Raw genomic sequence first — 71,873 nt, 5'->3', positions numbered from 1 at the left:
AAAGCAGAGTGAGGGAGAGAGAGAAAGGAGAGAGAAAAAGAGAGTGAAAGAAAGAGGACACAGACAGAGGCAGGGAGGTAGGGAGGAAGGGAGAGTGAGGTGATGAAAGATATATAGAGAGAAAGAGAAGAACGGGCAGAAATGGGAAAAGAAAAAAGCAAAAAGAAAGATTGAGGAAGCAGAAAAAAATCAAGAGAAAGGGAGAGAGACAGAAAGAGAGAAAGAAGGAAAGAAAAAGGAATACTGAGAAAAAAGAGAAAATGGCCATGTAAGAGAAAGAGGGAAAGGACAGAAGGAGAGAGAAAGGGAGAAAAAAGAAAAGAGAGAGGCAGGGTGAAAGAGAGAGAGAGAGAGAGAAAAGACAGAGGGACAAAACAGAGATAGGGAGAAAAAGAGGGAAACAAAGAAAAACTGAGAGAAATAAAAAAAGAAAGTAAGAAAGAAAGAGAGAGGAGATGGTGATAGAAAGAAAAAGGGAGAAAGGTACCAAGTGAGAGAAAGAGGGAAAGAGAAAGGACAGAATAAGAGGAGGGGAGAATAAAAAGAAAGAGGGAGAGAGACAGAAGAGACACAGAGAGAGAGAGAGAGAGAGAGAGACAGCGAGAGATGATAAGAGGAAGAGAAAATGAGAGAAAGAAAGGAGAAGGAGAGTGGAACAGAGAAAAGAGGGAGTTAAAAAGGGAGAAAGAAAAAGAGAGAAGAGACAGAAAGAGAGAAATAGAAGGGGAAAAGAAGGAGAGAGAGGGAGTGAGAAGAGAAAGAGTGAAGAAGTAAATGAGTATATGTGTGAATAGGACAAGGAGGAAAGGAGTGCGCTTTTTTAATGTGCGTTTTCTCTCTAGCTCCTCTCACTGCTCGTCTCACTTCTGCGGCTTGTTGCCATGGGAACGCAGCTGCAGCAGTTCGGAGTCGTGAGTCCGGGAGTCTGGAGGCTGCTGCTTTAGTAAACACACTCACATCCTCACTGGATTCAGTGTCTTAAAGAGGTAGTTTAGTAAGAAATCACATTTACACAGTTTCCACTCTTATTCAGAGCAGTGTGATCTGAAATGCTCCATTCTAGAGAAACTGAACTGTTCACAGAGGTGGTGATAGGCCATTGCTTTAAGGCCATTGCTTAACTATATTGACCAAACTATTGCTTAACTATATTGACCAAACTATTGTTTAAAGCCCATTGCTTAACTATATTGACCAAACTATTGCTTTAAGGCCATTGCTTAACTATATTGACCAAACTATTGTTTAAAGCCCATTGCTTAACTATATTGACCAAACTATTGCTTTAAGGCCATTGCTTAACTATATTGACCAAACTATTGTTTAAAGCCCATTGCTTAACTATATTGACCAAACTATTGTTTAAAGCCCATTGCTTAACTATATTGACCAAACTATTGCTTTAAAGCCATTGCTTAACTATATTGACCAAACTATTGTTTTAACCCCTTTGCTTAACTATATTGACCAAACTATTGTTTTAACCCCTTTGCTTAACTATATTAACCAAACTATTGTTTTAGGCCCATTGTATAACTATATTGACCAAACTATTCCTTTAAGCCCATTTCTTAACTATGTTGACCAAACTATTGTTTTAAGCCCATTGCTTTACTATAGTGACCAAACTATTGTTTTAAACCCATTTCTTAACTATGTTGACCAAACTATTGCTTTAAGGCCATTGCTTAACTATATTGACCAAACTATTGTTCTAAGCCCATTGCTTAACTATGTTGACCAAACTATTGCTTTAAGGCCATTGCTTAACTATATTGACCAAACTATTGTTCTAAGCCCATTGCTTAACTATAGTGACCAAACTATTGTTTTAAACCCATTTCTTAACTATGTTGACCAAACTATTGCTTTAAGGCCATTGCTTAACTATATTGACCAAACTATTGTTTTAAGCCCATTTCTTAACTATGTTGACCAAACTATTGCTTTAAGGCCATTGCTTAACTATATTGACCAAACTATTGTTCTAAGCCCATTGCTTAACTATAGTGACCAAACTATTGCTTTACAACTATGTTGTGTCATTGGTTGTCGCATTGCGAGTGACGCAAAGGGCTCCTTGACATCCGATTTTGGCAGCCAGAGCTTCAAGACTCAGACGTATCTGCAAAAACCCAACTGGAATCGCACCTCCAAATGTGGTTTTGATCCGATTAGTTTTTTGCTGTCCACACAAAAATCTGGAAATAATCTGGATATGACAAAAACTGGATTTGGTCTGGCAGTCTGAACATAGCCTTGGAGAGACGGATGCATTTACACTGCTATAACATGCAGCTCAAATGGGTTTAAGACCACTTCCTGAGGATATGTATCAGTTTTAAAAGTGTCTTGTGTGTATTTACACTTGCATTTTTATGTGGTTTGGCTATATCCAGATATAATCCTGATACTCAAGACACATGAAGTGACCAGGTGTAAACGAGGTCATTTATGCTGCTGTGTGTTGCGGCCAGTTTCTACAATAAATCTAAATGAAAGGCCAAGTATTCATTTATTAGTGGCTGTTCTTCAACTGGTAAATGTTTGCACGCCCTCATCTTACTGGTGGAATTTTTGCCATACTCTTCTCATTTCTGTGGATTTTTATCCATCTACTTCTCCCATTTGTGGATTTGTATCCATGTTGTTCTCCTATTGGTGGATTTGTATCCATGTTGTTCTCCTATTGGTGGATTTTTATCCATGTCATTCTTCTATTGGTGGATTTTTATCCATGTGGTTCTCTTATTGGTGGATTTTTATCCTTGCTGTTCTCCAATTGGTAGATGTTTATCCATGTCATTTTCCTATTGGTGGATTTTTATCCTTGTTGTTCTCCAGTTGGTAGATTTATATCCATGTCATTCTCCAATCAGTGGATTTTTATCCATGTCATTCTCCAGTTGGTGAATTATTATCAGTGTCGTTCTCCATTTGGTGGATTTTAGCCAGGCCATTAAAAATACAAACTCCACTCTAAAACAAGTACACATAGATCACATGATTGTCAGATGTGATTATTTTCAACAGTTAAACAATCCTGAAATGTGGGTGCCGGCCCCTCAGCACCCCCACACCCTGTGTCTCTGCCAGCACCACACACACAACCATGCCACTAGCGTGCTATGAGCTTGCAGAAACCAGAAAACTCATAGACTGTCCAGCAGCCGATGGGAAACTTGCTCTACAGCTCCAGATTCTCTCAGCAAGAGATGCAGTGTGGGCCCCCTTAGCCAGCCATTAAATTACCCCCAATGTTTTATTATCAGACTTAATTGCGTTTCTTTGTTTGAGCCTGTCTGTAGTAGGAAGTAGATGGCCTCATTCAGGGCTGGCTCAGTTAAATGGACTGCTGTGTTTGGGTGACTGTGAGGGAGTCTGTCTGCCTTCATCAACAGCTATTAGCTCAGGAAAAGGAAACAGTCTGTGCAGTAAGGAGTGGAGGATGTTCTCAGAGCCCTGGCTTAACAGGGTCTTATATCACCAGGGCCCAATATACACAAGCATTATAGACACTACTGCCATCTATAAGACAGGAATATTATATCGAGGAGAAAATATTATTGATTATTATTGTTACTTAATAAGTAATAACTGTAACCGTTTTAACAATCCAACACCTTTTGAGGAAAGTATGTGATGATTTAGGCACCATTCTAACTGGTACACACTTAAAAATGAAGGGTCTTCATGGTTCTACAAGCTTAACAAGCATAACAGTTGAAGAACCCTTTTGGGTGCCATATAGAACCATGTACAACACATTCTCCATCAATCTGAATAACCATTTCACCATGTAAAGACATGGTTCTAAATAGAACTCATGGTTCTGAAATAGCATCACTCTTTACTAAAGAACCCTTTAAGAACCATTTTTTAAGTGTGTATGCTAAGAAGCTTCCATTACTTGTTCATTACCTCGTAGCTCCAGCGCGAAAAATAAAGAAGAAAGTTGGGGGGAAGGGAAAGTCCACCACATTTTCTAAATTTCTTATTTATTCAACCCTTGAGATGTAAGCAAAGCCATTCAATGTGATGCAAATGGGACCTAAAAGTGTCTTTTGCCTTTTCAAATGTGAGGTTGATGGCAAATTAATAGTCAGGAAAAAATTACTTTGGGAATTATTTTGCCTCACAACGCCTCGCATGTACCTCTCTGTGACGAGTGGAGATTTCAAAAGATCAAAAGCTTCTTAAAAGTGTCATGAAACCGTCTGTTAGACATCAGACATTCATATACGACGTTTCTGAGATGTAGCTTTTAAACTCTTCAGGCGTCTTCAGATCGTAACAGTTTAATTTAGCAGAAATGTGAAGAAAATGGGTGGAATTCCCCTTTAAAGGCTCCTGATAGCTGCCTCTGCACAGTGACATGTCATTCTTCTCTCCCTCATCTGTTCATTAGCTCGCACTTATTTTCATGGATGAGATATTGCTTCAATCTGGAGGCACGCGCTGCCGACTAGTGGCAAAACACAGCATGTGCGTTATGCGCAGTAGTGTTTTCGCTCATGTCTGCCATGTCCCTGCTGAACTGATCTCCCTGATCTCCCTCGCCATCTGTCAGTGAGAGACGCACACTACTGTCTGCACTCGTCCAGTTCAAACTGAGACGTCATTATGGCTGTTTATCTTTCGAGAAACAGTCATCACCACCACGGGACACGCGCTTCAGCCTCATCTCCATCTCCCCATCCTGCATATCCATATAGGCACCATTTGGGTTTATGATGGGCCCCAACAAGGTGACCCGTTTAGGAACAGTAGTTAATAGGCCCCTTGAACAGTAGCCCATACGGGTTAATGATGGGTACCATGTAGTGCCATACTGAATGCTATACATTGGGTTTTTATGGGCTCTTAGTTTGGAGCCCAAGTGAGTTTCATACAGGTGCAACTTGGGCACAGACTGGGACGTCCACTGGCAAACTGGGCTGAGGACAGCTAGGCACATTATGTGCACTATATAAAGTGCCTCATACATGTGTGTGAATGAGAGGGAGGCAGGTGGAAAGGTGAAGATGCAAGGAGTAGAGGTCGTAAAGGTGGATGACTTCAAATACCTTGGGTCAACCATCCAGAGCAATGGACAGTGCAAAAAAGAGGTGAGGAAGAGGGTGCAGGCAGGATGGAGTGGGTGGAGACGGGTGTCAGGGCTGATGTGTGACAGAAGGATAGCAGCAAGAGTGAAAGGGAAGGTTTACAAGACAGTAGTGCGTCCTGCTATGATGGATGGTTTGGAGACTGTGGCTCTGTCTAAAAGACAGGAGGCTGAGCTGGAGGTGGCGGAGATGAAGATGCTGAGATTTTCGTTGGGAGTGACAAGGCTGGACAAGATTAGAAATGAGCAGATCAGAGGGACAGTGAAGGTGGAGCAGTTTGGAGATAAAGCCAGAGAGGCCAGGTTGAGATGGTTTGGACATGTGTTGAGGAGGAATAGTGGATATATTGGGCAAAGAATGTTGGAGATGGAGCTGCCAGGTAGAAGGAGAAGAGGTAGACCTCAGAGAAGGTTTATGGATGTAGTGAAGGTGGACATGGAGATGGTTGGTGTGAAAGTAGAGGAGGCAATGGATAGGGCAAGATGGAGGCAGATGATCCGCTGTGGCGACCCCTAAAGGGAGCAGCCGAAAGAAGAAGAAGAAGAAGATAAAGTGCCTCATAATGGTAGCCCATTTTGGACCCATCCGTTGGTCCTCGGTTTCCATAGGAGCCCACTGAGCAGCAGCCCATGCAGATTATCTTCCACCATTAACAGGTATGTTGGGTTAGATGGGCCCTTTTTTTGGAGCCCAAGTGGGTTTTATATGATAAGGCACTGAGAGTTCTGTTAGCAAACTGGGTGACCTCTTAATGATTTGGTTTGACAACAGCTCTCTAGGAAATGATTCAGTGAATCATGAAGGCTGCACCGTGGTTCAATTTGACTCTGATACGATTCAGGGCTATTTCTAAAATACCATGAATACACAAATGTGACTGGAGGATGATGCCTTTAAGCCTGTGACCACTTGAATCCTATATCCAATCCAGTTATCTCGGAAAGGATTCAGTGAATCATAAAGTCTCATGAATCAAACGATTCAGTGAATCATGAAGTCTCAAGAATCAAATGATACAGTAAATCATGAAGATTGTTCTGATATGGTTCCGAATGATTCATTAAATTATACAAAATACAGAAATGTGAACCTCTTTGATCTCATAGCAGTTTGATTACAGTTCTCTAGGAAATGATTCAGTGAGTCTCCATTCAACTCGAATGTTCTGAATGACTTCAAACCATAAATACAGAAATGTGACTTGAGGAACTATTTACAGAGCAGTGGTTTACAGACAATAAATAAATACATTTATTTATTTACTTGTTTATTATTACTTATAATTTAATAATTCTATTATTAAATATTCATTCTATAATTAACTGTATTTTTATTTACTTTTTATCAAACAGTCTGAGAATGTTTATTATTATTTTTGTATTATAATAAAAGTCAGTGCAGTGAATTACCACCTTCATACGGATGCATTTTTATTTGTTATATATTCAGGACTGAGACACAGTAAGTGTAAGTAAAGCTAATAATTAAAATTAAAAACTATACACACACACACACATACAGTGTGTATATATACATATATACACTGCTTAAAAAAATAAAGAGAACACAATATAACTCCAAATAAATCAAACTTCTGTGAAATCAAACTGTCCACTTAGGAAGCAACACTGATTGACAATCAATTTCACAGCTGTTGTGCAAATGGAACAGCCAACAGGTGGAAATCATTGGCAATTAGCAAGACACACTCAATAAAGGAGTGGTTCTGCAGGTGGGGACCGCAGACCACTTCTCAGTACCTTTCTGCTTTCTGGCTGATGTTTTGGTCACTTTTGAATGTTGGTGGTGCTTTCACACTCGTGGTAGCATGAGACGGACCCTACAACCCACACAAGTGGCTCAGGTAGTGCAGCTAATCCAGGATGGCACATCAATGCGAGCTGTGGCAAGAAGGTTTGCTGTGTCTGTCAGCGTAGTGTCCAGAGGCTGGAGGTGCTACCAGGAGACAGGCCAGTACACCAGGAGACGTGGAGGAGGCCGTAGGAGGGCAACAACCCAGCAGCAGGACCACAACCTCCGCCTTTTCTGCAAGGAGGAACAGGAGGAGCACTGCCAGAGCCCTGCAAAATTACCTCCAGCAGGTCACAAATGTGCATGTGTCTGCACAAACGGTTAGAAACCGACTCCATGAGGATGGTATGAGGGCCCAACGTCCACAGATGGGGGTTGTGCTCACAGCCAAACACCGTGCAGGACGCTTGGCATTTGCCAGAGAACACCAGGATTGGCAAATTCGCCACAGGCACATGTGACAGACGTGACAGTGTCTGGAGACGCCGTGGAGAGTGATCTGCTGCCTGCAACATCCTTCAGCATGACCAGTTTGGCAGTGGGTCAGTAATCGTGTGGGGTGGCATTTCTTTGGAGGGCCGCACTGCCCTCCATGTGCTCTTCAGAGGTAGCCTGACTGCCATTAGGTACCGAGATGAGATCCTCAGACCCCTTGTGAGACCATATGCTGGTGCGGTAGGCCCTTGGTTCCTCCTAATGCAGGACAATGCTAGACCTCATGTGGCTGGAGTGTGTCAGCAGTTCCTGCAAGATGAAGGCATTGAAGCTATGGACTGGCCCGCCCGTTCCCCAGACCTGAATCCGATTGAGCACATCTGGAACATCATGTCTCGCTCCATCCACCAATGCCACGTTGCACCACAGATTGTCCAGGAGTTGGCGGATGCTTTAGTCCAGGTCTGGGAGGAGATCCCTCAGGAGACCATCCGCCACCTCATCAGGAGCATGCCCAGGCGTTGTAGGGAGGTCATACAGGCACGTGGAGGCCACACACAATACTGAGCCTCATTTTGACTTGTTTTAAGGACATTACATCAAAGTTGGATCAGCCTGTCGTGTGTTTTTCCACTTTAATTTTGTGTGTGACTCCAAATCCAGGCCTCCATTAGTTAATACATTTGATTTCCATTGATGATTTTTGTGATTTTGTTGTCAGCACATTCAACTTTGTACAGAACAAAGTATTCAATGAGAATATTTCATTCATTCAGATCTAGGATGTGTTATTGGAGTGTTCCCTTTATTTTTTTGAGCAGTACATATATATATATATTATACACACATACACTCACCAGCCAATTTATTAGGTACACAACTGTTCAGTTGCACGTTAACACAAATAGCTAATCATCACATGGCCGCAACTCAGTGCATTTAGGCATGTAGGGGTGGTCAAGACAACTTGCTGAAGTGCAGACCGAGCATCAGAACGGGGAAGAAAGGGGATTTAAGGGACTTTGAACGTGGTGTGGTTGTTGGTGCCAGACAGGCTGGTCTGAGTATTTCAGAAACTGCTGATCTGCTGGGATTTTCACACACAACCCTCTCTAGGGTTTACAGAGAACGGTCCGAGAAAGAGGAAATACCCAGTGAGCGGTCAGTTGTGTGGACGAAAATGCCTTGTTGATGTGAGAGGTCAGAGGAGAATGGGCAGACTGGTTCCAGATGATAGAAAGGCAACAGGAACTCAAATAACCAACCAAAATCTCTGAGGAACGTTTCCAACACCTTGTTGAAAGTTTGACATGAAGAATTAAGGCAGTTCTGAAGGCAAAAGGGGGTCCAACCTTTTACTAGAAAGGTGCACTTAATAAAGTGGCTGGTCAGTATATATATATATACACGCTGACTAGCAGGCTGCTAGTACATGTGGCATGCCTGCTGTATTCCAACACTTATAAGCACATTCCTATTACTGCTATATTACACAGCATGTACACAAACCGCAGCGTACTAGCCCCTTTGGAATCATCCTCAATGTAATTTTTTAGCCTTACTCAGCTCAGATCACATTAACACAGTGGCCCGTGATCAATCTGACCAAACACAGACACAAATACTTACTGACCGCCGAGCACACAAGCATGAAGGACCCAACACACTTCTGTCACCCCTCACTTACTAAACGCACCACCTAGCTGTGTGAGCCATCCGGATCATGCTGAAACCACACCAAACCATCAAAGATTAAAGGATCTTTAAAATGATCTTAATTAAACCAGGTTCAATGAAACGGCAGAGCTAATTACACGTTAGAGTGAAACGATAAGAACATGCAGGCCTTCGAGGCCATGAGGCCCTTCAGAATGTGCTTGGAGCGGTACTGGTGTCCTGCCACTAGATGGCAGTGTGTCTCTATTTATTATTCGTCAATGTGGGACGACAGTTTGTCAAAAATGTGAACTTTTTCTTTTTCTTCCTTTTCTTGTTGATGTGATGTATGTGTGCACTCAGAAGCGTAACCAGCACCTGTGGGGCTTTAAAAATTATCCATAAATGAATTACTTTCAATTAATTCCATGAAAATTACTATCAATTAAAAAAAGTAATTGACTTGTTTTGTCCCACAAAGCGTGTCACTCCACCCACTAGCATCTAATGCTATCATTAATGTTTGTTAGAGCACCTTGTCGAAGATTTTACAATTAAAATAATGACTATATGTTGCGTAATTACTAGACTAGATTAGACTAGACTATATTAGATTAGATTGGTGCAGTATAATTTACATATAAAGTGCAGAAGGATGGTAGAGTGGTAAATATATATATATATATATATATATATATATATATATATGTATATATATATATATATAGCCTGCAAGAAGAGCTTGGAGAACTTTTAAAGTGAGTAGTTTATGATACAAGACGAATAAATACATAAATAGGAATCATTGTTAATCAACATACAGTTGGGGCAGTAAAGTTATAGTTTAAGCTCTCTTGTTCTGTAAATACATTTCAAAACACCTTTCAGTGATTTACAAACAAAGGACTTCCAAAATATCCAAAATATTCACCAAGAAAAAAACACTGTTCTGCTCCAAGAACTGACCAGCCTTCTCAAGCACGGCGATGAGCGGACTGACCTCTACATCTTCATCCTTTCTGCCAGTTTTGAAAGGCTGTCAAAAGTTTTTGTGCTTTTCCTCGTGAACAGGACACAAGCGCCAATCTGGCAACCCAGCCAATCCCTCTCTCCCGCATGTGGTCCGTACGGAAGCCCGGTGGTGTTGAGGTTTGAGGCGGAAAAATGCGATTGGAAATGTGGCCGGCCGGGGTAACGTGAGGACACCTAACGGGTCATTTTAAGGCAGGCTCTGATTTTCTGTAGTTTTTTTTTCAACGTGGAACCGTCGAGAAAACACCTGACAGTTGTAAGAGTTCAGCTCATATATAATGCATTAGGCTGCAACATGGTGAGTGATAAAACATTCAGCTGGCGCGAACACATGAGGCTGAAGATGGATTCTTATTTGAATTTTCCCGTTCCACCTTAAATGGTGCAGCAGTTGCATCCTGAGGCGCCAGAATGTAACTGCTGCACCATTTAAGGTGGAACGGGAAAATTCCAACAAGATGTTGGAGAAGAAGCTCAACCTCGTTTATGATGTCATGACCTCATTCTTGCTCTAATGCGCCCAAAACAAACTGCTTAATTCTCCTGTCGGGTTTTTTTACGCGAGCGTCTCCGACGTCGCTCTGTTTTCGGGCACATTGTCGAGGCATGGCCTACTTTTTTTCCCGCCTCACTCACTTATGGAACCTAGGCGTTGTCTCTGCCCGCTGTTGCCATGGCAACGTCAGGCGCAAGACGCGCAGACAGACGCATGCGCCAGAGCCGGTTTATTTAAAAAATGACCGCTAAACGACAGAGGGCGCCCGCGAGCGAGCCCTCCATGAATGGGCGTGAATGAAGCTAAACAGCTAAAAACGAAACGTTAAATAGTTTCTCGCAGTTTTTCAAGGAAATTCCTTTAAATTTGGAAAGTAGATGGACGTATTTCACTAAAATGCCAAGGAAACGTAACAATATTTTACCTATTTTCTACAGCAAGCGGATTTCGGGCTGTAGGGTGCTAGCATTACTGCTAGTGAGCACTGATAGAATAGCGTTACTGCTACAGAGAGCTAACTGATTAGCATTACTGCTACTGAGAGCTAACTGGTTAGCATTACGGCTACTGAGACCTAACTGGTTAGCATTACGGCTACTGAGAGCTGATTTGTTAGCATTGCAGCTACTGAGAGCTAACTGGTTGGCATTGCTACTACTGAGAGCTGACTGGTTAGCGTTACTGCTACAGAGAGCTAACTGGTTAGCATTACGGCTACTGAGAGCTAACTGGTTGGCATTACTGTTACAGATAGCTAAGTGGTTAGCATTACAGCTACAGTGAGCTAACTGGTTAGCATTACTGCTACAGAGAGCTAACTGGTTAGCATTACAGCTACAGTGAGCTAACTGTTTAGCATTACTGTTACTAAGAGCTAGCATTACGGCTACTGAGAGCTAACTGGTTAGCATTACGGCTACTGAGAGCTAACTGGTTGGCATTACTGTTACAGATAGCTAAGTGGTTAGCATTACAGCTACAGTGAGCTAACTGGTTAGCATTACTGCTACAGAGAGCTAACTGGTTAGCATTACAGCTACAGTGAGCTAACTGTTTAGCATTACTGTTACTAAGAGCTAGCATTACGGCTACTGAGAGCTAACTGGTTAGCATTACTGTTACAGAGAGCTAACTGGTTAGCATTACTGCTAGAGAACAAACTGGTTAGCATTACAGCTACAGTGAGCTAACTGGTTAGCATTACTGTTACTAAGAGCTAGCATTACGGCTACAGTGAGCTAACTGGTTAGCATTACAGCTACAGAGAGCTGATTGGTTTGCATTATGGCGAGCTGGTCACTGAAGCAGTTCTCTTGATGTCCTGAATGAGGTGCTGTTATAAAGTCGTGTAACTGGAGTTAAAAGCACTTGTATTCGACAGCTGTTTTTTCATCACGGCGAGTCACTCGGTTCCCTAGACAACAGCTGTCTGTTTTGGGGACGTGATGCTAACGTGACGTGATGTAACACAAACAGGCTGAGGCTGAAAGAGTGGAAGTGTGTGCTGAAACGCTCCTGCGTGTTTCTGCTCTTTCTGCTGTAAAGGTTTTTTGGGTGGCAGGACGCTAACATTAGCAGGATGCTAACATTAGCAGGATGCTAACAGGAGCAGGATGCTAACAGGAGCAGGACACTAACATTAGCAGGACGCTAACAGGAGCAGGATGCTAACATTAGCAGGATGCTAGCATCCAGCTAATGTTAGCGTTAGCAGGTTGCTAACATTAGCAGGTTGCTAACAGGAGCAGGATGCTAACATTAGCAGGACGCTAACAGGAGCAGGATGCTAACAGGAGCCGGTCGTGCTCACTCACATCTTTGACGTACATGAGGCGCCTTTTTAAACGCCCTCTAGCGTTTGAGAAGCCTGGAAGACGTTGCAGTGCAGTAATTCTCCCCTCTAGGAGTTCCCTGCTTAAAACTCCTTCCCACATCCCTGCAGGAAAGTTTACCCAGTAAAGTCATTGCATGTCTCTAGAAGATGTGTGTTTGAAGACGATACTGAATGAAGGCATTTATCAACTGCAGTTCCTTAACCGGCATCCGGTTGTGTGTAGGGAATGGAAGTTTGTAGGGAATGGAAGCGTGTAGGGAAACGGAAGTGTGTAGGAAACGGAAGTGTGTAGGGAATGGAAGTTTGTAGGAAACGGAAGTGTGTAGGAAACGGAAGCGTGTAGGGAAATGGAAGCGTGCAGGAAACAGAAGTGTGTGGGGAATGGAAGCTTGTAGGAAACGGAATGCAACTCATAATTTTGCTGGAATGCTCCATATGAATCCATTCACTTTGGGCTCGCTCGGCAGCGCCCTCTGGCGTCGGGCAAACCTAGAACACAGCGCTGAGTGGCAGGTCTCCTCGGCCTCTGCACTCTCTGGCTGAGTGACGCTGCCGCGTCTAGCCTCGCATTGCCCGATCGGTGACTCTGAGCTCCGCGTGACTCCGGGAGAAAAAAAAAAAACACAGAAAGAAGGGACTTTGCGCTCGATCGCTCTGCGATCGACCACGCGGCCTGGCCCTCGCCTCACAATGAATGGCCGTTTCTAGCGGAGAAAGTGAGGGAGAGCGCGAGCGTGTCGGACGCGTCCATCCAAACGCTTCGTAACGGCTCTCGAGCGAAGCGGAGCGGGTGAGTGTCGTTACCGTCTCCGCTCACTGATCGCTCCTATCAGCGGACTTAACGGGCGGCTCTGCGGAAAGAGTCGGGGTCGCGTGAGGTTGCGGTGGGTAGCGCGAGCACGTCTCGCGCGCTTCTGTTGTTTGTGTTTATCTGCCCGTCTGTTTTTTTTTCTCTCTCACTTTTTTTCTGCGGATTTTTGTGGACATTTTTTCGGGGGAGGGGGGATGGGCGCAGACGAACGGTACCGACACACATACAAAAAAAAAAAAAAAGAAAAGTTTAACCGCTTCACGGTCCTCTCCGGGCCACTGTTTTACCTATTCTAATTCTTTAAAAAATAGATAAAAAATAATAAAAGCCAAAAAAAAAAAAAACAGGACGCGGTTGCTGCTGAAAACAGTTTTGCTCTGTGGTTTATAACAAATTTTAATCGGTACTTAGCAGCAATGTCTGGCGAAATCCCCCCTCTCCGCTCCGCACTCCCCCCCGTCACTGTCTGCGTTGGTTCAGTCCGACTCGCCCCCAGTCAGTCAGTTCCTGCGTTTGTCCCGGGATGACCTGTTGATGTCTGTGAAATAAGACCAGGTGGGCTATTCTGAATTTCTTTTTCGAGGCGTAAGATTAAATTCGGGGCTGTGTTCGCGTCAGAAAGCGTCCCCCCCGGGCTTTTAAGAAATAAAGGAAAAAAGAAAGACAGAGGAGGGGGGAAAAAAAACAATCCGCCAGCTTCAGCCTAAAAAAATCACTCCCCCAGCGCTGCACTCGTGCTGCCTCTCCGTGCCCGCCTGAACCGCATGGACGATGGGCGGCTAGCTGTGGCTAACGGCCCTTCTCATTCGAATTTTCCCGTTCCACCTTAAATGGTGCAGCAGTTAGGCGCCAGCATGTAACTGCTGCACCATTTAAGGTGGAACGGGAAAATTCGAATGAGAAGCTGGACGCTGGAGGCCCTTTTTCCCTTTCCCTTTTTCTTTCCTTTTCTCCTCCTCTTTCTTCTTCCTGCCGCATTTCTCCCACCAGCTTCGTGCCCTCCGTGCCAAGCGGAGAAAAACTCGCCATCCTGGCGCGGTGGGCGCGTTTGCACCCCCCACCCCCGAGCACGGTCGAGGTTTGAGGAGTTTACTTTGGCTGAGTGTTTCGGCGTCTCGGCGCGGCGTCTCGGGCTCGATCGTGAACTGATGTCCACTTATTCACTCCGAGGCGACTGTAGTCGTGGAGTGAATGCGGTGCGGCGCGGTGCGGTGCTGCGCTGCGTGGGGGGCTCACAAAAGCGCATTATCTGTCTGCTCTTGTCTTTTCCACAGCCAGCCGAGCATCAGGAACGCGCTGTGTTTCCTCGACGCTCTAACGAACTCGGCTAACGGCCGGGCCGCGTCCCAAACCGCCTGTCTGTGCGCCGCAGTTGCACTTTTCTCTGCGTGCTGTTCGACTGTTTTGATGCCCGTCACGTTTAACGGAATGAATGGAGCTGTAACCCGGTGTCTGTGGGGAGGGGGTTTGTTAGGTGGGTGTGCAGGGGAAGGAAACTTTTTCAAATTCTTCTACATGTTGAGCCCAGGACGATCTCTCTCTCTCTCTCTCTCTCTCTCTCTCTCTCTCTCTCTCTCTCTCTCTCTCTCTCTCTCTCTCTCTCTCTCTCTCTCTCTCTCTCGTTTGTTCTTTCCCTCTCTCACCCTCCTTCCCTTGCTCTCGTTTCTCTCTCTCTCCTTTCTGTCTTTCCCACTCTATCAATCTATCTATTCCCCTGTCTTTCTTTCTCTCTTTCTCTTACTTTGTCTTTTCTTTTTTTTTTTCTTTCCCTTTCTTTCTCTTTTTCGTCCTTTCTCTCTTACTTTTTCTTGCTCCTCTCTCTCTCTCCCTCCTCCCCCTCTCTGGAGGGGGAAAAAGTTCTTAAATAAACCCTGGGCCTCTCACTGTGTGTGTGTGTGCGCGCTGTGGCTCTGGCCAACTGTAAACAAGCCGTTTTGTCTGATGTGTGTGACATGGGTTCTGTGTGTGTGTGTGTGTGTGTCAGGCCTCAGACAAAGAGGGCACTTCTTTTACCAGTGAAGCCCCACAGCACCGCCGACTGAGGAGGTTTGATTTCTGATGTTTTATCGACGTGCTGTTATCCCCCCTTTCTTCCATCCCCTCCCCCCGTTCACCTTGTCTTTATTTCATACCTTCGGCCTCACTTTAACGCACAAAATCAAAAGCTTTCCGAACTTTCCAACTCCTACCTGCGTGACTCGGTCAGGTGAGGATGGTGTGTTCTGCCCTGTGTTGGCAGCGTCAGCCCCGTCTGGTCTGTGCTGGAGTGATGGGGCTCTCGGTGCAGTTCAGCGCCACGCCGTCAGATGGTTTTACTTTAGGACAGTTTGTGTGTAGAAGCCGAGCTGCAGAATCATCCCGTCGTTAATGAACCTCTTTTGTGATGTCACAAAGTTCAGCTCATTTACATTACAGTGTCTCCTTCAGCCTTTCTGTTCACACTGAAGTTATAAGGAGTGTTTCAGCCTGGCCTCCTTTTTGAGCAGGCATGATACCGGGCAACCAGTCAGAATAGAGCTCATTTGCATATATTTTTTAAAGGCACAGCAGCAAAAACAGCCTAGTTTAGTTCTAGGGATAAAGAGAGGTTGAAAAAACTGTTTTTGGTGCATGGGTTTCTCAGAAATGTTGGATACCGGCCCTTTAAGCCAGGGAACCCATGCTTTCTGAGCGTGGTGGTTTATTTTAATCCTTTAAAATTGCGCTAAAGTGAATGAGTGTTGTTAACAGTAACCAGACAGAAAGAAGTTTAACACTTATTTAGTTTGAAGTGTTTTGAATTAAAGGGTTAATCTAGTCGAAAACGCACGCTAGTATTTACTCTCATTAATTAGGTTGTGTAAGGGTCTGTAGTCCCACGTTGCACATCTCAGCCTCATCGTTTTGACGGAATTCAGCTTTGTATCGTTTCTCATGTTTTCGTCCAGTAGTGTTCTCTGACTACAATACCCAGCATGCATTACTCACATGCATCGAATATAATTAGATGATCTAATCTTACCTATGGAACATAATAGTGATCTAATAGTGATTTAGCCACCACAAATTCAAACAGTATCCCCCAAAACACTTAAGCATTCAAAATATACGCCCACCTTCAAAATACATTATCAGAAGGGGGATTCCCTCCTCTTTAAACCTGGAAACTTCACTGTAGAGACTACTGCGGTGCGGCTGTAGGATGAGAGTAAGCATGTTTACAACAGCTGTGGTGACGATTAAATTTTAAATTTTGGCTGGAGTGTCCCTTTAACTGAAGCACTCAGTAAATGATACGCATTGAAGTTCACCGTCAGGTCCTGAAGGTCCTCAAAATACAATAAAAACCGCTTGGAAAAGTGGAACATCGCTATTTTATGGGAGGAAATATTGCCGAGGGTGCAATACTCGTTGTCAACGTTTGAATTAATGCTTTAAAACTTTTTTTAAATGTCACTAAATTTATGTATGTACCAATATACTGACCGTAAAAGCGCTCTTCAGAGTAGCCCGTGCACATATTGCGTCTGTGTATTATGCATGCAAGCTCAGCAGTAAGTAATGTGAGTTTAATGCATGCCTTTGTGTCGCCATAGCAACCCTATATTATTCAGTGTGTGCATGTGATGTCAGATGTTTGTGGTGCTTCAAATTTAAGACAGTCCATTACTTATTAAGGCTTTTAATTTGTAAAATGTAGTTTGATGCAAATGAAGGATTCTTAGACACACTGCAGCCATCAGTAGGCTGGTGCCGAAGCGGAGGTGGGCGGAGTCTAGTCCAGTTGATTTGTACTTTATTTCATTAATGGGTTCTGTTTTCATCGTCCCTGATTAGATCCTTATTCCCTTTTTTGGGTTTAATTTCATTCTGGACTGCTTTGCTGTTGCTCACACTTCTCATTTCGGAGCTGTAGCGTTTTATTTTAGACCAAAAGGATCCAAAATGAGAGGAATAGAGGCCTGAAAATCCTTAGTTCTTATGCTAATAGAGCAGTTCTGTGAGTTATGATGTTTGGAAACTTTTACGGCAGTTATTATATTACTTATTTATTGTATTGCTGTACTTTTACTGAAGGATGTGTTTGAAACGCTCTAACCAACTCTGAATAGACCCGTCATGGTCTGGTCTGTCGGTCTGTTTAACTGGTCTGTTTGTAATAGAAAGTCATGCATAAGCATTCAGGGGCATCTAAAAGGGGCAGGTCAGGTTGATCTGATTAGGCAATAAAATATGCATTTTTTTTGAAGGAATGGTTGCGCAGTGGTTACTATAATATCCCAGGTGGTTGCTACAGTGTTGCCAGGCAATTGCTATGGTATCCCATGCCGTTGGTAAATTATTCCTAGGCGGTTGCCATTGTGTATGTGGTGTGTATTCAGTCTTTCGTAGGGAGTTGGCAAGTGTTGGCTGTGTGTTGACATGAATGGCAGTCTATATGAGGAACGAGGGATGAAAAAACGACACATGGAGGTCAGTATGGTTGGGGATTAGCGCTTGGGGACAGGCCCTGAGTAGAACATGCATTTTAGTGTTTGTTAGGCAAAGTAAAAACAGGCCTATGGTTTGGGTAAAAAAAATGAGTGGGACGCTATGGGAGGAACGAGGGATGAAAAAGACATGTAGAGGAGTGTGGGTCAGTCTGGCGTATTGAGTTATGGGGAAAATGTATGGGGGGAAAATGACAAAGGGATGAGTGCGGGTCAGAACATCAGTGAATTTGTGCTTGGGGGGCCTGCCCTTAGTTACTGTATGTAAAATCACTACCGCCAGCTTTTGGCCTGGACTGTAGATCAGTCTTCTATGCTGTGTCCCAGTTGTTCACTGAACACCAATACTGTAAGGTGTAGGCTGTGTACTGATAGTAAAGGGGAATTCCACCCATATTTTAAAATTTCTGTGATTCAGGGTGGTTTGATGCGAAATGGTTCCACTGTAGAAAAACGTAGCGACTCAGATTTCTTCTTAGTGATGTGGATCGGAACCAGGGCTCACAAAGCCTATAAATAAAAGGACCAGAAAGGGATCTTAATTCGGTAGAAGAACCATTTTTTTAGTTTCCTAAAGAACGTTTCAATGAGTGAGATGTGTGAATGGGAAGAACCATTTTTAATGAGATTCTAGGAAGAACTTTACACTGGAGAACCGTAAGAAGAGTTTCCACTAGGGGTGGGCAATATGAGAATATTTTATTGTTATCGAGAACGCTGTTCTTTAACTACATGGTTCACTATATGTGCCTCTACAGCTCCTGTCTTCTCTGTGCAGACGTATGAAATCTCAGACTAAATATTATGATGTGTATCATGAAAATGTCTTGAAATATCGTGACACTTTTTTGCCATATCGCCCACCGCTAGTTTCCACACATCTCATTTACATCTGATCGCTTTAAGGGAACTTGAGCTGTTTTGTGGCATCACTCAAAAGCACTTTTAAGCGATGTGCAACACAAATGTAGTAAAGTTTACGATCGAAGATGACCAGTGAACCTACACTAAGTTTTTAGATGTGATGCTGATGATGGTGAAATAGCGGCAAATCTGAAGAAAATAAATTTTCTATGTAGTCTATTTGGCCTCAACACCCTGCATGTCGCCCTCCACCGTGAGTGGGTTTTAGGCCAAAATGTCAGCGAATTCGTCACCGTTTCATGTTAGAACTTTCCGTGAGGGAGCTTGTAGAGGTGGACGTCTGGTTCCTATCACCACCACTTCTCTAGAACAGGGCGTTTCACTCCAAACCGCTCCGAATGACTTTGTTTTTATTTTGCTACATTTCCCTTTATTTTCACACAAAACAGTCAAGTAGACAAAATGAGGTGATGTTGCTGCGCCAGCGTTCGTCAGTTCAGCTACTGAGTTTACACAAAAAACAGTGCCTTGTCTCAGACTTATTAGTTTGTTTATTTATTTTGTGAGCTGTTCCTTTTAACTGTTATCATAATGCCTCAGCCATGTTCGTTCCCAAGGTCTTGAGCAGTATTGCGTTGTGGGACCGCAGCATCCATTACAATCCTACTCGATAACTGACCCAGTCCGAGCGTGCAGGTTGTATGTATTGCTGTACTAATGCTTGCAACTCATTCCATTTACTCAGTCATATGGACTCCCGTACAGTTGTGATGGAATAATATTTAGGGTTTTTTCAAATGATGCTTCTTAAGTATGTTAGTAAACTCTTTGCTCTTCAGTTCTATTGTAGCCATTAGCAAGTCCCTAATTATTTATTCATTCATTCATTCATTCATTTTTGGTGGTGTTGATTCCATTGTTGTGGTGGTTCAGCTCCTGGGCTGCTTTACTGTTGCTCACATCTCCCACTTTGGAGTCGCAGCTGGAGTTCTATATGGGAACTCGGCACTTCAGGAGTTTTGGCTACTTTTATTTCTGTTCACTGTCTTACAGGGGCCAAATCATGGAAAACTGAATTTCCCTCTCTTCAAAAGATTGAAGTAATATGTAAACATTGAATGTGTTTGTTTACATGCACGCAGTAATGCAATCATAATCAGATTTCTCAAGATATCTTCAGAAGATTTTTCAGGTGGTCGTGTAAACAGAATTAGAATTGAGAACCATTTGTCACTGTGGAATTAGACCACTGCATTTAACCCGTCCCTGCACTGAAACACCCACATACACACACACACACACACACACTAGGGGGCAGTGAACACACTTGCCCGGAGCAGTGGGCAGCCCTATCCACAGCGCCTGGGGAGCAGTTGGGGGTTAGGTGCCTTGCTCAAGGGCACTTCAGTCATTGACTGTCAGCCCGGGGGATGGAACCGGCGACCATCCGGTCACAGGGCTGGTTCCCTAACCTCCAGCCCATGACTGCCCCCACGACAGCACACTCTGGTTTCTTAGATTGGAGTAGGGTCTAGGAATCTGATAACGAGGCTGGGTTTCAGCTCCGTAATCAGATTTCTCAGCGCAGGTGAACTCTTCCTCTGATTTCTTTTGGATTTCTGTGTAAAATTGGACCGGATAGGCGAGCAGCGTCACCACGACCTGCAGCAGAGCACTTTTGGAGCGACACTGAAACCAAACACGCTCAACAGAATGAAGGATTTAAATATTCTTCATCTTCTAGACGGTGTATGTTCATATTTTCAGATAAAGCGGCGTCATGAAGTTTCAGTTTTACGTTTACGTCGCGTCGTCTTCTGTGAGTCTGTTGGCTGGTTGCAAAGCAGAAATCTGACTACTGTCTGACTCATGTAGACCCGGAGTTTCCCCATCATCTGATTACTCGAGCATGTCAATATCTTGATTGGATTACTGACAATCTGATTATCTGCAGTTATTGGTCCGTTCTGTATATGGAAGCCAACCTGCTTTGAATTCACTGTTTCTCTGATGTCACAAGAACCAACTCGATTACATATCAATTACATTGAAGCTATAAGGAGTGTTTCAAGGCCTGAACACTAGGCAGCCAATCAGAATAGAGCTTGGTTATCCTGGGTAGTAAAAACAACCTGTTTTAATTCTAAAAGATAAGGAGAGGGTGGGAAACGATGTAAAAAGTATGCATTATGGCTGTTTTTTTATATAAAATGTTCTAAATGAACCTCAGTAGAAAAAAATGAAAAATACAATAAAAATGTGGGATATGGGCCCTTTAACAACGTAATAATGCTTTTATTTGAGTGCGAGTTGATTAGGAGTCAAACAGAATTAGCGTTTTGTTTAAGACACAACAGGGAGGCGACTAGTGGTTCATTCCTTTAGAACCCTTAAGAAATATTGGGGACATTATGTTCCTTTCATTGTGTTTCAGGTTTGTTGTATGTGAAAAGAGCACAGCTGTGGGCTCCAAGGAAGTTTCCTCATAGTGTCATATTAAACGGCGCTGACGGCGTCTACAGTGTCAGACAAAGCGCCGTGTTTGTACACATTCATGTTCAACTGTGACCTCAATCACTGCGAGGCTAAATCTCTGTACAGAGCTCAGATAAAGCGCCATTTCATCTCTCTCGCTCCCTCTCTGCTGGATCTCCACCACGTCTACGTTAACTCTTCCTCCTGACGTCCCGTTTCAGTTCCAGAGAAGTTGGGTCCGTCCGCCTGCGCTTCTCTGCTGTAGCTTTGCTGCAGTGGCCTTGGCCATTGTCTTAAAGGACAGGCCTGTTGAACAGACGCGGTCTTGTCTTTGTGACTGTTTGTTTATGGATGATCCTTTGTTCCACGTTTGATGATAAAGGTTTCTAAACGGTCGGCTTGCCAGCAGTTCTTTGGAGTGATGCCATAGAAGAACTGCTTCTGGTTCCCTGAAGAACCTTTTCTGTTGAGGGATTTCAGTTGAGTTGTTAAAGGGCCAATAACCTACATTTTCCGTGCATTTGTAGAGTGGGGCCTTGCTGGTTTTATCCTGTATAAATTAAAATGTGGCCAGAAGTTAGTAAGGCATGGGAGCAAGATAATGAAGTCGCGGCAACGACTTGGTAAGATGTGGGAATGAAATCCTAATGCGTGGCCACGACTTAGTAAGGCATGATTTTGTTCCCATGCCTTACTGAGTGGTGGCCACCTAATAGGATCTTGTTCCCACATGTTGTTTTGTTTTTATTTATATGGGTTGTCACCAGCAGGGCTCCATTTTACAACAAAATCTCGTATCTCAAAAATGGTAACTTTAAAGGAGAAGCAAAAAACTAACTTTGCTTTCAATGCAAGTTAATGGGACTGCGTCATTTTGGGCTGTTTCTTTTGGTCCATTCGTTCATCATAACCATTTTTCAGCCTCTCGTACAATTAAACAGGCTATTTTTGTTACTGCGCCTTTAAGACTAAATGAGCTCTGTTCTGATTGGCTGCCCTGTTTTGTGCTACTGAGCATTCAGAAAGCAGTGTGGGCAGGGCTAAACTGCTGTAGGTTGAATAGGTGGATGTATGTAAATGGGTTGGCTTTTGTGATGTCACAGAATCGATTCATTCAAAACAGGCTTCGTTTCCATGCAGGAGGTGAACAGTGTGTTTTGAAACTTTAGCACCGTTTATGTACTGCATCAAAGTTGTTATTAAAAAAAAAAGGAAAAACGCCAGGATATGGAATTTTCCATGATATGGACCCTTTAAGAACAGCAGTAACAGGTGCTGATGTGGAGCTGAGGTTGACTTATTGCTCAAAGTGTAACTGGAAAAAAAAAAAAAAAACTTTCTCACTTTCCTGAAATGAGTTGAGCTGAAAGGATGTTCGGCTATTTGAGTATTAATCCAATTTGGCATGCGCTGTTGAATATTGCATATTTCAGATATGACTGATGGGCTGGTCCTGAGCCTAAATTACAGACTGAGCTCTGAACTCAGTGTTTCTCTTGGGATGCATGATATTGGAATCATATCAATATCCGAAGATAAGTGATATAAAATCATCGGACAGGTGTTTAGGGCTGATGTTTTTAATTTGTTTGTCCGTTTACTGAATTGCAGAAAAGCAGAATGTTTAGGGGACGCTGAATTACTGTGCTGATTTGTCTTTTGCTCTTTTTAACTCTTTTCTGGGCCTGTTAAAATAAATCGCTGCTGTCGGATCAAAATGTTTTATCTCCAAAATGGTAACTTTACAGGACAGGGGAAAAACATGCTTTACTTTCAATGTAAGTCAATGGAACCAGACATTTTTCTAAGTCGTTTTGGGCCGATTCTTTTAGTCTGTTCATCATGAAATTTACAGACAATATAAAGGACAACAGGCTTTTCGAATTATGTCAAAAACTGAAAAATGGCAAAAGTTGAGATCTGAGGTTTTGTTCCGGCAGCAGTTGTATTTCACACTAATCCACGTAGATAAAGTGCCAATTTTCACATTTTAATGTATTGGCGTCAGCCCATAGTCCCCATTTTGGCACTTCCAGTAGCTCTCCAATAACTTGTTTCAGCACAGCAGGTAATAAATTAGTAACACCACAGAGTGAAACCTGCTTAAATTGAAGTAAATTCTTTTGTTTGCAGTTGCGTCCTTGCAGAATAACTTGTTGTTTTGCTGTAGGTTTACTCACATTTTAATGACACACAACTCCTTATTAAAACAAAATGCCTGAAGTTTAGCATGTTGAGTTAATGTTCTGTTATTGTAGCCTATCAGTATTATTAGGGTTTTGCATAACAGAATAGTGGTGTTTTTTTTTTTTTTTTTTTTTTTATTAATAAAGAAGAGAAGTAGGTTTAAAAACGAAAGTTTAAAATAGTTTATAACTCTAATGTTACAAAAATCTAATACATTTTGAAAGGAACACAATTTAATGAGTTATATGTAGTGTAGAAATTGTTTGTTCTCCTACTGGATGAGGAGGTTGGCTCAGGGTAACTTTCCAGCAGGGCAGATCAACGTCCTCACAGGCCAGCTCTGGGCAGCCCTGATCTAGATGACCTGATGCTTCACTGAAATAATCCCTAAATGAATCGGCTACTGAGGATTCAACAGCAACAGTGCCGAATTCTAATGCTTTTCACTGATTCTTGTACTATTAAATATTGCAAGTGGTCACGTCCGGTCATAACGGGCCATTGTTCTGTCACGGAAAGTTGCTGACCTTGTTTTTTCTTTTTCTCTCTCTTTTCTGCTTTCTCCTGGTGTTTTTCTCAGAGTTCTGCAGTGGTGCTGGCCATAGCGCCATGGCTCAGACCCTTCAGATGGCGATCCCAAACTTCGGCAACAACATCCTGGAGTGTCTGAACGAGCAGCGGCTGCAGGGCCTGTACTGCGACGTGTCCGTGGTGGTGAAGGGCCATGCCTTTAAAGCCCACCGTGCTGTGCTGGCCGCCAGCAGCTCCTACTTCCGTGACCTCTTCAACAGCAGCGCCGGCAGCAAGACGCCCACGGTGGTGGAGCTGCCACCGGCCGTGCAGCCGCAAAGCTTTCAGCAGATCCTGGCCTTCTGCTACACTGGACGGCTCAGCATGAACGTGGGCGACCAGTTTTTGCTCATGTACACGGCCGGGTTCCTGCAAATCCAGCAGATCATGGAGAAAGGTACGGAATTCTTCCTGAAGGTTAGTTCCCCAAGCTGTGATTCGCAGGGCCTTCATGCAGAAGAAACTCCCCCATCCGAACCTCAGAGTCCAGTCACTCAGACAGCCACCGGGGCTTCGGCCAATGGCGGAGGCGGTGGCGGAGGAGGAGGAGGGGTGGTTGCCACTGCAGCCAGCCGCCCCGCGTCCTGCTTGACCCCGCTGCCCTTGGTGTCTAGAGTGAAAACGGAGCAGCCCGAGGCTTCACCCTACTCTGTAGTTTGCACCCCTGTGGCCAAAAGGCTTTGGGAGGGCGGCAGCCGAGAGGGCGGTGGATCTGGAGCCTCCGGCGGAGGTGGGATCCGGAAAGCCGCCCGCTTTTCCCAGGAAGCGGCGCGAGGAAGCGCCATCCAGCCACAGGGACTACCCATGGGCTTGGCGGTAGCACCAGGAGGCACCAACGGCAACGGTAATGGCACCAGCAGCGGTGCCACCCCAGAGGGCACCAGCCCAGGTACCATGAGTGCCTATGCCAGCGACTCGCCCATTTCCTACCACGACGATGAAGAAGAGGAGGAAGCTGTTGAAGACGGCACCGAAGAGCAGTACAGGCAGATCTGCAACATGTACACCATGTACAGCATGCTTAACATGGGCGCTGCAGGTGAGACAGCTGCATTATAATGTTGGCTTAATAATAGATTTACTTTCATGGGATGTCATGCAATGCTTGCTTGTTTGTAGTATATAGACAACTGCGTTCTGTATAGGCGTTACTGCTTACACCAGGGCACGGCAACATGCAGCTCTCTTGCTGCCTTGTTGCGGCTCCACAGCAGAGTTAAATTTTTAGGTAAAAATTAAACGAATAAAACAGTAAATGGTCTTGAACGCTGCAGGTAATGTAGAATTGTATAATGCTAATTTCCCAGCCATTAACCCTGAAGATTGGCGCACAGACTGCTGGTTACCATAGCAACGCAGACAATCTCGCCTAGCTAGTTTCTAACAAAAAGACAAAGAGAGATTTAAAACTAGCACCAATATTTTGGAGACAACCACCAGCTTCTTGTTCAAATTTTCCCGTTACACCTTAAATGGTCCGGCAGATACAGTCTGGCGCATCTGGCACCATTTAAGGTGGAACGGGAAAATTTGAACAGGAAACTGGAGAATGTGAATCAACTTCAGCCTCGTAAAAATTCAAACATTGAGAGATGTTTTAAAATGAACTGTTCTACTTTAGCGGAAATGTTTCCTGCCAGAGACGTGAGAGAAGCAGCTATATTTATTTACGTTAGATTTTTAGCCACATTTTGAGACACATTTACAGCCAGGATGGTAAACAGGACGTAAAATGTTGAGGCTCCCAAAGTGGTTTGATTTTTATTGAAAGGACAAAATGGCTCTTCCTAACGTTTTGGTGCCGACCCCTGGCTCACACCAAAGTTTAGAGAATCGGTGAAACGACTTATTCTTTTGGAGTCGGGCTACAAGCCTAATGTAGCTAACATATTCTTAAATAGACTTGCCTGTGTGGTTTGAAGATGTTGTCCTTGTGTAATTAGCGTCTAAGCTGGTTTCTCTCTGACAGAAATAACATTATTGGACGATCGCTGCTGTCGTCTCCTCCTAAAGTATTACAAAGCAAATACGTTTTGCTCTTCGGATATTTTTCCAGTGAACGTCACTGGATCTTCTGGATTACAAGATGGTTAAGGAACCGAAATATAATTATTGCTCCATGCAGGCTAACTTGCCCACTGAGCTGACATCATAAGACTGGCCTCAGCAAAATGCCCCACACAAACCAGTGAGCTCTGTTAAATGTGGTAGTTTAGAGGCTTTGGAAGTTTTAACGTACAGGTTGAGTAGCTGATGTTAGTATATATTAGTGTTGGCTTAATAGTAGACTTACTTTCATGTGATATCACTTCATTGTACAGTATTAACTGGCTTGTAGCATTTACATAGCGTTATTCACATTTTCAGTGAGGCTTGGGAATGAAAAAATACACATTATGAAACTTTTTTTTTTTTTAAACCATAGGCTACGACAGCGGTGATTTCTGAAAAAATGGCAACCATTTCTGTCATTAAAAAACAGCTTAAACCCAGAGTTTCTAGTATGAGTATGACGCACAACTTCAGAGGTTTATAGATAACACAGTCTTAGTATCACAAACCACACAAGCACGTCTATTTCAGATTGCGTAACAACTCGACACAGTAGGTGTGTGATATTTAGGCTTACAGTTTAACTGACTTTCATTTAGTGAAGCGTAGATACTTTTTTTTTTTTTTCCCCCTCAGAGAACGAGTACATATTTATTAGTAAACGGTGATACCATACTGAGTAACCTACTTGGTTCTAAGTAATCGTTAGTGTAAGCGAGTGCCATGTACCCTGACATTTAAATCTAGCTCGTTTTAAATGACGTGCATTAGCTTGTTATGGTAAATTAGTTAGCCGGGGTCGAATAGCTACAGCTGTGCAGAAGCACTAAAGTACATTTCATAGTTTTGATCCACGTCTGTCTCTTTCAATAACAGTCTCTGTAGCACAGTGACTGCAGAATTCGTGTCCAATGCTAACACATCTGAGGAGCTCACATCTTGAAGTCTTTTGTTTGGTTGGTTGAGCTTTAATTCCGTAATGTCAGGAATTCACAGTGCAATCGTAGAAATCTTTGGTGACTCGCGCTGTTTATTTGAATAGACCATCATGAACGGATAAAGACTGCGATTTATATACTCTATGAAAATCCTCAGTCTGACTGTAATGCAGAACACAGCCTGTACAAACTTCATGTAGGAACAATTTCAGTTAAAACTGATACTGAGTACAGATACTGATGCTAACTCTATCTAACGTAGCTTGCTCACATTCAAGTCCTAACACTTATACAATTACATTAATTTTTTTTTTGTTTTGCGTCACAAATAAAACACACTCAGCTTCGCTAGGTGGCATTTACTTGGTGGGTTATATTTATTAGATGCTTAAGTAAACTTCTATATTTACTGTATATATTTAGTATTTACTGTTATGTAATTAGCATTAAGAGCCATGTTTAACAACTTAAGTAGATATAAAACATTTTCGTTGTGCAAAATCGTTAAAAACAGAACTGAACAGTACACAGATAAACACATCAGCACACTGCAACTGCTCTGGCTCAAAAACGGAGCTGAATGTTGTTTCACATCCAGATTTCTCGAGTCGTTTGTCTTGGGTGTGCATCTTGTTCACTCATGCTCCATCTCTGAGCGCCAGTTCAGTAAATATCACCAGCATTCATGCTGTCTGTATCAACGATTTACAGAGATGTTGTGTTTTTGGTCTTTGCAGCACATTAATGAGTTTATAAAGTGTATTTAATTGTATTATAAACAGGGTCTTGTCAGCCATCGCACTTATTGACTTTTTCGCCTCCGTTTTGCTAGCCTACATGTCTCCACGTGTATTGGGATTGTTTGTGTGTTTAAAAACAGGCTAAAATCTCAGTGCTCATGGGAATATGTCAAGGCAGAATGTTTAGTGACCAGTGACTTTGTGTATGGCCACTATGGAGTCAGTAACACTTCTGTGTGCGATTAGACTCTTTCGCTGCCAGCTCAAGTCGTTTGTTCATGGTGTGTACACTCGACTCGTGTCACGTGGGATTGGATGTTGTCATTGGTGCATTTAGATGAGGCCAAGTAGGGCTAAATGAGCGTGGCATCAGGCCGATACCAGAAAGAAGCGAACTTCAGACCCCAATCGTGTCCTGGCTGATCAGCTACGCTTGGTGTAGGTGGTAAACTAAATTTGATTTTCCTTTGATCGTTTTATTGTTAAGCCTTGGCAAACCTGATGTAATATGTTAGGCATTGGCAGTACTTCCTTTTAAGCTGTGCTCAGGAAAGACAGTCATAACACATTTCCTGGGGTATACTGACTAGTTTGAGTCTGAATATTGTGAGACATCAGCTTTTAAAGCCCCATTTTTACTGGGGTCCTCATTTAAAACAATCCTAAAAGAAATTCTGAAAAATGTTTCACAACCTTTTCTTTTTGGCTAAAAGCTTGAACCATTTCCAAAGCATGAATATTTAATCAGAGAATCCTCTCATCTTCTCCATGACTTTGAACGCTGTGTATATTCAGAGCCTCTTAGATGTTGGCGCTCTTTTATAAGACTCGGCTTCAAGCGATTGTTTTAGGTCATGAAAATGAAAAACTTGATTATTAGTAAACAAGTAGTTTGTAACCTGGAGGGTTTTGCTCAGTCGAAGTTTCAAAAAAGGCAGTTATTAAACAATGAAGCAGTGTTGTAGTTTAAAAGCTCTGCAATTAGGAGAAGTGAGCATTGGCAGCAGCGCTGGGACATCTGTTTATTTAAAGAGAATCCATGGGAGGATATTGTATTTATACGCTTAAGTTTTATTTGTGCGCGGAACAAAAGCCTGGAATGTTCTCAGGAGAGAAACTCAAACCTGACTTTTAGTTTGTTCCGTCTTCCTGTAAAAAATCATATTTTTATGTTTTCTGTCTCTGCCAAAAATACCGCAGCATTGAAATGTTTACGAAGACAGAAAATTACTATGCTGTGATTTTGACTCCGCAAACGGGTTCAGAAGAGCATAATCGTGATTTTTAGGGAAAATGTCCCTCTCAGAACGTTTGATCTTCAGAGAATGTCCCAAACAAACGTATTTATTTTTCTTTTGTCTTTCTTTCTGCCCACTTGCTCTCCCTCTTCTTTTTTTCTTTCCATATTCTGCACCTTTTTTCGACTGCTGTTCTTTCGGTTTTTCCCTTTTCTTTCATTTTTCCCCCCCCATTTTTCTTCATTCTGTCATTACTTCTCTGTTGCCTCCTCTCTTTTTCTCTCTCTTGCTTTTGTCTGTCTTGTCTTTCAATCTCTCTCTGTCTGTCTGTCTTTCTGTGTTTTCTCTTGATTTTTATTCTATCTCTTTCTCTTGATTCTCTTTCTCCTGTATATTAATATTTTTCTCTCTCTCTCTCTCTCTCTCTCTGTGTCTCTCTGTGTCTCTCTGTGTCGGTCTCTCTCGCTCTGTCTGTCTCTCTGTCTGTGTTTTCTCTTGGTTCTCTTTCTCCTGTATATTAATATTTCTCTCTCTCTCTCTCTCTCTCTCTCTCTCTGTCTCTCTCTCTTTCTCTCTCTCTCTCTCTCTCTCTCTCTCTCTCTCTCTCTCTCTCTCTCTCTCTCTCTCTGGCTCTCTCTCTCTCTCTCTGGCTCTCTGTGTTGGTCTAACTCGCTCTGTCTGTCTGTCTCTCTGTCTGTGTTTTCTCTTGGTTCTCTTTCTCCTGTATATTAATATTACTAAATCTCTCTCTCTCTCTCTCTCTCTCTCTCTCTCTCTCTCTCTCTCTCTCTCTCTCTCTCTCTCTCTCTCTGGCTCTCTGTGTTGGTCTAACTCGCTCTGTCTGTCTGTCTCTCTGTCTGTGTTTTCTCTTGGTTCTCTTTCTCCTGTATATTAATATTACTAAATCTCTCTCTCTCTCTCTCTCTCTCTCTCTCTCTCTCTCTCTCTCTCTCTCTCTCTCTCTCTCTCTCTCTCTCTCTCTCTCTCTCTCTCTCTCTCTGGCTCTCTGTGTTGGTCTAACTCGCTCTGTCTGTCTGTCTCTCTGTCTGTGTTTTCTCTTGGTTCTCTTTCTCCTGTATATTAATATTACTAAATCTCTCTCTCTCTCTCTGTCTCTCTCTCTCTCTCTCTCTCTCTCTCTCTCTCTCTCTCTCTCTCTCTCTCTCTCTCTCTCTCTCTCTCTCTCTCTGGCTCTCTCTCTCTTTGGCTCTCTGTGTTGGTCTAACTCGCTCTGTCTGTCTGTCTCTCTGTCTGTGTTTTCTCTTGGTTCTCTTTCTCCTGTATATTAATATTACTAAATCTCTCTCTCTCTCTCTCTCTCTCTCTCTCTCTCTCTCTCTCTCTCTCTCTCTCTCTCTCTCTCTCTCTCAGCAGGTGAGCGAGTGGAGGCTCTCCCAGATCATTCAGAGACTCGGAGCCGGATGCGCGGGAGGCAGGACCTGGCATCTTTGCCGGCCGAGCTAATCGCGCAGATCGGCAACCGCTGTCACCCCAAACTGTACGAGGAGGGCGACCCGGCCGAGAAACTGGAGCTTGTCACAGGTCAGAGCGCATCACTTCCTGTTCGCGGTCTGCCAGGACTGGAGATAACTCTTATCTCTGGGATCAGTTAACCTGTTGACTGGTATTAATGCTGTTACTGATCAGCTGCTCCAGTTTAAAACCAACTCCCATATGAGTGCAATTATGTTGTCTTAATGAAAATAGTTTATTTATCGCCCCCTGTACTTCCTGTAGAGCATTACAGTCTGTCAGATTGACCACACGGAGCATAAAAACATTTGTAGAGTATGCTTTTCTCCTAAGAGCGAGCGACGCGGTGACGGTAGAAATGTTTTGATGCTTTGTTGAGTCATTACAGCTGTGGAGTCTCTGTTGTCTGATTTAATTCTTCCACCTTGCCAGTACTGCACACACCATTATCTCATTAACAAGCTCGGCCAGTGCCGTCCGTCCGTCAACAGCGCTCGATGGCTTTGTGTTTGTGCATGTCTGCATGCGTGAGAGTCGAAAATAGTTCTCTTTTCTTCTCTGTGTGCTCATGTGATTACAAATGAAACTATAGGCAAACTCGGCCAGTGAGCCATGGCACAGTATAGGGGCAAGTCCCGCCTGAGCTGATGAGACATGTTTTTATCTGTGGATGAGAAAGAAGAGATTAGGTTACAATCATAATGCCCCGTGAGTCATATTCAGTAGCCCATGAACACTGAGCTCTCTCTCTCTCACACACTCTCCCTCTTTTTCTTTTGGATGAATTAACATTGTATGGACAGGTAGTGTCTTGGTATTGTGGTAAAGAACAGGTTTCGTTGAATGCCTGTAAGCTAATGAATTTTCTCCCTCCCCCTCTTTTTATTTTTGTCTCCTACCCTGTAAGACGTGGCCTCACCTGCCCCAATCCATCCACTTAGGGTAGATATCTCTTACCAAGGGTGTAATAGTGCAAAAGATGAGCATGTTAAGTTCGATTTTGCAAGCTGTGGTCATTTGAATGTAAAAACTTGTATAAAAAAAAATTAGTTTAAGAATTTTAAATATTTATAAAACACCTGCTAGAGTTGCACATAGAGTTATCGGCTACAATTTCTAAACACTGCTGTTTGCTGTGCAGCGCTTCTCGTTTGGTGTGCGGTAGCCTTAAGACGGCTGCAGTAGTCTTTATTTTTCCTTCATTGAAATAAACAGATTAGAACCTCCTGATGAAACCCATAAGACCCAGGCTCTACGCTGTAGAGTACAGCATTCCTTATCAGAAATTCTGATGTACTTTTTCTTTCTTTTTAAATTTCATGACCATCTGAAACTTCATCAATTCTGATTTACAATGCACACATTTTGTTATGCTTTTTTGTATGTGCCGTGAATATGGCAAGTGCTTCTACATCATGGATCCTGAGACCGATTTAGACCTTTTAAGAGCATCTGTAAAACAGACAGCTCTGTTTTGGACAACTTTCTAAACTGCTTTGAGCAGCAAAAAGAGTCCTTAGTGACAAACGGTGGCACAAAGCTTCTCATTGTGGAAAAGTGTATGGAGAACATAGACGTCCACCTCATCCAGGAGCTGAAACTTTGAGAGCTTTCACATATAACTCCTGCTTCTGTAACTCAGTCTGAGCTGTAAGTGAGTTTGGAGATCCTTTTTGATGTTTGTCAGAAAGTTCTCGATACCAGAACACGAACAATCGGTCATCACAGTGATTGGTCGACTGAGTTCATGTTACTAGAAGCTGAAATGTCTCGCTGTTCGTGAACAAAAAAAAAAATAATTTAAATTCTACATTTCACCTTCAAAAAACCCTTCCCCTCACTTTTCACCCCTACCCCTTGTTTTCGAGTGTCACCCTAACCCTGTGGAACAGAGTTAGAAAGGGTAGTGGTTGAAATCTTACCCTACAAAATGAGACCCTCAAATAAAAAAAAATAAATTAATAAATTAAAAATGCTTTCATTAGGCTTCTAGCGGTGCTCTGTAGGTGACACGGCCCAACTTCAATGATGGCAGAGAAGGGAAAAGTTCAGCTATTCACTACATTTACATTTAGGGTAAAGTACGCTTTCAAAGAGGGGGGGGGGGCAATTATTTATTATCGCCCACCTCTAATTCTTTGGTGATACAAAGCTGAAGCCCCGTTCCACCTTAAATGGTGCAGCAGTTACATTCTGGCGCTTCAGGGGTCAGGACAGTTGGGCTATTTAAGGTGGAATGGGTAAGTTGGCTAGCTAGCAACCGAGACATTAGCATGCTATTAGAGATGTTTTTAATGCTTCGTATGAAGAAAATTACCATAATATTTTGAAACGGAATTAAACGAAGATAAAACTGTGGTTATCCTAATTTTTTAACAGAGAAAATTCTCACGTTTCAGGGTTTCTTTGGTCACTTGCGCAGTCATCTTGGCGGTTTTGGGCCGTGTAGCCCCAACACTTTACCTTGACCTCTATCTCAACAAGAACTGGGACACCCTACCCCTAGACGTAAACACACCGTCCAAGGTGCTAAGGGCTCAGTGGTGGGGCAAGGGGTGAAGTGGGATTGCGCCTATATCGGTCACTCACCTGTCTAGATTAAATTTTTGGCACGACAAAATAAATCAGATGGGTTTATGGTAACTTCTCACCCGCTACATAACTGACAACCATTAATGTCATGGCAGATGACATGACTGTCATGACTTGTCAAGATTATGTCCAGTAATATGTCATATTACCATATTGTCACAATTGCTCGTAATATTCATAACAAATACATGTTTGATGTTTATATGCTAATATGAAGTCCAGACATCTGATGTGACTGTTTCCAGTAACAGTAACTTGACTCTAATGTGAAGTCTAGTCTGACCGTTTGACCGCATATAACATCTGCTATGGTATGTTTATGATATGCCTACGTCAGTGTTTATGTAAAGTGTTCCCCGCTGCACTCTCAGCCCACAGCCTTTTAAAAACAAAAAACGTAGCGCTGCTGTTATGCAGGTTTTTGTCAGTTCCAACTTCAGCAAAGTTTAAATCTCTGATCGTCGTGAAACGGTTCGAGTATGCTGTTTTATTTTGCAGCAACCGGTCAGCTGTGGTTCAGTGTTTTTGCCCGTGCGGACAGTCTATTCACAGGCGCCCATTTTAGGACGACAAAACATTTGAGCAGACCTTATTTACAGTGAGGAAGTGGAGTTAAACGCTCGGTTGCATGTTCTCTGAAAAGACACCCTGACATTTGCGATGCACAGATATCACAGATGCTCAGAGTCTTTCCTGTTGATTCTCTTCTGGGACAGAGCTTCAGCAGTCTTTAGTTTCGTTTATTTCTTTTCTTTCCAAGGGCTTTTTGTCTTGTCTGGCTGTGCCATATATATTTGTTAATTGTTAACCCGTTATGCAGCATTAATGTTACATCCCTCTAGCCTCTGACCTTTAACCCCAGCAGTCATTGTCCCGTGTTGGAATACAGATATTTTTACGTATTTTCTGGATATTATGGAAACTGTGATGTACTTATTTTTTTAACATGAAGTGTAAACGTTAAATGAAATGCCTAAACTCACAGGGTCTGTATGAGTCCACACTGCAGTGCCTCACTGTCATAACTGCAGAACTGCCACAGGAGATTCACAGCAGTTACTGATGAAGTCGTAGTACTTCATTATCTGTAGCCTGTAGTGAATACTGGACATTACTTTGTAATTCACAGTAATAACTGACCAATTAATACTATACCCAGTAACTCATAGAAGTTATAGAATAAATTTGTGTTTTTATATATATATATATATATATATATATATATATATATATATATATATATATATATATATATATATATATATATATATATATCATATTTATTATGTCCTTTACGTTGTTTGTTTGCAAATTTCATGAAGAGTGGTCCAAAAGAAATGGATCAAATTCACTTGGCAAAAATTCTGGTTCCATTGACTTACATTAAACTTAAAGTAGATTTATGTTCTTTCCCCTGTAAAGGTACCAATTTGGAAATACAAGATTTTCTTCAGACAAGTGTGTGTGTGGGTGTGTTGGTGTGTGTGTTGGCAGCAAAATAGTAACTTTACAGAAATTAAGCCCACTTAATAATTTTTTGTGTGTGTTTATTCCATGTGTGTGTGCAGGCACAGGTGTGTACATCTCGCGAGCCCAACTGATGAACTGTCACGTTAGTGCAGGAACCAGACACAAAGTCCTGCTGAGGAGGCTGCTGGCTGCTTTCTTTGATAGGTGAGTGGGTGTGTGTGTGTGTGTGTGTGTGTGTGTGTGTGTGTGTGTGTGTGTGTGTGTGTGGGTGTGTAGAGTCATTATAACTCGCTATTCTGTTGTGGGTTTAATGGCTGCAGAAATATTAGAAGACGAGTAATTTGTAACCTCTGGGGTGGGCTGAGCTTTCTCATAGTACAGTTATGTGGCAACAACATAACAGTGGCCTATTGTTGGAGTTTAAAAGCTTGGCATTGGTAGAAATGCACATTGGCCTGAGCGTTTGGGTTATTCTCATGAACATCAATACAGAGACTCAGCTTGGCTGAAAACTTTTCTTGTCATAATCTGTACAGCGTCTGTCTTTTCAAGATAATTATTAAAACAAACGATGTAAAAATATAGGATTTTGCTATTTCTTCTCATTACTGCAAAGCTGACAGCCACCGAGGCTTTTCTTTTTTTTCCTTTTTTGGTCTGCAACCTTACAGCTTTGAAAGACGAGATTAAAGTAGAGACTCAGCAGATAAAAGTACCACACACTGATTTGTTTTAATTGGTTAAAAGTGCAAAATCAAAGACGTGTAACAGTAACAGGAGAGCAGATATGTAAGTACATTGCACTAATGAGTTTAGTTAATAGTTTTACTTTCGACCACGCCATATAGAGCTCCAGTTGATCCACTGAATAATATGAATAGTTTTGTCTGTGTGATTATTGCATATATGCAAGATTTAATATAGTTCCTGGTGTTCTTTCAACATTAGTGTAACACTATAAAACAGCACTTTAATTTCTCCTTTCTGCTCTGTTTTCTGCTGTTTTCTACTCCTCTGTGAAGAACAGCTCATTTTCTGGGTCTCTTTTTTTTATGCTAGCCTCATCGGAGAGGGTGGGGGGTGTGTGGCCACTGTTCAGTAGCGGAGAGCTCAACAATGCAGCGGTGCACAGTTTAGAGCAGTGATTCTGAGCCCTGACCCTGGAGATCCCACTGCCCTGCACTGTTTTTATACGCAGTATCCACTCACTGTCCACTCTTTTAGACACTCCTACCTTGTCGGTCCACCTTGTAGATGTAAAGTCAGAGACGACAGCTCATCTGCTGCTGCACAGTTGGTGTTGGTCATCCTCTAGTCCTTCATCAGTGGTCACAGGACGCTGCTGGCTGGATGTGTTTGGTTGGTGGACTATTCTCAGTCCAGCAGCAACACTGAGGTGTTTAAAAACTCTAGCAGCACTGCTGTCTGATCCACTCAGACCAGCGCAACACACGCTAACACACCACCACCATGTCAGTGTTACTGCAGTGCTGAGAATGACCCACCACCCAAATAATACTGACCTTTTAAAAACCGAGTATGCAGAGAAACAGATGGACTACAGTCTGTAACTGTAGAACTACAAAATGCTCAGGTATAGTATATATAGAGCTGATAAAATGGACAATGAAACAAGGAGGTGAACTTAATGAAGTGGCTGATCAGAGAATTTTCACATTTTATAGCCGCTCTCTGACCTAAGCACTGTCTCTTATTCTCTTTGGGTGTTGCATTTTGAATGTTGACTCCTTAAAGCTTTAAATAGAGATCGGTCCTAAAATAGCCTTCTCTCACACTGTGTGATGTGAAGTTAGCTGTGTAGTTCTACCTGCGGGGTAGTAGAGCATTTGAGTAGTTTGAGCCTGATTGCCTACCTTTTATATGATTGTCCTCAGTGAATGGCTCCAATTAAAAATAGCTCATTTTAAAGTTTAGATCAGGAGTCTTTAATTAAAATTCAGTAAAGACCAGTTAGAGAATTTCCTCAAGTAAAGGTCCAGTGTCATATACTGTTTACTGAAGTAGACTAGTAGTTATATCATCATCTTATGTAGACAACTGAATGTCGAATCAAATGAAGTACAATTCAGTCATATTTCAACAACGTTTGCGTCTCCCCTGTGTGTGCGACACTCACTCAACTCATCATCTGTGCTCATCATAACTCACAGATCTGACGTCACGGGTCAAACTCACAACCCGTGTGATTGGTGAGTGAGTGTCCCTGGCTGTTGAAGTCACCATAAAGGCTAGAAAAGTCACGCCGATTAAAATAGGACCGCCCTGTGAAAATTAAAGAATTCTTCATAGTTTATCGGTTGTAGGTCCAGGTCCGGAAAGGACAGCGTCAGGGGACTCTGACCTGCCTATTAGTGACCTCTGGCTTAGATGTTAATGAAGAAATATTAGATCTGTATTCGGGTTTTAATGAGCAACGTGACATTTGTAGAATTATACTTCCTCCCTGAATATTACTGGCCTGGTAAGTATCTGCCCAGCTTGTCTGTTTACTCTGCTGAGGACAGAATATGGACCAGCTATTCCACAGAGAGACATCAGTAAAGAGTGTTAAACCAGTTACTGACACGTTTATGACGCTTGATGTTACATTGCCGTTTTGTAGATGGTGTACATGTGAAATGGCAGGTTTTGTTTTGTTTTGTTTTTTTTCTGAGACTTTGGCCCAATTTGGCCCATTTCTTATTTTTACTCTTTCCCCTTGTTTTCGAGTGTCGTCTTGCCCCTTGGAATGGAGTTATATGGGGTAGTGGTTGAAATCTTCCTCAAATAAATGGGACTCAAATAAAAAGAGCATCACTTCATTACCGGCTACCAGCGCTGCTCTGTAGGCGACCCGGTCCATCTGCAGTGACAGCAGAGGAGGGTAACGCTCAGCTCCTCACTGCTGGGCTTTAGTGACATTTAGGGAACCACAGGCCTTCAAAGAGGGAGAATGGAATAATTTGTTATCGCATCCCGAATTCTTTGGTGATACGAAGCTTCACCAGATTCTTGTTATAATCTGATACACTTGAATATCTGACTATGCACATACTGTCTATACGTCCAATATACCTGTTATAATCTTTGCCTATGCACATTTTGTCTATTCGATTCTTGTACCTACTGACTATGCACATTTTGCCTTGTCTTTTACTGTCTGTTGTCTTTGCAATATTGCTATTTATCTTTTATTACTGCACTGGAGAAGTAGCCCGATAGTGTTTCGTTTTACTGTACTACCCTGAATTGTATAATGACGGAGTTGAATTGAACTGAACTCAAATTTTCACCTTAAATGCGTCAGCAGTCACATTCTGACCTGATGCTTCAGGCATCAGAACTGCTGGATTAGTTAAGGTGGAACCGGAAAGTTAGCTAGCTAGATACAGAGACATCAGCATATTACTAGATTTTTATATGCTTGTTATGAAGAAACAATCATAAAACGAAGAGCCAGAGTACATCGAAACGACACTGAACGAAGATCATGCTGTAGTAATCGTCTTTTTTTTTTTTTTTTTAACGGAGAAAATTACTCACATTTGTTGGTTGCACAGCCGTCTTGCCACGCTTCGTTTGGGATGTGCGTCTGAAAAACCTCCATTTGGAGGACCATGTAGCCCTAACGCTTCGCCCTACCCCCCCATCTCAACAAAACACCCAGTGAAATGGGGTTTGGGCCTATTTGTGTTGTATTTGTACTCTTTAATTTCATTTCATACGTAGTGAAGAAAAGCCTGGAGTGTTTAACTACTCACCAAACGATGTGTCCAGCTATTCACCTACCCTGTTCTCTTTCGCTTCATGCAGGAGCACTCTGGCCAACAGCTGTGGTACCGGCATCCGCTCCTCTACTAACGACCCCAGCCGCAAGCCGCTGGACAGCCGCGTCCTGCACGCAGTCAAATGTGAGTTATCCATCAGACGCCTGCCAAAACACTGGCTGTAAAGTGGAACTGGGATCACTTGGGGATCAATAATTATCGATAAAGGCCATGAGTAGTTCTGATCTGATCTGATGATCTGATCATTCTGAGCTCTGATCTGTTGTCTCAGACTCCAGGCCTGGTTTTACTTCATTTACGCACAGCATACCTGTGAAAATGGGTGTAGCTTAACTATGTAAGTGGGTACAGCGTAACCGTGACAGTGGGAATAGCATTTAAAAAGTGGGCATGGAGTAGACATGGAAAATGTTGTAGCATAGCCATGAAAGTGGGTCTTGCGTAACCATGGAATTGGGGATAGCATAAGAAACGGGTGTAGCCTGGCCTTGAAAGTGGTTGTAGTGTAACTGGGAATGGGTGTAGCCCATTTATTTATATATCAGTGGTGTAGTTTTGCTTCATTTATGTTTATCAGGCCGTGGTTTTATTCTGTTCCTGTCATTTAGGTCATCACAGCTGGCCAGTTCAGTGTAGACCCGCCTGGACTGTAAGGATAGATTTCGGTTATGCATGCAAAAATAAATTGTGTTATACCACTCGAGAATGTATTGACCATGCAGGCACTCATGGAAATGATAGTGCCCGTTTTCTTGAATCATGGCAACATTTCAGGCTAATTATGCCAAATTAAAACATCCGTACGATGCGTTTCCCTATGTAAGATCTGTGAGTGCTGACCACACCTTCATTTGATCGATGGAGTCCTGAGGACTGAATGTAAAGAAGGGAGGAAAACTGAAACCTGAGGTGGTGTTCTGGGTTAAAAGTAATAGATATGTTCGCTAGCAGGGTGGAGTTTCAGGTGTGGTCTTCAGACCCCTGATGTCCATTTATGGTAGCTATTCAGCTGCACTACAGTGAGTCAGTTTTTTTCAACAGCCAAAGGAGAATTGAGATCAATCTATAAATAAATGTGGTCGAGCATTAGCTACATCCTGATGAATCTGTCTTTTTTTGCACAATCTGATCGTGCGAAAAGACTGAAGTAGCTTATGGAGCCATGAAGCTCTGTGCTTGTGGTGTTTCTCTAAGAGAGACTGTTGCACTATGGGTGAAATGGCTTATCTATGCGGTTAAGTCTAAATGATAAACATCACCTTTCACTTTCAGAATGCATGATTCATCAACCCGTTTTAGTTTAAGGATTAACAGAAATCAACAGTTTTGCCTGTTTACCTCAGATGTAGTTGATCAGCCAAGATCTGAAAAGTCTCAAGTTGGCGTTTTTGGTCTCCATTTAATAATGAAAGCTTCTACACAATTAGCGTCGTGTAAACTGGATGCCTAAGTCATCACACACTTGCCTCAAACTGTATAGAGAAGTTAAGTAATCTCTAATAGACTATCTCATGTGGTTTCTGTCACTGTATGGCGTATTTATATCTATAAAAATGGACAACAGTACGTCCAAAGCTGAAAACAGCAATGGTGGTAATCATTTTAATTTTTTTCTGGGTTTTTTTTTTTTTTTTTTTGTCCATCCAGGCTGACTGACTGCATCATATGTGTCAGGCTCCAGTACCTGCAGGCCCAAACACAGCATGCTTTAGCACCTAGCCTAATTAAAAACACCTAATTCCGCTCATCAGCTAATTATCAAGGCCTTCATGAACTGAATTCAGAGCAGTAGATGGGGTGAACGCTGATCTCCGCATCACTTTGGTCCAGAGGGTCCCCAGTTTGACAGACCTGGACTACATACTAATAAAGTCTATTAGATTTTTGACTGAGCTGTTTCTTTAGTAACTTGCTCTCTTAATTAGCATATTCTGTCATAAAATCTGTGTAAATAGGAAATCATAACACATTTTCCTTACGCACTGTGATGTATTTGTGGCTGTCAGGGAGGGTCTCTGAGCTAGCAGAGCTTTTTCTCTCAGTGATAGATGGGTGTAGGGAAGTGGAACATGTTATTGTTATAATATTTCTCCCAGCTGTCTGGTATAGGGTGACCCAATCATAAATTTGAAGACGTCTTGGAGGCTTAATAACAGAATGCTTTATTGAGATGTAAACCTTCAGTGTGGTTTGAAGTGAGATGGTTCATTATAATTGTAGACTCTGACTTCTTTACAGTGGTGATAGGAACCAGGGGTCACAATGTCTACAACACAAATATATAGACATTTTATTTACTCTCCTAAACATCCAGTGAACCTACACTTTTTTTTAATGCAATGCTGTTATGGAGAAATAGTGGTACATCTGAGAAAGGATGTTTTCTTTTATGGGCTGTTTTCCCTTGAATGGATTCTTGCCCAAAACCTCAGAAGAGTCCTTTTTTTTTATTTTTTTTTTTACTTCAGATGTGAATCCAAAACCATTTTGTATAATAACTCTGTGAGGAAGATTTTAAAGGCGTTAAACTCTTCAGACGTCTGGTTCCCATCACCCCCACTTTTTCCCTAGAACAGCACATTTCCCATCAAACCGCCCTGAATGACTTTGTTTACATCTTAACCGTTTAATTATGCAGAATTCAGGGGGGTTTCCCTTGGCCGGGGACCTTACAAAGGTAAAAAGGGGTAATTTTTAAAGTTTCCATCTAAACAAAGTATTGTAACTGCGCCTGTTTTGATGTGTTTGAGCTTAATGAGAAGTTTTCTCTTTTCTGTCGTCAGTTTACTGCCAGAACTTTGCGACCAGCTTCAAGGAGAGCGAAATGAACGCGATTGCGGCGGACATGTGCACCAACGCCCGGCGCGTGGTGCGGAAAAGCTGGATCCCTAAGCTGAAGTTGCTGATGGCCGAGAGCGACGCCTACGCCAACTTCCTGCCAGACAGCATCAAGATGGAGGCTGACGCGCTGGGGGCCGAGCCGGGCTTCGAGCCCGCCGACCTGGAGGGTGGGGCTTCGGAGACGGGCGGCTCTACCGGCGAGTCACTGCAGGGTGTGGGCGGAGATGGCGGTGCTTTGTTCCAGTGATTGGAGAGGAGGAAGAAATGGCAAAAAAGTGAAAAAGGAAACACCTCCCCTGCCCCCTCTCTTTTCCTTCTGCTGCCCCAAAAACCTGCCTACTGCCACCCTGCCTGCGACTCTGGACTCCGCTGCTTCTGCCTGGAGGTGGAGGGGTGAGGGGGGTCGGGGGTTTGACTCTGTCTGAAGATTAGAAGATGCTAGATGGTCAGAGGAGTGATCACAAAGTAGGATTTTTCTTAACCAGGTAACTTGGGAGCAGAGTTTTGTTGGACAGTCCTCACTTTGGGCTTAAGTTAGCCAGCTTTATAGAGAAATCCTGCTTTGTGAACGCCCCCCAGGGGTGCCTGACTCCATACCCGGAGTCCAGAGAGTTTAGCTAAAGCTGGCTAGGGCTGCATGATATGGACACAGTATTAGTACTGCGATTACATTGCTATATTGATAGGACTGCGATTTGCCTTACAGTTGGTCAATCAAAAACGTGGTAAGATTATAGACTAGCCTGCATTGTTTTGACCAAAATTCTGTTACATGATAAATTTTTTCCACCAGAAAGTCATCTGGGGTTGATTTTGGTCTGGAGGCTGCCGTGTGATTGGTTAAAGCGCTCATTAGCCTATAGCGGTCTGCGATATCAGGCCAATATTGCAATAACAATTAACAAACCTGCTACACGTTGCAATTGCGATACACGGCTGATATCGTGATGACCGTTAACAAACAATATATCGTGCAGCCCTATGTTCCTGCAAGCATTGATTACCTGGTTCCATTATGAATGGATCTCAAGGGCACCTTTGAGTTAGTGTACGGATAACGGAGGAGTGAGACAGGGGTGCATTTTCCTTCTAAATCTTTTATTTTTGATCTTTTTTATTTTGTATTGTTTATTGTTACGAAATAACCCATCTTTTTGCACAGAAGCCCCCCCTGCCTCCATGCTTTGCAAATATGTATATCATGAATCCTGTTCAGATTTTTGTATTAATTCAGAATGATGAAAAGGCCTCCCCCTCCCACTTTTTTTTTCTTTCCATATCTTTCTCAAACACACGCACACTCACTCTCGAGCGGTGGAGGTCTCGAAGTCTCCCTGATCACACTGTACTGATTTTTTTGAATGTAAACGTCAGCAGCGCTTGGCTGTGCGAGATTGTATTTTGGCCCGAGAGAGCGAGACAGAGAGAGTTGCGAGAGTCGTAGCCACTGTAGCAATGTAGAGGAACGGAGGGATAGCACAGAGAGAAAGAGAAAGGTGTGGGCGGCTCACTCTTTCTCCAAAATTAGAAAGAATTGAATTCCCTCCTTTACTCCTTTTCTTCTTCCTTAAACAATCTGGCATTTTGACCAGAAGGAGGAGGAAAAAACAAAGAATATTGTCCGTTTTAAGGTTTTTTTTTTTTTTTTTTTTGCCTTTTGTTTTTTCTCCCTTGTTTCTCTGCGTGTGAGACGTGGATCCAGAGATGTAAGATTTTTAAGACTGTAAAGAAAAGGGGGACAGAAAGACTTAGTCATATTTTAAAAATATATTTATCTACTTGCACCTTTAGCGTGTGCACAATGAGAAAGAGAGGGATTGTTTAAAATCTCTTTTCGTGTGGATTTTCTTTCCTCAATTTTTTTTTTTTTTTTTTTTTTTTAAACCTAAGCGTTTAAGAGACATCTTAGCTATGGAAATGTAAAACGGTATTGAGAGAGAGCGAGAGAGAGAGAGAGAGAATATTTTTGCATACTGATATCTTAAAAAAGGAAAAAAAAAAAAGAAAAAAAGGTTGGTGCTTAGCTTGTACCTGACCGGCTGTGAGAGAATGCTCTTCTAGTCCGGTCTGTAAGTCGACGCTGTTTAAATTCAATTGGCCTTTAAATCTTTCTTGTTGCACCACTTATTTGTATCTTGGTTTTGTACGCGGATCGGTGCCATTGTAACTGTAACAGTGTGTTGGTACTTAAAATTCCCGGGCGGCTGTTTTGGATCCAGAGATAATTTTGGTGAAAAATCAAATGTACAGATTTTTTTTTCCTCCCCCACTTAGCCCAAATGTAGTCAGTCAGCCAAAGCCAAATCGGCTAATAAAGCTGTTGGCGTCCTGCAAACTGCCCACCTGAATCGCACCACTGGCTTGCTCTGTGGTTTCTCTTCACTGTGTGACACACTGTTTGCTATAAACAGTCATTTACGACATTATTAGCCCAATGCTAATTGGTAGGGAAGGAGAGGGGTCATATCGCCCTCTGCTGTTTCTGTATAAGATGTAGTTTAACAATGGAGGTGCTGCACGAGTTTGGCTGTATGTCATATATTTGATATTTTATCAGTCAAAATGATTACTTGGCATAAGAGACCACGATTATGATCGTTTACCGTTTAAAAAATGGTCTGATGTCACAACCCATCATCCCATAATGTGGTGTCAGAACCAAGCTGTGGGTCCAGCAGTCAATTGTTGGTAATTCTCTTCAGCTGACCACAGCTGGCAGATGGTGTAGGACTTCGTTATGTTCCTATACGCTTCCATTGCCTGTTAGATACATCAGCCTCGTAGCTAAACTTAAAACATCCAGCATGTCTGATTGACTACATTTAGGATAAAGAGGGAAACTGTAAATTTCGCCAAATTATCACTTTAATGAGACTGAGTTACATTCCCTGATTCTGGATCAGCTCGTTGTGGAGCGTGGTCTGTGCGAGTGAATGCGATGGTTTTGTACTGGTCTGTGACCCTGTAATGGCCCTGAGCTGGTTCGGGCTGCTCTCCCCCGGTGCATGCAGACACACGTTCATACCGTACTGTCCAAAAGTCAGAGAGCACCATTTGTTTATTCGTTTCCAGTCCGAATGGCCGCTAAGTAGAAGTTATAGAGAATTCTGAGGAGATTGGACAGAAGATAATCCACTTGCATAAAGAAGGAAGAAGTCAAAGGGGAAAAACAGGAGTTTCCAGAAAGAAAACGATTTATAGAGAAAACAGAGAAAATGGGACTCCGAACAGCCCTGCAAGAGCTGATAGACCATCAAAACTGTCCAGATGCTTAAAGCTTTCATCTTAAAGAGAGAGGAGGAAATCAAGCTTCTTCAGATCTGAATTCACAGCCATATTTCCGCTGAAGACAACTCGGTGCTGTGGGTCTGAAAGGATGTGTAGCTGTCAAGGCTGAGAAAAGGAAACTGGACACGAGAATGAAGTCTACAGCGAGGGAACAGCCCCAGGCACGCTGCTGAGGTCAAGACTTATCAAACGGAGTTGGAGTGGAGGGAAAGTCAGAATGTCGGTGTTCGCTCAGATCGCTCCAGTATCGCTCCATCCCGAGAGCTGGACAGTCCCATTTTTATTCTGCAGGACATGAGTGACGTAGCAGTGACTCCACAGCTCACCTGACCATTCTTACACAGCGTCTGCACTCTGGAGCTGTCAGCAGACCTACGTACCGGTCTCAAAGCTCACAAAGTTGTACAGACATTCGAGTTAGCCTCATCTCTTTTACCGCCAGAGTGATAAAGAACTGGATTTTTGTTCAGCCACAAGTTATATTATAAATAAAGTCTTGTCCGTACATTTAAGACCGGGGTGCCCAATCCTGGTCCTTGGCATCTACCACTCTGCAGAGTTCCTGTCCCACACACCTGGTTCTAGGCTTCAGATCCTCCTTGAAGGCCTTCAGCACCTGGATCAGGTGTGATAGATCAGGGTTAGAGCTTAACTCTGCAGGGTGGCAGATCTGGACCAGGATTGGGCACCCCTGAGTTAACAGGTAAAATAAACATCAGAATGGACCATATGGAGTGGGATTTCTTTGACGTGTGAGCAAGGAGCAGGAATAGAAAACCTGGAGTGGAGTGGTTACAGATACACTTTGAGCGAGGGGTGGAAATGTCTGGCACTCCACTCCGCTCGCATGCTTTGGTCCAGACCTCAGCATCATTGAATGTGTTTGGGATTAATTGGATCCTGAGAGGCAGGAAATGCAGCCAACTTCTGAAACTGAACTTTAGAGGTGTGGAAACATTTCAGGTTTCTTTGGAAACTGCAAGATGTGCTTGTATATTTCAGTTTTCTGCTTCGGCCGTGGAAGTTCGGACTGGAAGTTAAATAAAAGGGTGGTCTCTGACATTTGTCAATGTACGGTATATATACACATGGCCTTTGGGGGGGAGGGACCGAGTTGTGCTTCCTATTGTTATGGTCACCTTACTGTCTGAAAGACAGGGCCTGTGAGTGTGGGGGGATGGTTTTCAGCGCTCGAGTCCCAGGAGAGTGAGAGGGAGTGCGAGAGAGAGGGCCAGTGGAGTGTGATTGAGCCTGTCTGTGTATGCCCCTGTTTGGGCAGCTGTGTGTGTGTGTGTGTGTGTGTGTATTGTGAGTGTGTGCATGCTTCAGTAGGCATGTCTGTGTGTGAAACCATCTGTGTACATTCCTTGCACATAGTTGGCTCTGTGTGCTCGTATGTGGGTGATGCTTTGATTAAGACTGAAGGTGTGTTTGTTTCCCGTGTGTATGTGTGAGAGGGAGGGAGTGAGTTTAAGTGTGTGCGAGGGTGAGTTAAGCAGTGTATGGGTCGGGCTTTTTGGAAGCTGTACTTCTAGCTAAAGCCTTTTTCCACCCTTTACTAAAACCCATGACGCTTTGCATACCACTGCGTGCTGAAATTTCCATTACAATTAGAGTATGGCTGCAGTTTTATCACAAGGCTCACTCTGGTTTTATTTGTTTAATTGCTTTATACTCAATCACTTCGCCATTTTCACATCTGTCAAAACTTGGCTTCTCAACATGAGCATCTCTGTTTGCAGTTACTTAACATTTGCTGCAAAGCTGATCTGATCTCACTATTTTTCCGTTCAGTAAACTGTAAAACTGAAGGGGAAAAAAGCCAACAGTTCTACCTTGGGCGTGAAGCCAAAGCCCACCCATTTTATCCATTCGTTGTGAGAATCTAGCACCCGTCAGAACTCGAGCCGTTCACGTGTTTAAAGCACCTTTAGGCCTTAAGAGTTTCCGTATGTACGTTTAACTGTAGTTCGGAAAAGAATTTCCAGACCAAACCTCTTCCATACCATTAGGATGGGAAGGAACATGAAGCTAAATAAGCCCCCAGCAGCTTTATTCAGACCAACCCCCCCCAATTAAAAAGTCATTGTAGGGAAATTCATGTTTCAAAACAAGGCAAGGTGTCCAGCTTTTGACAGGCAGCGTATGATGAGTCTGTGCTGGACTCGGCTCCTGATTGTATCCCACTACCCGTTTGGCCACAACTTCAGCGCTGAACACTTTACTAGGCTACATAAGCCTAATAAAACCTGATGGACACAGCTTAAAATAGTGGAGCGTGTTTGAACGGACTGCAGCAGTGATGTGGCCAACAAGTACAATGAGGTACCATATCAAAAGCAACTGCAAGCGATAAGATGGACGACTGTATGGTTCACGTTCTCCAAGAGAAGGAGTGATGGACGACGAAGAAATCGCACACAGGAGTGCAAAATTTATAGAGTTGTCAGAAGAAAATCTTGTATCTCCAAAATGGTAACTTCATAGGAGAAGGGGAAAAACTAGCTTACTTTTAATGCAAATTAATGGAACCAGACTTTTTTCTGATTTTGGGCCATTTCTTTTGGTCCATTCTTCATGGAATTTACATACAATGTAAAGGACAAAAGGCATTTTCAAATTATGTCAAACTGAAAAACGACAAAAGGTTTTCTTCAGACAGCAGCGATGTATAACTTCAAATAGCTCTCCTTTTATAGTCCAGGCATTTTGCCAGGGCTTTAATTTCTGACTGAATAATGTATTCGTAGGGTATTGATACAGCTTCAGGTGCTGATGCCAGGTTCCACCATTCAGTGCTACGTTCCAAGCTCCATATCTCAGTGCATTAATTCAGTATGTGGTTGATGGTGTGCGCTTGTAAGTGTGCATATATGAAGCATTTAACAACGGCTTCAAATGTGGCTCAGCCAATCGGCTTTCAGAACCAGATCTATGTTTTATATTTCGTGGTTTTAAGCTGCCAGTTAACTGCTAATTGACTAATGACAGTAGGTTATTGGTCCAAATCATTTGCCAGATTAACATCCCTAATGATCCTCCGTAACGACGCTGATGATTCGTGCTTTGATTTATTAAACATTTGCAGAAATCCATCTAAGATTCAGCACATGCTGCACTTCCTGTGCTCTCAGCATCACGAATGATGCTGAATGAATGTTAACGGGAGATTTTTAATGTCCGAGGAACACAAACCTCGTCCAGTCGTAGGCAAAAGTTTAGGCACCCCTTGTCCACAGAGAACGCTCTTCAGCACGTTTTAAAGCAGGGTTGCTGTATATTTGTTGAAATGAACATATTGCAGGGGAAAGAAAGCTAAATGTGGCTTGTGCAAAAGTTATGGCACATCTTTTGTTTTTTTTTTTTTTTTTTTTTCCCCCAAATATTTTGAACTTGGCGTATAAAAAGAAATTGAAATTGTGCACTGAAGTCAGCAAGACATGTAATTTGACCGGAAGTGTTAAAATGTTTGCATGCGTATAGGAATGTTGGAGTGTGTGTGTGTGTGTGTGTGTGTGGGATCTCCTGGGGCTCGGCAGCTGTCTGCAGCTTTCCTATAGAGGTAAACGGAGCTTTTTGCACCTTTTTTTCGTAGACTGAACTAGTGCTTTTTGCACCTATTTTGTAGAGGAGAGTTATGGATCGTGCACCTTTTCTTTTGTAGAGAATCGGTTGGTGGTTTTTCTTTTCCTTGTTTTTGGAATAAACCGGTGGATGTGTGTATGTGTGGCGGCGTTTGGAGCGGAGCGGGCTGCACCCCCGCTGCTGTCCCGGCGCGCTGACTTACGATGTAAATATCGATGAGACTGTTGAACAGATTTTTACCGCATTTGTGACCTTTTTTTATTATTATTATTATTTTAGGACGTTTGTCACTTCACGCAGTGACTTACAGTAGATATTTCACCTTTTTTCTTTTCTGGTTTTGTTGTATTATTTTAGCCTTTTCTTCATTTGCATAACCAAGTTTGCGCTTCCAGCTATTAGCGGGACGTTTCGTAGAGGACGCAAGTCTCCCGTTAGGATAGCTTTGGCTACTTTAGGATCGATAACCGTATCTTAGACCTGAGAGCAGAAATGTACGACATGAAAAGCATCCAAATCAATATCTCTCTTTTTATAAACGAAAAGTCACGTAGAATAGCACACATCCATTTCATTTTTTTTTCTTTTTTTATCTTAATGAAAAATAATCATATGCGTACTGTATTGATCTTAAATACTACTAATTTCAAGGCAAATGAGTTGACTTGCCAAGTCTTTTTGTAAGAATAGGAAAAAGGATACAATATAGAGCTGTATGACTGATACAATACTGTTTTTTCCGTTCGTTTGTATTGATTACAGTGCTGGTATGGTGGGGGATAATAGGCATATCCTGGTGCTATGATCGGTGCTGTTTAGATGCAGACCTGTTGGGGGTGCTGGTGCCTTGGCCTAGTCAGGATGACTGTATGGCCTTGATTGCAAGGCTGAATCCCTAAATAGCTCCCTGTTCCCTACTTGGTGCACTACGTAAGTCGTTGAACTGTGGGTGGGCGCTATGACTGTTATTATTATCATTATTTTTATTATGATACTCTTTTCTGACAATATGATGGACGTGGTCAGTACCTCTAGAACTCTGAACAACTCTATGGAACCTAAAAACAGATTTAGACCAATTCTAGAGAACCTGTAAGCAACAGCCAGTGAATAGTGACTGTATAGACTTCGTAAAAACAAGGTAGCTGATTATCAGCTCATTATGGCATGGGTTTATTTATTAATTTGTTTAATAACTTTTGTACATTGAGTTACAAAAAAAAAAGATGAAAATGAAGTTACTTTTTTGTCACGACGTTCAGCCCTAATTCAGATGCAACGTTGCCAATTCAACTAAAAAACCTCGCATCTCAAATGGTGACTTTTAAAGGAGAAGGGAAAAACCTTTGCTTTTAATGCAAGTCAATGGAACCAAACGTTTGTTCCAGGTCATTTTGAGCTTTTCATTTTGGTCCATTCATTATGAAATTTACATACAGTATAAAGAATTACAGGCCATTTTAGATAGTCCAAAACTGCAACACGGCAAAAGCGGAAGGTTTTGTTCCGACAGCAGCGAGTTGTGCGTTTGAAGAATCATAAATACCACATGAGCAGGACCGAGGAACCCACTGGGATGGACCAGTGATATTGTAAGCCAGACAGAAGCCCCGCTGCTGTTGCTTTTGGAATTATTGATATTTACTGTTCACTTGCGACGTTGTTTGGCTGCTTGACCGGCTGTGTTTACGTGATGTTGGAGAATGCGCCCCTTATAAAACGAGAAATATCTCGGAATAAATCGCCTAGGGGTGTAACGATACTCATTTTCAGGTTCACTATGAACCTGGCGGTATTCGGTTTCTGATATTTAGTGTGTTTTGATCATTTGGCTCAGATAAGTTATTGAACGCCTGCCTCATTAGGTGTGGCAATAGCATAAGCCCCCCCCCCCCCTCCCAGCCGCTTTAGTCTGATGGGCTGCACCCTGGTTTTGATTATAAACAGCAGATTCCATGAAAGACAGTAAAGACGCTACAGGTCTCGTTTGGACAGTTTGATCGGTACTGTATTAAAATCGTTACGCCGTTAATGTTTTCAGTGTTTCATAAAATATGAATGAATTACTGTCGTGTATTTACAGTATATTCCGTTTTTTTTATGGGCTGCCTGCTGATGCATCCCAGCCCTCCTTACATTGAACTAGACCTTGTCAGCTGTGGAAAAACATCACCACATGTGTTTAGGGAGGTGTACAGCCTATGGCTGAATCCCAGACGGCTCTGTGTCGGATATATGATGCAGTATTTGGGTACAGAAGCCTTTATTTCGTGGCCTACATAGTGCACTACATGGGGAGTAGGGAGCCATTTTCAGTCTGAGTCTCGCCGCCTGACTCGACAGCGATGGTGCCAGTTTTTTTTTTTTTTTTTCTTTTCTTTTCTCCCTGCGTCCTCCATTTTGATGGCACAGATCACATATGCTGCATGCATAGCGCCTCTCGATGCCACCTGCTGTGTATGAGACGCTACTGCAGCCTACATGCACTACCTGTAGTGGACACCAGATGGCGCCACACCTAAACGGGCTGTTGTAGCCTTTCTTTGTTGAGTCCTCCTGAGACTGAAATTCAGGCTCTGTGGCTGCGTTCACATTCCAAGCCTTACTGTAAGGAGCGCTTGTTTCGGTTTTCTTCTGGCTTAGATCCGATCTCCTCTGCCTTGCCGGTTAATGACCCATATGAGTCAGCCTGGAAGGACCTGCATGTGCAGATTTTATCAAGTTAAAGCCGCTGCTGACCTGCTGCCCACACTGGATGATGACCGCAGCGGAATATATTCAGATCTGTTTTCGTTGAGGAAAAGACGGGGGCAATAAATCAGATTTGTGCCACTTTAAGCTTGTAATGTGAACGTAGCCTATAGACGGCCTTCATCTAGCGATTATACAGCAGAGGAAACATCATTTTACTCTTGTTTACGTTATTTTAGGAGAAAGAAAAAAAACCTGATGCCTGATGTTTCGTTTGTAAAGTTGTCTAAAAAAAAGTTTGTTTTTTTCTTTTGTTTTGTATGAAAGAAGGGACCAGAGATGTACTGAGAGAAACAGACTGTAACATATCGCTCTGACCGTCTGCCTGACCTTTGTGCCCAAGAAAAGCACCTTCTTTGGGGTCCGCGCTTCTGCGGACCCGCACCACGGCACCTTGGATCAGTTCTGTTTCACTGAGCGCGGAGGCCGGACAGACGGCGGACTCCACAGTGTGAGTGTGTGTGTGTGGGACGAGAGTGTGACAGTTTACGCGTTTGTATTTCTGCGACTTCCCCTCAACAGCAACCGCCGCTCAACAGTCTGGAATCATAGTGGTAGTTTGTATATAAGATGAAATGCCATATATAGTGTAGTTGGACATATCAGGCCTATAAACGAATCACCAAAAGTTGCAATGGTCCAAGTATTTTTTGGAAACAATGAGGTATTAAATGAGAAATTTAACTACATTTTTAGAGATATTTGCTGCTAAATTGGTCTTGTGGGCCAGATGTGATCTTATAATGAGAACTTGGAACAGTTTGTTAATATTTTGAGTCTGATTGCGACAAAATTTGCCACTAATGAAGATTTTTCTGTAGAAAAATAAAAATGGAAAATATATATTTTAGCAGGATTTTTTTTTTTTTTTTTTTTTGGATGGCAAAGTTTTACTGCATGTAATCCATGCTTAATTGGACTTTTTTGGGGGGGTGGATGCCTCAGCCATACTATCTTATGCTATACTATACCTCCATATGCTGATGATGGACAAAGTTGACGAGCGCACCATCGCCCCCTACTGTGAGCTCTGCCTTCACAAGCTTCTGGATTAGATTTCACGCCCATAAGTCTGTTATATGCACCCATATTTAGCCCAAAATATCCCGCCAGACATTCTCCTTACGAGATCACATCTGGCCCTGCGAGACCACCTCTAGATTTGGTCTCCGCTTTCGAAATCCAAGGATGTTCGCTTCATTCTGCCGTTCGTTCTGGATGTTCACCTCATCTGAACTTCGTTCTTGCTGCTCTACAGCTTTTTTAGAATCATCTCCAGCTCAGTTCGTCGCTCTGGACACAGTTTCTCTTTCATTTCTAGTGATTTTGAAGACGGTTTTATGTGCAGCCAAATTGGTTTTATATTGTTAAGCAATGATTCCACACTTTTGAAAGGTGGTGCAGGGCCTGTTTGGGGTGCTGCGCACTGCAGATTTATTCAGAAACAGTGACTGAGGGCACGCGAGAGAGGACGGAGTGGTGTCTGACGATGGATTTTCAGCACTGTTGGATTTCTCAGTACTTTTCAGTCTGAATACTCACACAGACTCCTCTCTTCTCTCTCTGAATGCCTGTAATGATTTACCTCTTCTATTCCCCTCAGACCCCAACAAACATCCTGCCTTCAACCTGTTTCCCTCAGCGTGGCACCCTAATTTGCTGACGTTTTGTAAAAAAACAAAAAACAACAAAAAAAAAAAACAGGAAAAAAAAAAAGTCAGAAAAATGATGAAAAAATTATGGACAATAACTATATGTACAGATACAGTAACACAGTAAACAGAAATACCTGTTATATAACGCAGAATACAGTTTTATGGGGTGGGGAATCAGAGGAGTTCACTTTAAAACCACACGAAACCAGAAGCGGGTGTGAACTCCTGCGGATTTTTTTTTCTTTCCAGCGTTTTTTCGTGTGAGCTGCGGGGGTCCACCACGAACCCCGCTCTTCACTTTGTATGACTATATACCTATACAATATACAAAGATATATACTGTATATTATATAGAAGCACTAATGGAAATTTGATTGTTCTAGTTGTGCACTCACAGCATGAGTTGTAATCCAGAAGCTGCTTCTCGAGTCCAGCGCAGCGGTGTGTGTGTGTGTGTGCGTGCGTGCGAGGGTGTGTGCGTATGTGTGTCCAGCCCACCCCCCTAATCCCCTGCCCCCCACCCCGCCCCAGTCGCCCTAGCCGTGCTCATGCAGTGACATTGTTATGCCAGTGCCCATCCAGTCCACTCCATTCAGTCTGTGTTCAGAGTGCCAATAACTTTGTGAATCCCTAACTGTGACCCAATATTATCAAAATGTAATTGCACATTAACTACTGTAAAGAAAAAAGAAAGAAAGAAAGTCAAAAGAGTACATCTGGATATCTTAATAAAAAGGTTTGTAACAAAAAGCTTTTCGCGTCCACTTTGACTCATTATTGGTTTTCTCATTTCACTGATTTTTATATTATTCTGTCTGGCTTTGGACAAAATACGCGACGACTGCACTTGGGTGAAAGTAGAAATAGCTTTGCTACAATGTAACTTCAATTCAAGTGGAAATGTAGCCAGAGGGCTTTTACTTTTTCCAGCTGCAAAAGTGGTTTCGAATGTATTCACGGTTCAAAGTAAAAGCACTTTTTTAGTTAATGGTGTGAAGTTCGGGACCACCCTCCAGTCAAAATGGCAATTAAGTACAATTATTCGTTCAAAGAAGCAGAAAAAAAAATAGTTACGTTACAGGCAAAAACATTCTTAAGCTTTAATGCAAAACAGATTTTACATTCTGTTGGTCCATCACACATGGAAGGGCTGCCGTCTTCAAACGATGAAGATCTCTGATCTAAAAAAGCATCAACAATTAAATATCAGATTGTTCTGTATTTATTGTGTGACTCTTTACCTTCATTACAGCTTCCGTTCTTCTCAGGAGACTCGAAGAACCTGCAGACACGCCTCCAAAGTTCCGTCTTAGAAGCTGGTTGATGATTTTCTGAAGTAAACACATTCTGGGGTGGTCCGTCCATCATCCAGCTTCTTTGGTGTGTCCATCTCCTTTTCTCAGTGAGGTTCTTCTTGATCAGCTACACATCCTTTCAGGCCCACAGCGCTGGAATGATGGAAGGATGGACAAACACCTGTGGATGTTTTCAGATCTGAACCAGCTTGATTTTCTCCTCTCTCTCAGAGATGAAAGCTTTAAGTGCGGTTTGTCTGATTATCTCCAGAAAGATGAGTACCTTGTATTTTAATGGCCTAGAAAGTTAGTTGTTTTATATAGAATCGTTTCATACTTGGTGGCTCTTTGCTTGATGAATTGGTTCTTCAGATTGATGGAGAATGTGTTGTATATGCTTCTATCTAGCGTTCTGTTTGTTACAGCCTTGACATGGTGACAATAGAAGAACTTTTGGTGCTATATAGAGCAGTTTTCGAAAAGGTTCTATGTGGAACCACATACACATTCTCCATCAGTCTAAAGAACCATTTCACCATGCAAAGCAATAAAATGATCATATATTGAACTCATGGTTGCCTAAAGAACCGTTAAACATCTTTTGAGTGTAGAACAGCTGGAGACTTTTACAGTTAATAAAATAATGTTTTTCCAAATGTATGTCGTTCACGTACAGGATCATTATACTTTGTCCACTTCTGGTCATCTGTACACTTTTTCTCAGATTTCTTTACACTGAAACCGAAAGTAGTGAACGTTAAACACGCACTAATGGTTCATCCACAGTGCTCGCAGTGGAAAACTGCAGAGAGAAGTCGTTTTTTCTCAGCATTGAGATTTTTTTCATCTTCTTCTTTCCCGGCAGCTGCTAGTCAACCACTTTCACACGGTTCTGAGTTTATGGCCTAAAGCGATCAGGCCCACTTCCTCTTGCTGAATGCCTACAGACACGAGATCACTTCCCATCTGCAGGAAATGCCAACCCCACTGCTTCTGCTTCTGCTTCTGAGTGCTGTACTCGAAGGGCTGAGCTGTGTGGAGGCAGCAGGCCTTTCAGCGAGAGAGTTAGTTTAACCATAGCCCAAAGCTCTCCTCCAGGAAGTCTAGCTAGTTTGTCTAAACAGTCCTTCATTAAATCAAATCAGGTGCTGCTGATGGAGTTGAACAGATCCATGTGGCGAGAAGTCAGGAACCCAGCCTGAGTTCTTCTAACTGTACTCTTTCTAAACAACATTGACTTTAATCAGGTCATCCTTGTTATGTTGTACTGTATATATGTTTATATGGTTTAATGTTTTGGTCAAAATACAGCTGATGTAGTTTTAAACATACCTAATAATTTCCTAAGACGTGTGTGTATACATGCATACACGCACACACCCCTGACTGGCCACTTCGTTTCTACTCTCTTTGTTCATTTCATCTACTCTACTTACTATACAGGACCACTTTGTAGTTCTACAGACTGTAGTCCATCTTTTGCTCTATATACTTTAACTCCCTTTTAACCCTGTTCTCCAGTGGTCAGGGCCACTTGGATTGTGTCATTCTTTCAATAGAATTGGTCCAAATGAACTTGGAACACAATCTTGTTACATTCAATTTACATTCAAAGCTAAAAAAAAAATTTTTTCCCTTCCAAAGTTTTTTTTTTTTTTTTTTTTTTTGGTGATACACAACAGCAATACTATGCGCGTATGAATGTACACTCACCACGTACTTTATTAGGAATGCTATACTAATACCCAGTATGGACTCCTTTGCTCTCAAAACAGCCTCAGTTCTTCATGGCATGGATTCCACAGGATGTTGGAAACATTCCTTTGAGATTCTAGTCCTTGTCAACACCTCATGCAATTCATGTTCAGGTGCGTTTTCAGGAACACTCCTGCTCCGGCACATCCTAAACATGTTCTATTGGATTCAGGTTCGGTGACTGGGAAGGCCACTGAAGCACAATGAACTCGCATTATCATGCTGTAAGTACCCATTAGTTGATGGTAAACTGTGACCATGAAGGGATGCACATGGTCAGCAACAATGCTCACGTTTCGAGGATGTTATTTGCACAACATGTCAGGACATTTATGCATTGAAATGCTTGTGGTGAGGCTGAGATAATCCCTCTACAGGAAGTAAAAAAAGTAAAAGATAAAGAACAAACTGAAATATATTAAATAGACTCAAAATACAGAGACAATATCCATTTTAAATTGACTTAAGTGACACGGTGTTATTGTTCTTTAAAGTGGCTTAGTGTTAAGGTGTTATAGTCCATAGCAGAGATGATAAGAATAATGATGATGATGATGATGATGATGATGATGATGATGATAATAATACTGGCAGAGGGACTGAGTGAAGTGGTAACTGGGGAAGAACCCACAGCTTCACAGCTTGTGGACAGAAAGTTCATTAACCAGGTTGTTCTAGCCTGGATGTTGCGGAATCTCCTGCCTGGTGGCAGGATGGTGAATAGGCTGTGCGCTGTGTGAAGCTGTCTGACCGGATTTTTCTGATTTTCCTGAGGCAGCGGGACTGGTAGTTTATTGCCCATGATGGCTTCTGCTGTCCTCACCAGTCAACTAGTCTGTGGCCTTCAAACAATCATGCCACGGTCAAAATCACTCAGATCACATCTGTTCCCCATTCTGATGGTTGATGTCCGCATTACCTGAAGCTGCTCATCCGTATCTGCATGATTTTATGCACTGCTGCAATATGATTGGCTGATTAGATAATTGCTTGAATATGTAAGTGTACATGTGTTGCTAAAAAAGTACTAGGTGAGTGGAGTGTGTGTGTGTGTGTGTGTGTGTGTGTGTGTGTAAATTTGAGATGAATTTAAGTGCTCAGAGAATTATGACTCGTGTGGGTTGTAATTAACTGATTAACATTCATTGAAGTGATTAATGTTAATTTAAGTGCTTACCTCAGCCTGTCTTTGAAGACCCTCAGCTGTAGCTACTCTCTGTGGATTAATTCCAGTGTTTGACAGGTGTTGGGAGCAGTTTATCTCATCTTCTCTGGTAACGGGACAGTTGACGAGAGAGTGTCTCAGAAATTAACATCAGGAGCACAAAGGAGAGGAGCTGATCCGAGAAGAAGCAGGAAGTTTTGGTGTATTTGGATGCAGGGTTATCTCGGGACGCTGTACAGGGAGTTCAGCAGAAGTGGGACATCATGTACAGTGGAACATATAATCATGATGTACTGCTCTTCGATAGAGACAGTGGCTTATTATTCAACATTTGTTTTCATTGGACTGGCATCATTTTAGGTGTGTGACTCAAATTTCTGGGGCATCTACCAAAAAATGTCTCACTTTTGTTTAGTTGACCCTGTAATTTAAGCCCAAAGTAGGAACTGCCCTGAATTTGCTCTTGTTGGACAAGCTTGACTTTGGGCTTAAGCTATCTGGTTAAACCTTGGTTTGTGAAATATCACTAAAACTGCTCAGAGAACTGCTTAAAGGAATATTCCAGTGTCCTTTAGCCTCATCTCTGTCTGGAGCGTACAATCGATGACCATGGACAATAATCTTGGCGCATTCCTCTGTAGTGTAAACACAATGAAGCAGTGGTCTATTGGTTTTTATTGTGAGTCAACAGATATCCTTTTGGAACGATTGTCCATGGTTGACCACACACTAGAGATACAACAGAAAAAAGCTGGAGTATTCCATCAATAAAAATAAAAAGACAATTTGTGGATCAATATTCTTCCCGCTCAGCTCAGCTCACTTTTTGTTTCACTGCTCAAGGAGTCATAATGCCTCCAGGTCCATTCTTTTTCCTTTTCCTTCAAGCTCCAGTGGAATGAAGTATCGCTCAGAGTTTTCTTCTCCAAACTCCTCCTTTGGTTATGTGTAATTTTAGCATCAGCTCTTACCTTTGAAACAGGCCCGTCACATTTTGAACAATATTAATGGTGCCCTCACAGAAGTACACGTAGATGTTACCTATTAATTCTCCCAATGCCAGACTCAAGCCTTTAAACTTTATACTGGTAACAATCTGGATGGTCATGTTACAGAGGTAGGCAAGTGTAGTGTTAGGAGTTTTGCCCAAGGACAAGTATAATAAGGTGGCTTGCCCAGGTGGTAAAGTTCGAACCCCAATCTGCTGTGCGGAGTGCACCGATATTACTACACTATACCAACCATCACACGTTCACACTGTGCATTGCAGAAGCTTGAGCCCAGAGAAGACGGCAGCGTTTCTGAATGTTGTTGATGTTTTGCTTCCGCTGAGCATAGCAAAGTCTTAATGTGCATTCGTGGGTGCAGCAGTCAACACTATTTATTGGGAATGGTTTGTCAAAGTTTTCCTGAGCTCAAGCAGTGACACCTATTGCAGAACAATGCCAGTTTTTAATGCAGTGCTGTGAGGGTTCAAAGGTCACTGTTGTAGTTTTCTCACCCTTTGTGCAGAGACTTTTGCAGATTTCCTGCATCTTTTGAAATACATAAAATGTAATCACTCATTGAGGAACGTTGCTCTTAAACTGTCAGATTATCCCCGATGCATTTTTGTCGACGTGGCAAGGCCCGATTTGTCCTTATTGAGGACTCCGCCTTTCCTAGATGCTTCTTTTTACCACTATTTATCACCTGTTTGTTTTTCCCTACAGCGTTCCTAGTGTTAACTTGCCCTTGTCACAACTTTTTTTTTGGAATATGTTGCAAGTATCAATTTCAATGAGTGTATATTTTGAAAAAAAAAAAAGTTGATATGGTAAAACATTTAAAAACAGGTCACAGCAGATTTATAAACCACTGCTCTCTGGCTTAATCTGCATTTCATATACTGTCCCAACTTTTTGGAATTGTAGTAAATACAACAGCACCAGGCAAATGCATTAATATTATATTGGATTGGCCGCATCTGGTCTGCAGTTTTTGCAGAGGAAGCCACTGGTTTTCCGAGTCCTGCTCGTTCTGCACACGGTGACGTGCAAAAGCGCTCACAGTGAATCAGTGATCACGTGCGCGGGGCTGCGTGCGCACAGGCCGCTGTGAGTTGTGTGCAGCGGTGCGGCAGCTTGAGAGCAAAGCTCCATTAAACAGCTGCATGTTCCCCGTATAAGGGCAGCGGAAGCGTGACGCGCCGCGTGGCTCCATGACCATATATGGGCGTCGAACGATGACGGCACTGCGGAGCTAAATATGGAAACAGGAAGCGGCGCCTACGCACCACTGGCTTTCCGCTGAAATCGAGCAGCGGGCGGAAACGCCAAATATGGACATGAGGAGGACGTGTTGGGGGGGTGGGGAGAGGGGGGGGGGGTACGGACTCCCTCTTCCCCCTCCACAGGACCGAGGACAGTAGAGAGGTCAGTGCAAAGGGGCCAGTCATAAGAACTACACTTACACTGAAAAGAAAGACACTAAGTACACAAGTACGTACGTAAACAAACAAATAAACAAACAAACAGGTGAATACATATGCAAATAAAAAGAGAAAAATAAGTGAAAAAGGTAAATAAATGAATAAAATAAGAGAAACAAATAAAAATATATGCATAAATAAACTGTAACTTGACGTCAATAGTAAATCAATGTCTTAATATATTAAATTAATATTATATATTATATTATTTTGCTGTACACGTGGTCATCAGAAGCGTTTAGTAAGAAAAGAGAAAAAGTTAGGCAGGTAGATGGATGGACGGATGAATGGATGAAGGTACTGTATTGATCCTTGAGGGAAAATCTGGATGGTTATGTAAAATATAGCAGAGAGAGAGAGAGAGAGAGAGAGAGAGAGAGAGTGTCTGAGCAACGATCATAACAAACCGAGCCGAGCGGCGTGAACACGTTTGGCCTGCTTCTTCTTTTTCCTGGAAAAACCGCGGCGAGTGGGAGGGGCGGTGCTGCTGGGGGATGTCAATCAACTGACGTCACGAAGCAATATAAACCCTCCCGTCAGGGTGGCTGCGTTTGACTCGCTGAACGCTCCGCCTGAGTGTAGAGGACTGACAAAAAGTCCCAAAGTTGCGCAAAAACAAGAGGAGATGACCCCCGACTGCACAGCCATGGACGTGAGCGCCGAGGCGAAGCGGATCATGGTGCAGGCGCTGAGTAAGATGTACGGCTCCCGGTCGCAGCGCGGCGGACTTCGCCTTCACCGGAGCCTCCTGCTGACTCTGGTAATGAAGTCCGCCAGGGACATTTACCACTCGGCTCGAGCGGCCAGCGAGAGCCAAGACAGCCAGGAGGAGAAACCCGCTGCTTCTGATTCCCCTTCGGACCCGCCGCGGGGAGAGGACGAGTCGATGGACACTTCGAGCCCGGAGGTTCCCGAGGAGCCTCCAAAGTCCGCGAGCGCCGCTGAGCCAACACACGCCGAAGAGGACCAGGAGAACCGCAGCCCGGTCAGAGTGGACCGCCACTCCAGAAAACGGAGAGGGAAGACGGCCACGGAACCAGACTTCCTGCCCTGCAAAAGAGCCAAAATGGACTCGGGGGAGGTCCTGAGGATCCTTCAGGACGCCACACTGAGAAGTAACTCTGGACAGTGTGCCAGAGGGACGGACACTCTGCCAGGCGCACACATGCTGAGGGCTGTAGCTACATGCTGAACTCAGGCGGGGGAAGAAGCTCAATGCTGGACTTTTAAAGCCCGAGCCCCGGGGGAAACGAGCTGACCATACTTTGGTGTAGCTCTGGCTAAAATCCTGGCTTGGCTCGGTTTGGGCGCCTCTGGGCCAGAAAGTTGTGAAACGGCGTCGCGGCTGACTCACGGAGGAGCAGCAGGGCTGTTTTGGAAACTCCAGCTAAACCACTCAGGACGTGGCCTGGTGACGGAGTCATGACTAAGGCTATCGCGCGGGGGTGGTGGGGGGTGGTTGCGCCCCAAACCTCCAGATTACATGACTTTCCTGTCTGTCAGCGTATCTGGCAAATAACGTCATGGACGTTTTGTGTAGAGCACACAGGGCGTGTTTGGCACTCAACACCCCTCCCGTCCGCTCACATCCAGTCCAGGGAGAGCGGTGACTGAGAATAAGGAGCAATGAAGGCGAGGTGTAAAGCTGGACCAGCTAACCCAGCAGGGCTACATAAAGCTGTATTTATTTGTCTGTGTTTTGTGTATGTGCAAGTACGGAGGCCCTGAAGTGACATGGCCTCAGTCTACTACACGGAGGCCACACATTATTATATTGGGGCCAGGAGTCATGAGAAACGTAGCTCGTGGTCTCGACATGTTTAATTTGTGGCCATGCCTTATTTAAAAAAAATAATCACCGTGTCAACTTCTAGAGGCTCCTCGTTTAATGAAATGAATAAGCTGCTAAAGGTCATTCCAGATGTCAACTACCTCACTTTTTGTACAATAAATATTTGTATAAAAACTAATCTGTGTAGAAACTCCTTCTTTTGCCTGAAATGATCACAACTATGCTGAGAACACAATATAAGCATAACCAGAAGTGCAGGAATACACCAAAACGCCAATGTCTAAAACTTTATTTTTATATATGTATATGTAGAGAGAGAGAGAGAGAGATTAGGGTCTAAAATTATTAAAAGTTTAAAAAGTGTTTTTAAAAAGGCCATGCTTTAGTTTTAATTAGGGTTGTGTAGGCCTTGCAGTCACAAACTACAATTCCCATGACTCATTGCGGGGTTAGCGGGCAAAACACAACAGCTAACGGAGGAAGAGCTCATGGCTGAAGTGTGAGAGGAAGGTTTACCCAAATGAACAGTGTATTACACCGTCACAAACTCACTGAAACGTCTGGTTGTGCGACATTTACAGAAATTGTAGTTTGATGCCTGCTTTAGAGGCTGTTAGTGCAGATGCTCCTGAGGTAACTTGACGTCACACTGCGACCTGCTGAGGTTAAAACACCTCAACAGCTGTGGGGCCACCTGGAAAAAAGACATCTTACCCTTAAGAGCAACGGGTTACAAAGTATATTACTACTAAATTCTGCTGCCTTTGTTCATCTAGAATATTCTTTTGCCAAGCGAAACTGAAAATTACTTCCCCAGACTGAAACTAGTCCAGCACTGCTTCGTTTCCCGAAACTACCGGGTAGAAAAAAAGCTTGACGTTAAGGCATCACGTGACCTCCTGTTGTTAAGGCTAGTCTCTTCACAGCTGAGAACAATACAGGGGCAATAACACGCCTTTTACTGCCGGTCGCCGGCCTGTTAGCACAGTCAGGGGCAAATAAAAGGCAATTTCCTTCTCCTGCCATTACTTCCATCAGTGTTCAGCTACCTTTCCGTTAAAGGGCAGTTCCACCAATTTCTCAGTGTCCGAGTAATTCACTCCTTGAGCGGCACACATTCACTCAGAGTGTCAACGTCACAGCTGTACACGTTCATTCACCCTGGCTTGACGTGAAGCACTTTATCGCAGAGAAACGTGCTGACTCAGTGGGGATGAGAACCAGGGGTCACCGTGATGCATAGCATAAATATAGCTCTTTTATTTACCATCCAAAACCACCAGTGAACGAGTCTTCTGAGTTTTATGTGGGCTGTTGATGATGGTAAAATAGTCATAAATCTGAAAAACTTATGTTTTCTTTGGGCACTATTTTGCCTCACAACACCCTGCATGTAACCCTCTGCCGTGAATGATTACAATACAAAACTTCATAACAAAACTTTCAGAAAACAGTGTCTCAGACATCAGGCGGCTATTACATCACGTAATAGCTTTCTGTGAGGAAGCTTTTAGAGGTGGACGTCTGGTTCCTGTCACCACCACTGTTAATAATTCTGACCTGGAGAATGGAGCATTTCACACCAAACCACTGTGAACGACTTGGTTTACATCTTGGCCGTTTAATTATGCACATTTTTTTTTAAATCAGTGGAGTTTGCCTTTAAGAGAATTACGTTGTAAGACAATGACAGCTGATCTGACATTAAAGTCAGGCTGAATGTCTTGCCAAGCCTCAACAGCTGACTAGATCAAATGTCCACGACAGAGCATGTTCCTACCCCTAATGCCCTGTAATGCTGTTAGCATCACCTTGTCATGACAGTGCAAATTTTTTGAAAGGCAGGATTTGAGGAAAAGTAGAGTCAGGGAGGACAAAATGGGCTATTAATGTTGCCCTGTTTGCCATTGTAAAGTGGGGAGGGGGCAGGGAGAGGAATGCATGAGGGTGGTATTTATAGATGAGAGGAAGGGCAGCAGAACCCTTCGCACTTCCGCACATCTGGCCGACAGGCTGAGGGGGAAGGGAAGCTGAAAAATGCCTGTGTGGCTAATCAATTGTCCTGCTAATGGAACGCCTCTTCCCCCTCCCGTGCCGTCCAGGCCTATCGCCTTCCCTCAGAAACCTGAACCTCCGGCGTCTGAAATCTCACTGAGAGGAGGATGTGCAAACTGCTTTAGGAGGAGGTCACTTCAGCAAAGGTCTGCTGGCTTAAACACAGACTGTAGGCCTCAAAAGACCCTCAAAAACAGGGTTCACGGCACAAACCAGGGGCTCCAGCATTGAGTGCACTTCGATTTTGCACTATACTGCACTGTAAAAAGTGAGAGGTCAGTTCAACTTAAAATGATTTAGTAACTGATTACATGACTTTTCTTGAGATGAGTCAACTTGAGGACACCAGAGTTGACACAACTCAAAGGTCTTAGTTGAGTGAAAATTATCCAAGCTGCTGTTTCTAGATCTGCATCTTGGTTAGATAAACTAAACTGAATGTGTATTTTTCCCCACCAGCTGGCGCTCCTTCTATCACACAGTCCCATCTGGAATATTATCCTCTTGGGTTCCCGGATAATAGACCGCTGTGGTATTGCTGGGATTCAAACTCACAACCTCCTGGGATGAATTATTACACAGCTGCACCACATTAGATGACGCCACGCTTCAAAGTCAAAACAAATATTTTCTCCAGTGTATTAAACATTTGTAGACACAAAAAATCTGAGTTACTTCATGTGCTCCTGAGTGGCTCGGTGGACTGAGCCGTCTACCCAACAGGAGCTTGTGAGTTTGAGCCTCGGCGATGCCATAGCCATCCATGAGTGTGTACGTCTCGCAGGATGGTGTGATGCAGTCTTGGCTGGTGAGGAAGAGAGTATAAAAAAACAAGTTAATTTTATTTACATAACTGAGACACAGAACTAAAAGCATTAAAAGAACTTTTGACTCAACGGAGAAATTTGAGTTGTGTGTCCTCAAGTTGACTCAACTCAGGAAAAGCTATGTAATCAGTTACTATATTATTTTGAGGTGAACTGACCTCTAACTTTTTACAGTGTGTGTAAACCTACTTTATTATGCAGTGCCTAGATTTTTTGGAGGATTACAGTATCATTATAAATGTAACAATGATGTTTTAAGCTAAATGGAAATTACAAAAATGGTTCCTCAGATCATCGGCATGGTGGCGTGGTGGGTAGCGCTGTCGCCTCACAGCAAGGAGGGCCTGGGTTTGATTCCCCGGCCAGGAGTAAACTGTGTGGAGTTTGCATGTTCTCCCCGTGTCTGCGTGGGTTTCCTCCCACAGTCCAAAGACATGCAGTCAGGCCAATTGGACATGCTACATTGCCCCTAGGTGTGAGTGTGTGAGTGACTGCATGTGTCTGTCTGCCCTGCGATGGACTGGTGACCTGTCCAGGGTGTATCCTGCCTTCTGCCTGAAGACTGCTGGGATAGGCTCCAGCACCCCCCTGTGACCCTGACGGAGAAGCGGCTTAGAAAATGGATAGATGGTTCCTTAGATCACTGAATCATCCCTGAATAGCCTCTGTATCAGAGGTGCCCATGCTTTTTTCCTAGTGAGGCAGTCTTTGTGGACTGAAGGCCACAGAAAAAAATAATATCTAAAGATATATATATAATATAGACAATACATCACATTTTGTTGATAAAATATAAAAAAAAATTGAAGTAAGAAGGGGTGAGCCAGTGGGTTTAGAGCAAGGGTGTCAAACTCAACCACAAAAGGGGCTATAATAAGAAATCTCAACAAATCTGTGGGCCAGAGGAAAAAATTTTTTTATTTCATTTTTAATGTTGTACTGTAACCTCAACCTGACCATCGTTCAATCAAAGTACGCAAAAACTTCAGCAGTAAAATGCAGGCATTGGCTAATATTAATAGAAAATTAAAATAGTTTAGCAGGCCAGATAGGATTGTGTGGCAGGCCTGGTCTGAACCATGGGCCTTGTGTTTGACGCATGGGTTTTAGAGTAACTTTATGGCCAAATGAAATGTCTTTAAGGGCCAATTTTGGCCCACAGGCACCACTTTTCGGAGCCCTGCTTCATACAAACTTAAAGTAAAAAATGTTTAAGCGCTAAACTCTTGCTCCAAATTTGCATGATTTGCATTTAAAATGTTCAAACATTGACGCCCTCTGGGAGCTCCTGCCCTCTTGTCATTTTTTAGGTGGTTGTAGCAAATAATTTGGACATTAGCTGCACACATTTCATTTTCCTGTGTGAACACAGTAGTTGAACAGAGACTGGCTAGTACACTACAGAGGTACTGAGAAGCTGCTTTTAAGTCCAAGTTGTGCTTCAAGTCTTTGTGGTGTGAGTCTGAGTCATGTCTAGTCATTGAGATGCGAGGCAGAGTCGAGTCCCGAGCCTCTTGGGAAGAAAATCTCAGATTTGTTTTGCTACTAGCTGCAGGTATTACACAGAACGAAAGCAAAACCCTACTAAAAACCTGTCGGCTTCAACACACGTTCAAATAACAAGCCTTTCATTAAAGAAGAACCTTCAGCCTGAAGAACAGAACTGAGGCACTTCATGCAGCAACTGTGGCGTTTAAAGGAAAGAAGCAAAACAAGTTGAAACAGCATGTCAGTCTGTAGTTTGATAGCACGGATGCTCACTGGCTATTGTAATAGCTATCCAGCTGAAGTTTTAGTAAGTGTTGTAATCTGTCATGTAACTAAAAAATCATCTAAAAATATCTTTAAAAAATCATCTAGGTTTTTTTCTCTGTTACTGTGCATGACTGTAAGCAAAACTGACAGGCAGGCAAAGTCACACCAGTAAGACAAATCTTTAGTCTCAAGACCGAGATGAGTCGCTAGTCATTTAAAGACTTCAACTTAGGGAGGGACTTGGTTATATGTTTATAAGTTGGATCGGGTGCATTAGAACAAGAACAACTCCAATTTAGTGGCACTCCGGGATCAGGGACCTTCAAGAACACAGGACACATGGATTCTTGTTTTTTCCAATGCTAATCAGGCAGTAGGAGATGTAACAGACTTCAAGTCCTCTGTTATAATGTTGTAATCAGACAAAATTCTCCATAATATGGCCTGTATTGGCACTGGGCGGTTTAACATTGGAATGTCCCCTTCCTGTTTCCTCTATTAAATCTCCTCCCTTTCCATTTCCCCTGCCTCCTCCTTTTTGACCTTTGTCTCATTTGAGGAAGTAGGAGTCAGACGGTGCCTCACTTCAGTCTTTAAAAATGCATATTTTCATAACATTAGAAATCTTCAGGTATATGTTCCTGGGTTCATTATCTACAGTTGAACTGTATCATATTTAGTTGATGGTCATGAGGATCTAAACCACTGATCCTTCTGGGTCACGGTAGGGTGCTGGAGCCTGTCCCAGCTGTCATCGGACGGAAGGCAGGAAACACCGTGGACAGGTCGCCAGTCCATCTCAGGGCAGACAGACAGACATGCATTCACACACACACACTCACACCTAGGGGCAATTTAGCAAGTGTTGATGATCAATTGAAGTGAATTATACTCACATATTGCCAACACCACACAATGTTCCAGGCAGTGTACTAGTCTATTAAGCTTATTCTTTTCTGATCTGTTCATATGAGGTTAATATTGTAGCATTTCTGTTACCGGGTATGCAAAATGTACTCTAAAGTGCTACGGTTATGTTAACACATAGCAGAATGATATCATGATATATGCTCCCAATTTCCTGTATACACAGCCAAGTAATTTTTATCGCTACTCCGTTGTCATTTCTGAATCATAATTATCATGTTATATTGTTGTCTTTGTGAAGCTTTGTCACCTTTGACTTTTGTCTCACATGAGGAGTTGAGCAGGCTGTCACTAACCAACACTAAAGGGCTGCGTTATTTCTGTTATCAGAATAAAATCCTCACAACAAAAACACAAGGAAGAGTTTCTTTGTCCATCAGTGGTTATGTCAACCCCAAAAGTGGAGCATTAAAACACTGGGCCTTGTCAAAATCATGTGCTTACACAACAGGAAAATCCAACTTCCCTGTGCGCTTTTACACAGGCCTCAAAGCCAAACTCTGCACTATGCAGCGTCTATGAAGGCAGTATTCAAAACTGAGATTACACATAATAGAAAATGGAAAACAAAGATTAAACGTTTAGACTAGTAATGCATCGAAAAGTGTATGGCAACACACACATCCCCACGTGTTATCAGCAGAGGTTCCATATAGTCAAATATAAATCTGATGGATTTGTTCTTTCAAATGTTGTTACACAATATTTTATTTACTGTATTTGGTCATTTCTTCTCCAGTTTATTAGTGAAGAAAGTCTTTTTTCCACACTTAGTTGCATTTCAATCATTAAACTTCTGTTTTTAGTGTTCTATTTCATTCTGTTGTGTTGGTTCAGCTCCTGGGCTGCTTTTACTGTTGCCCATATCTCATTTTAGAGCATTTTATTTAAGACCAAAAAGAGAAGAATACAGCCGTACAAATTCAGTTCTAACACTGATAGATGCTGAATGTGCCAAGACGTTCCAATGCGGTTCTATAAGGCTCTTGGTACTTATGTAGGTTTCTACTGCTACTTTTGTACTTTTACTCTAGTTGTTTTTTGGAAATGTATTTTTTTTCTAGTCATTATTTCAAAGAAAAAACACTACTTTTACTGGAGTGTGAGAGTAGGCTACTCTACACACTTCTCTTTTTCACCGGTTCTCTCCTTCTGTGTGCTAGAATGGGCCATGAGTGGCTAAAATCTACTGATCAATAAGGTGAAGTGGGGCCAGACACACACGTAGAACCATTTAACCAAGATGTGTCACAGGAGCACAGCGAAAATAGAGCGCCTTCTTTTTACCTTGTGTTCTCTAAAAGGAGCCTTTTCTGAACTGAATAAATGAACAGATACAGAAAGAAGGAAAAAGAGAAAAAAAACAGTGTGTGACAGATATGGATAGATAGACAGCCAGACATGGATATTTGGATGGATGGAAAGTAGACAGATGTTTAAATAGATCGATGTTTGAATAGACAGGTAGGTATAGATGGAAAGATGGATGGATGGGTGGGTGGATGGAGGAAAGACGGATGTTTGAATGGATTGGAAAGTACACAGATGTTTGAATAGATAGACATAGATGTTTAAATGGATAGGTAGGCAGGTAGATAAAGAGATGGATGAGAGATGGATGGTAGACAGATGTTTGACTAGACAGATATATAGACAGGCAGATGGATGTTTGGATGGGTAGATGAGTGCAAAGTACACAGATGTGTGAATAGATAGACAAATAGATGTTTAAGCAGATAGACAGATAGATAGATAGAGAGACAGACAGATAGACAGATATTCAGAGATGATTGGATATTCAAATTGATGATAAACAGATGTTTAAATGAACAGATGTTAGAATAGACAGATGTTTGTGTTAATGGATGACCAATCGACTGATGTCTGAATAGATATATACAGACGGCCATAGATCTGGATGTTTAGATAGACAGATGGTTGACAGACGCCTGAATAGACTGACAGATAGATAGATAGACAGATAGACGGACTCAAATATTTTTTTCTGAAATTATAAAATTGTCAGTTGCAGAAAGAGAGAAAACGTTGAGTAGCAGTAGATGGACAGACTGAGACAGCTATGTTAATAAACGTGTATGAATGCAATCGTCGCCTTTTCCAACTCAACAACAGTCGTGTTTTCCACATCTTTTTATTTCTTTTTTTTTGACAGTTATTCTGATGTGTCCTGAACATAGTGTCGGAGTGTCTCACCTTCAAGTTTGCAGAAAAAAAAAGAAAATAAACAAAACAATCTGCACCAGTCATTTGGCTCTTTACATTTTTTTTGGTCATTTTTCAGTGTTTTTATTTATTTATTTTGTTTTGTTTTAAAAAATAGAAAGAAAAGGAACATTTTGCCTTTAAAAACATTGATCTATACTCATGTACTTCAATAATACTATGCCTTTTTCTTCTTCTTTTTTTTTTTTTTTTTAATTCCTGAAGATGAAGTTCCATGGTGTGGCATGCACATAGCACATGCAGTTCTGGAAGTAAATACTTTCACTTTTTTGTTCGGAAAACAAATTTTCACCCCTTTTCTGGTGCATTTTGTATTTTTCTTTTTTCATGGTGGCTGGATGGGGGTTTGAGGTGTTTGGTGGTGGTGTGTATTGACAAGGGTGAGGAGGGAAACACCTGTCCGGACTGACCACACACAACCAGACACACATACCTACATCCACACAAATGGAATGAGTTAAACATAAAAGCCACAAATATGCAGGACTGGCACAAAATATAACACCCCTGAAACGCCTGTATGGTGAGCATCATGATCTTGCATGCATCTTACTGTAATTCATATCAAGTTAATATCATATAATATCAAGTTAATATTAAAAATATCATGTTCAGATCAAGCTACATTTGCCAATGCCAAAAATGGGAGACAATATATTATGGCAGTATTCAATTTGTGGCCAACTGCACAAATATAATAAATATTTAATAGGAAATCTTATGCGCCAGTTTTTCAGCCCAGTCTTCACCATTAAAAAATCATTTCTAGTCTATCTTTTGTATGGAAAACAACTAGACTGCAAACACTATCAACATTTCTGAATTAAGCCTAATGCCAACCACATGAGAAGGATTTCTCATTTTGAGTCTTGGTTCCTCTCAGTGGTTCTGAGAGTGGAGTTTTTCTTGACGCTGTCTCCCTCACGAAGAGGGTCAACATTTCTAGAAAGCTTTTGGGCTATACAAACAAAACTGAGCTAAGGAAATGCTTCTCCACATGGCCTGTAACTCATCTGAAAGCTCTTGTAGGTTGAAAGGAGCTTTTTAATTTTTTCTTTACACATTGATTTTCATGTCTGGCCAGTCGAAAACTCTCAGATTAGCATCTTGTTATTTTGTTTTGCAGATATTTCATCACTGTGATTTGGGGTTTAGGATCATTATCTTGCTGCGGGACAAAAAGGTTGCCAATAAAAGCTCTTCTTGGGAGCAAAGCATATGGATAAGGATCTGCTTGTACTGAGGACAAATTTATCAAAGGTTATCGATCGCCAGACTTGTGGAGCTTCTCCGTATTTTATTTAGTTAGTTACACTTTGCCTGAGAAATCTCTCCTCATCTGGGCCTGACAGTCAGTTGTAGATCCTTTATTTGCTCTTATATTGTTCTGGAGTCTCCTATTTATTGATCTGTCTAAATGATTCCCAACATTCGGTTTGGTTTTCTTCCTATCTTCCTGTTCCTGGATTGTCATAGAGCCCATTCCGTGGAAAAACGTGGTGATAATCATATCTTCCCGGTTTCTCTGAACAAGATTTCTTGTTCTTGGTCAGACCTTCATCTAAATTGTTCTTGTTTTTTGTTTTTTATATCTACTTTAGTTTAATGTCCTTTTCCACAACTCTTTTCAGAGGGTCTACTTGCAAGCATTTTGATCTTACCTTAATGAATATGGACATTTATTTCCTACTGCAAATAATATCTTTATTATCTTAATATTTAGTGCTATAATGCATCAAACACAGTCTTTTGGCATATACACATACCATGTTGCCCCATTGTGACCAATGTAGGCTAAATGTGCACTGTATTACTGAGGTTTACAATACTCCATCATTTATGTTCTACAGTTACAAGGGATTTAGACTGAAAAATATCTATCAAACTGACATTTACATTTCAGTTTCCATATTTTGTACCAATCCTGCATATGTGTAATTAGAGCTTGCATGTGAACAAACACCTAATTAAAAATGGAAAAGAAAAACATTCACACAGTGAAATTGGCCTCTCTACGTCTCTCTCGCTCACACCTTGCTACAAATGTTGGCTCCCACTTGCTTAAACTACCTTGAACATGGTATATTGCATATTTATAGGAATCTGTCTTGATTTAAGGGTTAACCCTCATTTAAACCCCTTTAGTATTTTCAGTGTTTGTCTTATAAGAAAGTAGACAAACGAGCGAAGAACACTAGAAGAAAAGATAGAAGAGAGCAGCTAGATACATACAGGGCGTAGACAAAATAATGGAAACAAAGAAATATACTGATTGCTAATAAACCGGGCTGCGACAAACTAAATCATGACTCACAATTATCAATTCCTTTTTTCCCACTGTTCTAAGACTAAGAGTGTATGCTAAATGGGTCAGGTTCTGTGTTCTCGGCCACTGGCTTTGGATTAGGCAGTTTCCGTTCTGGGCTTTGAAAAGCTTTTGACACAGATTTGGTTGTACTGGGTCACAGGGATTGAACTTGCGTTCTGTAGCCATTTTAAGGCATTGTTTGGTGACGTTTAGCAGCTGTTGTGTCTTAAAGTGTTCGTCAAAGCCCCACGTTTAAACCTGTCTGATGTTCTACTGTATTTCCTCTGAGATACAACTGAGGTCAATGTACCTGCCTTTTGAGAACCTCTGAACATCTGAGATACAGCAGGCACATAAATCTTTTGATTTTAAAACTTTGCTCATAGGAAAAAGATAACTGGAATATTCATACAAATGCAATTATAATTGATAAACAAATACAAACAGGCTGCTATGTAATTGTAGTTTGGTCACTTCAACATGAGTTCTTTCTTATTATTTTGTATACCCCCAACAAAGATAGATAGATAGATAGATAGATAGATAGATAGATAGATAGATAGACAGACAGATAGATAGATAGATAGATAGATAGACAGACAGATAGCAGTAGTGCATGTTGAACGTATGGTGAATAAGGCACTGAGCAACTAAGTCAGTGATACATTCCTAGACCTACAAACCTTTCCAATTTAGAATGTCAAACTAGCAAGGGGAGCCTTCATCCCTTTCCAGTCTCAAAGATTTCAGCGTTAGCGGCTGAAAAATGCTTGAAAATGCCTGAAAAAATCCTGTGCAGCTAATTCTGCTAATGGAAGCCCCCCACCCCAGCAGTCAGTAAATTCAGTGTAAAAAAAAAAAAATTGCTGCCTTTCCTCACGCAAACACGGGTACCAGCATTATTCACTGTGAAATGTGACCACAAGTGGTTCTGCATGTCAGTCTCGAATGCTACATATAGAAGGACCGCAGCGTCCTTCAGGACAGTATTGTTTGGCAGTGTATCTGTGTGGACCAAAGGAACATGAATACGTTCGGGCCGCAAAAAGGGACACAAAGATCAGCGGGACACAAGAGACAAGAGTTTTTTGGCAGAAAAGGCCCGGTCATTGTTTCACCCATG

General features: G+C 42.5%; 3 protein-coding genes across 26 annotated transcripts in view; 2 read left to right on the top strand and 1 right to left on the bottom strand.

The window, feature by feature from the left end:
* Positions 1 to 13,037: 13,037 nt before the first annotated feature.
* LOC108442095 (nucleus accumbens-associated protein 1) lies at positions 13,038 to 42,685 on the top strand. 4 transcript variants are annotated; one of them, XM_037544644.1, is made up of 6 exons: positions 13,038 to 13,160; positions 23,757 to 24,785; positions 30,089 to 30,256; positions 34,348 to 34,453; positions 38,063 to 38,160; positions 40,821 to 42,685. In XM_037544644.1, the coding sequence occupies exons 2-6, from the start codon at positions 23,786 to 23,788 to the stop codon at positions 41,123 to 41,125; spliced, it is 1,677 nt and encodes a 558-aa protein (XP_037400541.1). In that variant the 5' UTR covers positions 13,038 to 13,160; positions 23,757 to 23,785; the 3' UTR covers positions 41,126 to 42,685. The 4 variants fall into 4 exon arrangements, with proteins under 4 accessions (XP_037400541.1, XP_037400542.1, XP_037400539.1 ...); XM_037544645.1 differs by having other exon boundaries at positions 30,086 to 30,256; positions 34,354 to 34,453; XM_037544642.1 differs by having other exon boundaries at positions 30,086 to 30,256.
* A 16,693-nt stretch (positions 42,686 to 59,378) lies between these two features.
* On the top strand, positions 59,379 to 60,812 carry ier2a (immediate early response 2a). Its single transcript, XM_017721973.2, has one exon. It carries the CDS (start codon positions 59,468 to 59,470, stop codon positions 60,032 to 60,034), a length of 567 nt encoding a protein of 188 aa, XP_017577462.1. The 5' UTR covers positions 59,379 to 59,467; the 3' UTR covers positions 60,035 to 60,812.
* An 11,017-nt stretch (positions 60,813 to 71,829) lies between these two features.
* cacna1aa (calcium channel, voltage-dependent, P/Q type, alpha 1A subunit, a) overlaps positions 71,830 to 71,873 on the bottom strand; it is a 136,048-nt gene continuing 136,004 nt past the window's right edge. For all 21 annotated transcript variants that reach the window (XM_037544727.1, XM_037544743.1, XM_037544747.1 and 18 more), the window contains one exon: positions 71,830 to 71,873. This exon is cut by the window's right edge and continues 3,419 nt beyond it. The gene's annotated coding sequence lies outside the window, so the exon portion shown is untranslated.

The sequence above is a fragment of the Pygocentrus nattereri genome, chromosome 14, assembly GCF_015220715.1.
Source record: "Pygocentrus nattereri isolate fPygNat1 chromosome 14, fPygNat1.pri, whole genome shotgun sequence".
NCBI classification, from domain to species: Eukaryota; Metazoa; Chordata; class Actinopteri; order Characiformes; family Serrasalmidae; genus Pygocentrus; species Pygocentrus nattereri.
Note: the sequence above shows the minus strand (reverse complement) of the source record. Positions and strands in the feature narration are given on the sequence as shown.

Excerpts from the sequence above, each read along its gene's own strand:
- LOC108442095 (XM_037544642.1), top strand. The coding sequence starts at position 23,786 with ATGGCTCAGACCCTTCAGATGGCGATCCCAAACTTCGGCAACAACATC. Across the intron at positions 24,786-30,085 it reads GCTTAACATGGGCGCTGCAG|CAGGTGAGCGAGTGGAGGCT; the intron begins GTGAGACAGCTG and ends TCTCTCTCTCAG. Across the intron at positions 34,454-38,062 it reads CTGGCTGCTTTCTTTGATAG|GAGCACTCTGGCCAACAGCT; the intron begins GTGAGTGGGTGT and ends CGCTTCATGCAG.
- ier2a (XM_017721973.2), top strand. The coding sequence starts at position 59,468 with ATGACCCCCGACTGCACAGCCATGGACGTGAGCGCCGAGGCGAAGCGG.